This window comes from Papaver somniferum, chromosome 1 (assembly GCF_003573695.1).
Source record: "Papaver somniferum cultivar HN1 chromosome 1, ASM357369v1, whole genome shotgun sequence".
Lineage (NCBI taxonomy): Eukaryota > Viridiplantae > Streptophyta > Magnoliopsida > Ranunculales > Papaveraceae > Papaver > Papaver somniferum.
In genome coordinates this window covers 104,011,612-104,083,700 of record NC_039358.1, presented here as the reverse complement: position 1 = coordinate 104,083,700, position 72,089 = coordinate 104,011,612, and the positions used below count along the sequence as shown (strand labels likewise).

The window sequence follows — 72,089 nt, the reverse complement described above, 5'->3', positions numbered from 1 at the left end:
TAAAAAAAATGATAAAAAAATAAAAAATAAAAAATAAAAAATAAACAAAAAATAAAAAATAAAGGAAATATATTTATTACAGTTTGTTTCTAGTTTTGTTTAATAAACACCCTGGTAAAGAAGAAGAATTTAAGAGGAAAATTCAAGCAACAAGGAAATTGAAGAGAAGAATTAGAAATCGTCAAGGTTCTAAGAAGTTCAAGAGTTCATCATCAACAGTTGAAGACCAAAGATTGAAGACGTTTCTATGGATGTTGTGAGAGTGGTGTTGATTGCCGATCAGATGTGATGGTAAGTCAGTACTCCCATCCTTGCTAATGATTGATTTCCTTTCTTAGAGATCATCAGAAAACGATTCTTTTTTGTCCACAATTCTGTGGAGTCTCCAGAAATTATTTCGGAAGGTTCTCCTTCCGATCATTCAACATGTGCAGGATTTATCTCTTTATTACTGTCTGCACACATGAGAGATTAAAAAAGCGGTCTTTTTGAGTGCAATTATCATAAAACCCTATTGGTGAGGCAGAAGTCGAGGCTTGTGATCACTCTCGAACCCGAATTCTTTCATATGGTATGGTTATTTCTCGCTCAACTCTTAAGGATGAGAATGCGTTCTTTGGTATTTCTAACTTCGTGTTACTAGAATGCAGAAACTCTATGTCCTCATAGCTCCTTGGATGCTTAGGACTCTATTACGCTCTGAAGTTGGAGAAAGTTTTGTGGGTACACCTCTGGTAAACCCTCACGAGACTACAACTCGTCCACTAGGGACACCTAGGGGTTTAAAGGCTTAGTGCATACGCTAAATGCATTCGATAGAACAACAACAGTGGTATAGTTAGGATTTCCTAATTTCTGTTTCACTTGAGGACAAGTAAAATTCAGGTTTGGGGGTATTTGATGAGTGCCAAATAGTGCATATTTCTACACCTTTTTATTGGCATTTAACTCATCTTTTGCGCTTTAAAATCATATATTATCCCAAATTCTGTATTTTCATTTTTTTCAAGAATAAATACTTGTACTAATTAATTTTGTGTTTTTAGGTACTAAATAAAGCTTGGAAGAATTAAGGAGCCAAAAGAAGCAGAGAATTGGTAACGGAAGAGAGATGACAAGTGAAGAATGTTGTTTGCACCTCATCCACAAGTGAAGAATGTTGTTTGCAAGAGCTAAATCTAGGCGTGGGTTTGAGATATTAGCTTGGAGAACAAAGATGGGACTAAAAGAAGAACTTTCAAGAGATAAAATCCAATACCCAAGACCCAAACATGTTCCATCATGAGCCGTCGAATTCGATCTAGCTTCTGAGCATCCAACGGCATCTCCACCCGAGACATCAACAATGAAAGTATCCGCTCAACACCCTATCTCCTACCATTCTTCTCCTAATCGAACAGAATCCAAACATCTCCTTCACTTCGTTCTCATCTTCTCCAAGCTCTGCAAAAACTCCCAGTACCCTCCATCAATCACCTCCACTCTCGACCACTTCTGAGCACAACCACCTTCTCAAGAGCCATCAATCAATCTCTTAGTTTCTATCTCTCTCCATTTTATCTTCTCCCTTATCAAAAATAGTTACCCTAGAAGCTATGATTGAGAGAGATAATATTAGGGTTTCTTCATAGCTAAAGCAAACATCAAATCAAGGATCTGTAAAGTTAAATTGCAGAAGGGGTTTGTCAGAAAACGTGTTATTGGTGAGTGGGTGTTCTCTAAATTATCAAATTCTAAGTGATTGAGTGAAAATTGTGTATAAATAGAGGAGAGGTTTTGATGTAAAATTCATGCCCGGATTAGCCGGTGCACCAAGAAGTAGTAGTTTATGTTTGTTTTCAGAATTTTCATCATGTTCTAATTTAATAACTAGGGTTTAGATAATGCCCTTTATCCACTGCTAAATTTATTCATGTTTAATTATTATTCTTGTTGTGCTTAAAATGATATAGGAATGGTCTAATCTGTGTGTCACAATATATTGCTTTCACCTTATTTTCTATGCAACATAAGTAGTTAGAATAACTATGTATTGTGCTTCAACTTATGCTTCAATGCTTAATTTGATCTGTGATTAGTTGTGCCGTAAGAAGACAGCTAATGCTAGGGATTGATTACCTTAGTTGATATTAGATCATCCATTTTAGAGTACCCTGGATAAACGGCAGACTTGCATCTTCACCGGTGTCCATTACAAAGGGACAAGAATAGTAGTTGAACTGAATTAGCTTAGTAGAAGTTAGGAGGTGGATTCAATTGCCCTAGTACCTTTCATTTGCATTCTTGTTTTCTATTTTGTTTTACATAATCAACATCTGGCCGTATCGGCAAACAAAACCCCTTGTTGTCACTCTCATTCTGAATCAGTAAAGAAAGACCTAAGAATCAACTCTACACTCTCCTTGTCTCTGCGGGATCGACCTGTATTTGCTCTGTCTACTATAGACGTTGTGCACTTGTAGTAAATGTAATCTACTTTCTAGACCTACCAGAGAACTTCCGCCAGTTTTCGGACTGAGTTCGCGGGCTTGGCTCACGCCACTTCCATTTCTCTTGATCAACAAAGTTCTCAAACTTTGGTTCAAGTTATAAGGACTTATACATATATGTGTTTCCACAACAATTCTTATATCCTACCAATGGTTATGTAATCTAAACTCTCATTCCAATCATTGAAACATTCTCAGAGGACGGATATAGTCGTTATTCACAGACCATTTTTCGTCACAGCAATTTTCAAAGTGATTGAAACATAACATGACTTTCGTCACTAGGTAAAGATGAATTCGACTAAAGCGAAATCTTACCAACACATATTTCGAGAAATAGATAGGCGAGATAAACTCGGCTTGAAATAGCAGATGTGAATAATGAAAGTCTATATATCAAAACGACTTTTGTCTCAAGAGTAGGAGATAGAATAGATAGACTTTTGAGTGACAGATAAGTTCAAGTCTCCACATACCTTTTAGTCGATGAAGATCCACCAGTTCCTTGAGTAGTCCTTCGTCTTGTATGATGATTGCCATGGAGTTCTTGATCTCAACTACACTTTCTATCCTAGTCTGAGACCTTTATCTATGTAGGCTAGAAATCAAAACTTATAGTTTTGATCACTAACATTGACAAACATGCTTGAGATAGCAACGCATGCGAGTTCTACAAAGCAATGCTCTAACAATCTCCCCCTTTGTCAATTTTAGTGGAAAAACTATTAATACATATGGAATACAAAAAATAAATAAATTAACTTGTGTAGCTCTTATTCCACATGCCTAATCTTCAACATTACTCGAAATCTTCGTCACTTCCAAGTACTCCAATGATCCCAAAGGTTGTAAGTTTAGCATCATCGTTGTTGAAAATCCTTAGCTATAACAATAAGAAAACAATAGTTCTCAATCATTGTTATACAGTGCCATAGTATCATTACACATCGTCAAAGTCCAATTGTATTACAACTTCAACAACAATACTATGGTGATATGTATCACTCCCCCTTAGTAAATACTCCATCTCACATGGAAACCACTCCCCCTTACATAATGATCCGAAAACCATATGTATTTGTAGTGTGAACTACATATTAATTATCCCCCTTTTTGTCAATAAAATTGGCAAAGGTACAAGAACGGGATCCTAATGAAATTTCCGAAAGAGACATTTCTTGACCAAAGAAAGCAAAAATATCAACTTGTCTTTAGATATCATAAAGCCGAAGCTAAATGCATTCATCAAGGAGTTTATGAAGATCAAGATAACCCCAATAATATTTCACAGCCGCACTCCCCATAAAGATATGGCAATTAAGCGCAAGTTCAAAAGAACTCTCCCCCAATTAAATGTCATTCCCGAAAGAACACAAGAGCGACCTTAATTTCTTTCGAAACAAAAGAAGGATTTTTTTGGACATAACACAATCAGATACAAGTATGAACTTATGGAGACTTAAAAATACAAGAGAACCCATGATTAATTTAATAGACAAATGCTCAAACATAAGTGAACTTATGGAGACTTAAAAAATACAATTAGATTAATCACAAGAGAACCCATAATTAATCTAATTGAAATACACAACCAAATTAATCACAAAAGTATCAATTTAATTGGTCATGCTCGACTTAAGAAAACTTACGGAGCAACAACTAAATAACCAAACAAGATGATTAACTTAGTTGAAAATGCTCGACACAAAGTACCTCACGAACAACAACATAGCTAATCAAAAATAATCAACTTGGTTGTTTAATGCTCATCCTAAGACACTTTACGGAGCCTCACAGTAATACAAAAAAGCATGGATCAGGGAAGATCAGCTACTGCGCAATACACAAGGATTCATTCTATTTTCCATCACTATTTGCACAATGACATAAAATAGACATAATCCTTGCAAACAAAATATTTTAACCTATCTTCCATCAATAATTGACAATATAGGCTTAACTTTTGTATTTTTCAAAAGTTCATTCATTCTTTTATCAATACATGCATATCGACATACGAAAGACTTTACTTTTGACAAGATATGGGACGGTCAAGTTCACGGACGTAAACACACACATCCCATAACAATATTGGAACATATAACCATAAAGATTAATACTGCAAAAATCATCTTCCAAACAAGTGTAGAATTTAAACCAATAAATCTAAAAACATGAAGATGAAAACGTTGGACATAACTATGTGTAATCACAATAATGCCTATTCCAAACTCTAGTTATTCTTCTAATAAAAACAAGAAAAATAGAAGATTTACTAGGCAAACAGTACACAAATTACTCATCTTCATCCTCATCGGAGATACTCCAAGATGCTTGAATTGTGTTCAATTCTTCCTTAAGCTCGGGAAACTTCGTTGCAACCAAAGATAATTGTTCTTGGACACACTTCACCCTTGAATCGACCTTACACACACCCTTATGAATTTTTTGAAGAAGACTCAAAGTGGTAGTGTCACAATCTTTAAGTGAAGCATCTCTTTGTCTTTTGCACACATTTTCCCTTATGCGTCTAAAGGTACACGGACGAACCAGTTTGGGAACCCCGAGAGAGTTTCCAATCGAAACAAGACCACGATCATGGAAAATTTGTCCAATCAAGAAAGGATAGCCTAACATCTTGATGGGTGAAGTCATCGAAATCATTTGATAAATGATAAAACCACAAATATTGAGACTTTGAATACCCGATTCAAGGAAATAAACTAATTCCGCAAACTCATGATTCCACCAAGAATTCTCAATTGTGGAGGGACAAATATTGGGGATACCAAGTTTCCCAAATGACAACAATGGGATACTAAGATTATTAGTAGGAAACTTCCCTTGATTTCATATTACCTTATTGCCACAAAGCCCAAGAGAGATTTCATCACATGATGGACGTTCTTCACTTGGTCTAGGAAGACGTGCGTTTCCCAACGGAATGTTGGTAATCTTTGAAATTAATTCTCTATCAACAAGAAACCTTTCTCTATTTATCATGGATTTGAATTCCATCTTATTAATATCAACATCATGAATGTTGGCATAGAAAATTCTTGTGAGAGAATCAAAACCTTGACGATTACCATCAAAGATATTTCCAAGCTTGAATTTTTTGAAGCAAGCTAAATCCTCTTCATGCCCACTAGAGAAATCCAATTTCTTTTTAGGATAAAACCTTTAGATGAAATCTTTTCAAAAATTCTAGCACAAGAATCATCCACAAACCTAATCCTGAGAGTTTTGGTCACAAGGAACATCCATGCTAGAGGTATTTGAGTTTTGGGCTCCTTTTTGAGCCCTTAGAATTCATCATGAGATCTAAGAAATTGAAAGGACAAGAAATTTACTTACTTGGAGTGAAACTTGAACACCCTTTCTTTCAATTTCTCCAAGATGGCTTCAATGGAGAAAACACACAAAACCCTAGAGGTTCACGTACGCGGACGGGTGATGAAGAAGAGGGTGCGCGAACTTCTTCTTTATAAGACCAAATGGGCTTGGACCCGTTTGTGAACCGTGACCCACACAAGGAAAGTGGGATTTTCTTAGCCATTTGCACATCAAAGGCTATGCATCCCGTGACAAACACTTTTGAGAGAGACGATGGATGCAGTAGAAAGCTTTATTTGGTATTCTAAAAAGAATAACAAAACTGTACACAACTCAAACATTTCTTGCCCCATTTCAAGATATATACAAATGGGGTGGTTCCAGGCTTGTTACCAAGAGGCATAATGTGCAGAGGAATTCTCATGCAACATTCTGGTTGATATGTGTGAACAGTCCCGTGACATAATCAACATAATGATGATAATCCGGGAAGTCAGGGCTTTCTATCCTTCGTTTAATCTGGCTAGAAGGAAATTTTTCCGAATTCTAGGTTGTACAATATTATTCGATGGTTTATCATGTACAGAACCTTTTTCGGAAGGATTCTTAGACTTAACATAATTAAGTTTTTCTAAGAGATTAAAAACGCCTTCGAACGCTCTAAATAGATCTTTATCAATTGATCCATTATGAGTATTCCTCAAAGATATCAAGAGTTAATCTAGTAGAGTCCATATCCTTGAGCGTGACGAACTTTCCTCAATCTTTCCTTCTTTTTATTTTTTCCTTTAGATTGGATCTCATCATCTAAATTTTCCTTTTTAGATGAAATGAGATTATCATGTAAACCCGGAGGTTTTAACAATAATAATCCTTGAGCAATCTTTAAGGACTTCTGGCGTGCGTTACAGATGCCAAGAGAAGTTTTCCAAAGAAATTTCCCATGGGACAATTTATAAGGAACAACAAACACAAACTTATTAGGTTTAGAGTGTTTGCCTGCTCTGATACCAATTGAAAAAATGGGGGTACAACAACCACACCCAATATTTCGCTTAGCAATCTGTATGGACAAACTCCAATATACTTTCTAGAGAATCAACTAGACAGTCAGACTCAATAGATAAAAAGTATATCAAAAGTTTATATCTCAATCTCTCGATTTGATATATACTCAAGCAAATAGAAATCTGCGAGTCTTTATCAAATACTAGAGAGATAACTTGGATGGTACCAAAGACCAATATCCAAGTGTCAATCAATTTAAATCAACAACCAAAAGGTCGATATTCTAATTGATTGAACAACGCACAACCTGTGATATTTCAATTATATAAACAAATATAATGCGGAAAGAAATAACACACACCAGAATTTTGTTAACGAGGAAACGCAAATGCAGAAAAACCCGGGACCTAGTCCAGATTGAACACACACTGTATTAAGCCGCTACAGACACTAGCCTACTCCAAATTAACTTCGGTCTGGACTGTAGTTGAACCCCAATCAATCTCACACTGATCCAAGGTACAGTTATGCTCCTACGCCTCAGATCCCAGCAGGATGCTACGTACTTGATTCCCTTAGCTGATCTCACCCACAACTAAGAATTGCTACGACCCAAAGTCGAAGACTTTAATAAACAAATCTGTATCACACAGAAAATTCTACGGTAATAGATAAATCCATCTCCCACGAATATACCTACGAGTTTTATTCCGTCTTTTGATAAATCAAGGTGAACAGGAACCAATCAATAAACCGGTCTTATATTCCCGAAGAACAGCCTAGTATTATTGATCACCTTGCAATAATCTTAATTGACGCAATGAAAAAAGATATTGTGGAATCACAAACGATGAGACGAAGTGTTTGTGATTACTTTTCTATCTTGCCTATCGGAGATATAAAATCTCAAGCCAATTATTTCAATTGTACTTGTACAATAGAAGATGCAAGATCATATCACACAACTACAAGAAAAGTAGTATCGGTCTGGCTTCAAAATCCAATGAAGTCTTTAAGTCGTTAACCTGGTTTAGAAGAAGAAACCAAAGGTTAAAGGAGAATCGACTCTAGCTATGCAACTAGTATCACACGTAAGGTGTGGGGATTAGGTTTCCCAGTTGCTAGAGTTCTCCCTTATATAGTTTTCAAATCAAGGTTTGAAATCAATGTTAGCTTGGTAACAAAGCATTCAATATTCACCGTTAGATGAAAACCTGATTAGATTCAAGCTAATACTTCTCAACCGTTGGATCGAAAACTTAGCTTGTCACACACAAACGAAATGTCCAATTTTGGGTTTACGAACCGTTCCCAAACATTAACATTTGTTGGTTCAACAATAGTTAACCAAATGGTTAGCCATATGATTACTTTCATATCAACCATATTCTTCTTCACCATAACTAGTTCAAATGACTCAAATGAACTAGTTAGAGAGTTGTTCAATTGCTTAGATCTTATGTAACTACACAAGACACAATCGAAGCAAAAACGGTTTGATTCACTCAAATCGGTTCATGAACTTTATAGCCACGGTTTTCAAAAGCATTCCTTAGTTTAAATAAACATGAGTTCAAGAACAACCGGTTTTAGATATAATCTGCTTAAGTTCGCGGACTGGGTTAGCGGACTTAAGCTCATGGAAGGAGTTCACAAACTCCAACAGAAATTCTCGGGTCGAGAACTTCCACCAGTTCGAGGACTTAGTTCGCGGACTTGGCTCACGCCACTTCCATTTCTCTTGATCAACAAAGGTCGCAAACTTTGGTTCAAGGAATAAGGACTTATACATATATGTGTTTCCACAATAATGCTTATATCCTACCAATGGTTATGTAATCTAAACTCTCATTTCAATCATTGAAACATTCTCAAAGGACCGATATAGTCGTTATTCACATACCACTTTTCATCATAGCAATTTTCAAAGTGATTGAAACATAACATGAATTTCGTCACTAGGTAAAGACGAATTCGGCTAAAGCGAAAGCTTACCAATACATATTTCGAGAAATAGATAGGCGAGATAAACTCGGCTCGAAATAGCAGATGTGCATAATGAAAGTCTATATATCAAAACGACTTTTGTCTCAAGAGTAGGAGATATAATAGATAGACTTTTGAGTGACAGATAAATTCAAGTCTCCGCATACCTTTTAGTCGATGAAGATCCACCAGTTCCCTGAGTAGTCCTTCGTCTTGTATGATGATTGCCATGGAGTTCTTGAGCTCAACTACACTTTCTATCCTAGTCCAAGACCTTTAGCTATGTAGGCTAGAAATCAAGACTTTTAGTTTTGATCACTAACATTGACAAACATGCTTGAGATAGCAAGCATGCGAGTTCGACCCAGCAATGCTCTAACAGTGTCTACCTGTGAATCCCTTGAGTTTAACGTAAGTTGGTTGTGGCATCGCCTTGAGATTGTGAAGGTTGATAGAGTCGGTATCCTTGCCAACGTCGTTCCTGCCACAAATGTCATTTTGTAAGAGGAGAAGGCTCTGACCGTGGAATCCCAAGAGGTGGAAAAGGCAATCCAGAACTTGAAGAGTAGGACTGAAAGATATAAAAACAGGTTGAAGATGATGCTTTCAAGGAACTACAATCTATTTGATGGGCTTTTCTGAGTCATGTAGTTGTGAGACACATGGTTTTACTTCTGAATCTCGAATATTTTTTTGTGTGCATTGGTTTTGGAGAAATAAGATAATTTTCATTAATGTGTTTTGACTGAATGAAATTCGATAACTTGGATGTGAAGGAAACGGAAAAATGCCTGGCTAGCCGCGCTAAGAGACGGCGAGGGGTGGGGTAATAGTTAGGCGTAGTATGCCTTAAGCCATTTTCCATTGATGATTGTTTCCAATTTGCCTCCATATTCCTTGATGACCTTGTAGTATCCACTATTATAGGCTTTGGTGACCACATAAGGCCCTTCCCATTTTGGGGAGAATTTTGGTGCGGACATGTCTTGTCGGATGTGGCGGTCTTCAACACCAGATCCCATACTTGAAAAAATCGAGGTTTCACAGCTTTGTCATATGCTCGGGAAATTCTATTTATGTATGCTTGTGCATGATCTTCAACTTTAGATCTTCTGGAATCCAAAGTGTCCAGCTCCGCTACCCTGTCATTCGATGCTTCGACTTCATTCCATTGGACTCCACTTGCCTCGGCAATCCTAGCCGATGGGATTTTAATTTCCGCTGGGAGAATGGCATCTGCCGTAGACGAGGGAATAGGGAGAGGCGCCAGTAGAGCTCCTTGGCGACGTCCGATATGCCCAAAGCGTCATTGGCAGTTGTTCGTGCCATGTCCGAGGATTATCATGCACTGTCCGGCTAAGGATTCGAATTAGAGTTTCATTGGTGCTTTTGGCCTGCCCATTCCCTTGGGGGTAGTAAATGGTGGAGAAGACTTGCTTAATTCCATGTTCTTCAAGTAACTCCCGTACTTGCTTGTTGGCGAAAGGAATGTCGTTGTCGGTGATGATGTGTTTAGGCACGCCGAAACGACAAATGATATATTCCTTAATGAACGTTGTAATTGAAGCTCCAGTGGTCCCTCGTAGAGGGACGACTTCGACCCATTTGGTAAAATACTATGTTGCGGTTATTATATACTCATGCTGCTTTGAAGATGGCGGGTTGATCTTCCTAATGATGTCGAGTCCCCAGCTATAAAACAGACACAGACTTCTTACTGAATGCAGGGGAGTAGAGGGCGCGTGGACAAGATTTCCATGGATTTGACATTTGTGTCATCTTTGAACAAAAGCAACCGCATCATCCTCCATGGTCGGCCATTAGTACCGCTCGTGTATTTGTAGAAACAATTTGTTTTTTCCTTGGTGCTCGCCTTCGTGCATTTCTTTCAGAATTATTGGGATTTCTGCCTCGCCCAGGCATCGTAATAAATCTCCTCCAAAACTTTTTCAATACAGGATTCCTTCATGGAGTATGAATCTCTTGGATCTTTGCTTCACCTTGGTTGCGTCTTTCTTGCTGGTAGGGAGTACGTCGTAGCGAAGATAACTGATGTACGGCTTTTGCCAGTCCCTAGCGTGGTCAACATTGAAAACTTCCAATTGATACTGCGGTGCTTGGCAATTGGAGAAAGATCCTTGGAGCAATCGATATTGAGCCTCCATTTCTGGCCAGTAGTAGCAAAGGCGTTGCAGACGACGATAAAGTGTTACCACCAACGTTTGCCCGCAAATTTCACTATGAATATGATTAAGCTGCTGCTGTGCCTCTTCATCTCCGAGGCATCTTGACAGGGAACTATTTGGGTTCCGGTGGTACAACATCCCGTGAAGCATGAAAAATCGGTGTTCTCCAGTTGCTGGTTTCAGCATCCTTAGATTGTGAAAGCCATGTTGATGCCATGGTTCTCCTTTTCACCGTCAGGGTTTCTTCCAAACCTTCGAACTGCATCTTCGATGCTAATGTGGCTAGGCAATCAGCATGTCTGTTGTTGCTACGGCCAACATGTGTTGTGGTTGCATCAGCGAAGTAATTTAGCAGCTTTTGCGCCTCGGGTCTATACGGGGCCAGTGTCACCTCTTTTAGTGCGTATATGCCATTCATCTGGTTAACCAGTAATTTAGAATCTCCCCTTATTTCCAGACGCGTGGCTCCAGCTTGCTTGGCTAATGACAATCCTATGAGAAAGGCTTCATATTCTGTTGAATTATTGGTGCAACGAAAGTCTAGCTTGAAGGAACGCGAGAAAACTTCACCGTTTGGGTATACTAGAACCACGCCCCCTCCTCTAGTATTATTGCTAGGGGTGGCGGAGCCATCAAAAAATAGTAGCCACACTTCTTCTTTGAAAAAAGAGATTTCCCCGGAAATTCTCCTGGGAAAGCTGCTAAAATCTGCGACCGCTTTCCCTCTGATAGCTCTTGGAGAAGCACACGTTATATCAAGATCTGACATTTGGAGGAGCCATTTGGATGGCCTTCCTATCAGGGCCGGTTTTGAAAGCAAGAACTTCACGGGATCAGACTTAGATATCAGTACCACTTTGTTTGAGAGCAGATAATGCCTAAAATTCTGAATGGAGTGAATCAAAGCTAGGCACGCTTTTTCTGCCTTAGGGTATCTGAGTTCAGCATCCCTCAAAAGTCCGACTGAAGTAGTATATAGGGTGCTCAGTTCCTTCATCATCTTCTTGGGCGAGAAGAGCTCCGACAGCAGTATCACTAAAAACAGTGTAGAGACACAACGATCTTCCTTGTACAGGAGATTTCATGACGACTGGGGATGACAGTATCTGTTGAATCTTCCGAAAAGCCTTTTGTTGTAGCGTTATCCAAATAAAACTTGCCCTTTTCTTCAACAAGGGGGTGAATGAAGCAACAAGATGAGCTAAACCTGGTATAAAACGTCGGATGTAGTTTACCTTACCCATGAAGCTCTGGAGTTCTTTCACATTTTGTGGAGGTGACATCGTGAGGATGGCTTGGGTTTTGGCTGGGTCGACTTTGATTCCCTCGGCGGTCACTTGGAAACCTAGAAACTTGTCCGAAGAGACGCCAAAGGCACACTTTAAAGGATTCATCTTTAGTTTGTATCCACGACACCTCTCAAACACCTGTCGCAGAACCTCTGCATGGGCCGCCCGGGTTTTTGATTTAACCACTATATCATCCACGTAGTCTTCAACTTGCTTATACATCATATCATGGAAAATTGCGGTCATGGCGCGTTGGTAGGTGGCGCCAGCATTTTTCAAACCGAAAGGCATCACGGTATAGTAAAAGTTTCCGAGAGAAGTTCGAAAAGATGTCTTATTTGCGTCGTGCTCGTACATCTTTATTTGATTGTAGCCAATGTACCTGTCCATGAAAGAGAACATGCCGTAACCACTGGTGGCGTCTACCCACATATCAATGTTAGGAAGAGGAAAATCATCCTTGGGGCAGCATTTGTTCAGATCCCTAAAATCAATATAGCACCTGATTTGGCCGCTCTTTTTCTTTACTGGAACCACATTGGCCAACCAGGTGGGATGGTGAATGGGTTTGATGAAACCATCGGCTAGTAATTTTTGAATTTCTGTCTTGATCTGTTCTTCCACATCGTGTCTGAACTGTCTCGGAGATTGTTTGACCGGTTTGGATCCGGGTATTATATGTAGATGGTGAGTGACCAGTTTCTCATCCAAGCCAGGCATTTCCTCGTACGTCCACACGAATACATCTTGATATTCCTTAAGAAGGTCCACCAGTTTTGCACGTTCGTCGGCACATAGAATTGAGCTGATGGAGACAGGCCGTGGAGATTCCTCACTTCCGATGTTGACAACTTTGAGTTCATCTGTGGTGGAGTTGGTTCCGTCCTGCAGTTGTCGTGGTGCATCCGACACCTTCTCTTGTGGCTCGCTGTTGTGATTGCATTCCATTGGGCGGAGAGACTTGGTGGTAGTCTCCCCTACTAATTGCTAACAGCGGCGCTGATATACAGTTTTCGCTTTTTCGTCACGACTTGCAAGTATGAGCCATAATTATGTACGATAAGGGGAAATTGGCGTGCTTTTCTTTTGGAGGGATGGCACGAGATTGGGTCTCTTTGTGCAGCGATGCAAGCCTGTCCTCTTCTTCGATTGATGTCCATGTCAGGAGTGGAATGCAATGAAATTTACCTGACGAGTCCCGCAAATTTTCTTTCGGTTCGAACATCTCCATACCACAGATTGGTTCATAAGGAGATGATGACGCGGGAATGCGAATAACTTCTTCATTCAACATGGTCTTTAGGCACTGGTGATATGTTGAAAGAACGACCCTGTTATCGTGGAGCCACGATCTTCCCAGTATCATGTGGTAGTATGGCTCCTTTTCGATTACCTCAAACTTTACCTTCGACTGGATTTGTCGTACCGACAGATTCAGGTTGATGTATCCATACGTGCTGGTTTGGTTGCCTTCGAAATCCGTAATCATGGTAGGCTGCTGTATAATTTTGCTTGTCCGCACCTTGGCTGTTCTGAGCGTTCTGAGAGTAATAACATTGGAGGACGCCCCCGTGTCGATGAGGGCCCTTTTGAACTCTGAATCCTTGATGCGAGCAGTGACGTGTAGAGCCCGGTTATGTCCTTCTTCTGTCATCATGTCATCTTCAGTAAATGTAACATTGTTGATGGACATCTCTGATATTCTTGGAGTCTCCGAGAGTAAAGGAACCAAACATGCGTCTAGGGATATTTGATTAATCGCAGTAAATGTCTCCGCTCGCTGGTCCTTTGAAAGGTGCAGAAGTTCACATAAACTTTCCACCAACTCGGCTACTTCCTGGTTCACCGGTTTTTGATTGTGGTGAAGCTGTTGACCTGAGAACAATCATCCGGGACGTCAGTCCCCAGTGCTGGAATTTTCGGGGCGGGTGAACCACTTAAATCTGATAAGGAAGTTGAGTATGTTGTTTATCGTCTCCTTCATCAGGTCCTTGTTCCTTGTGTGGATCTCCTGAACCCGTGCCAATTCAGCCAACCTTGGAATTTCTTCATTGGTTGCGGCATTAGGCGTCGTGTTGGGAGAAGAGACGTCACCATTAGCCGTAGTCTGAGCGGAAATTTGGATCATGGACTCAGTTCTAAGACCGACCATCTTTTGGAAATTTGAGTTTCAACCGAGAGTTTTAACCTCCCACTGTGGTCGCCAATTATTTGTGGGTGAAAACTGTTTCTGCCGGTTTTGGTAAATTTGGGTGTGTGGATGAGAAACAAATCTAAACCCTAAACAATGCACTGCACGGGAGTACTTTTGATTAGAGAGATCAATCTGTACAATCCTGGCCTAAACCAAGAAATGGCCGTTCCAGGATTTCTTCGGTCACAAAGTGAAGGAGAAGGGTTGGTCTTAGGAAGGGAAGCGAAGAGAGTGTTGAGACCAGAATAGTTGATTCTGAAGGTGTGGTTGCTTATGGCTCGTATATGAAAGTAGAACTGGCTAGCAGAATGGAAAGCTACCAGGTGATTTCTAGATACTATGTTGTTGCCGACCAAAAACTTGTTTTTTGGTGAAAATAGATGAAGCCTATTTATACAAGTCATATTGAAATGTACCCTGGTGTCGTAGGAAGTGGAAACGATTCAGTGGTGGAAGAATAGAGTAACGTGTAACCGTCAGTCATTATGCTTCCATGATGAAGGAGGTGAATTCGTTTACACCGTTACTTTTTACCACCACTAATTGTCCTGCTTCATGACACTTTCTTGTAAAGGGCGCATTGCACGCCGCACGTTGTAAACCGCCAGACCAATACCTTGATGAGCATCCCCCAGTTTGTGACATGTTTGATGTCTCGAGTGTTTTCGTGGAAAACATGTAGCACTTTGCTACGTGTGGCAAGTCAAAGTAAAATGACTTACTGCAGGAAAATAGCATGCAATGCTATTAGGATCGTTTTGGATGGTCGCCTAAAACTTGCCACGGGTTTGTCAGTTCAGTGGTGAACTTCGATGGCTGAGATCGCATCTCATGAAGGAGGGTAGCCGTTGATTATGGCTACCTTGTGTTGGCGCGGTGATGTTTTGGTGTACGCCAGTGACAATGTGGCATGGATGGCATGGCTCGTGCATGCCAGTGGCACGGTGATGCAAGTGGCGCCTGGCGTAGCCATGGCCACTAGATTTAGGCAGTTGGTCACCTGAAACTTTCCACAAGTCTGTCAGTTCGGTGGCGCACTTGGATGGCTGAGATTGCATATCATGAGGAAGGATGGACATTGATTATGGACACGTCTTGTTGTATAACGAAGTGGCCATTGGCATAGTGGCGCCTGGCGGAGCCATGGCATAGCGGCATGCCAGTGGTGTAGCCGTGGCAGCTGTTTTGGCATATTGGTGTTAGACCCAAATATGGCTTCTGACAACATTGGCCATGTTGCTAAGTTAATCTTGAGGTCTCAGGAGAACCACTGAACCCAGTTGGCATGGCAACTTTTAGCTAAATTAGGGTTTGGCGTATCACAACTCTATTTAGCACGTGCGGCATGACTGTGGCATGGTGGCGTGAATGGTATAGTTAGCACATGCCAGTGGAACGAAGTAGCGCCTGACATAGCCATGGCCGCTAGACTTTGGCACATCGGTGTTAGACCCAAAATGTGGCGTGGCAACATTGGCCCAGTTGCCACATCAATCCCAACGCTCTGGGAAACGTTACTTGGCTTGGTTGGCGTAGCAACTTTGCCTAAACTAGGGTTTGGCATGTAGAAACCCTAATTGGTGCGTGTGGCATGCGGTCGCGGCATGGCGACACTTTTTGTGCAAATGGTGCCATAGCTATGCCAAAGAAACTATGCAAGGCCGTAGTGTGGAAACGACCAAATGATTAAGGATTGTCGTGGGTGGCTATGATATGGCGCCATTCCTAGGGCTTCCTGGGCCCCACACGGCTCGTGGCATGTTGTGGGGCCGAAGTGGCATAATTTTTGTTGTGAAAATTAGGGTTTTGGTTAATGCAGGGTCGTGCTTCTGACTAGAAAACCCTAATTTGAGCTTATCATGGCGTTGGCCCCGAACATGAGGTAGGTTAGCACGTAGGGTGCTATTTATGGCGCGTTGGCGCGGTTTGACAGGTTTGGCACGCCGTTAGCATGTAGACGCGGTAAGTGGCATGTTTGGCATGTCGTTAGTATGTGGGCGCGGTTTTGGGAAGCCAACATGGTATGGCGACATCTTGACACCACTTTTAAAGCTGTGGCAGGTTTAGAGCCACCTGATTGGTCGAAAAAAAGGGAAGGACAGCTAAACATGGTGTGGCCACACTTCCAGCGTGAGTGTGGCGGCTTTAGAGCAACCTGATTGGTCGATGGAAACTGGGGCCGACAGGTATGGGCCCAGCCACAACTGGTGTGAGCATGACAGTTTTAAGGCGACCTGATTGGTCGAGGGAAGTAGGGCCGGTTTAGGATGGGGGCGTGACCAATGACAAGTGGCGCCATCTGGCCTATGGCATGGCCACGCCTCCCTTTGCTGCTGCGGCTCCCTGTTTCCTGATTCTGGGCAAGGTTTTGCACCTTCTAATCCATGGCGGATTAATTACCTAGTTTGCCTAGGCGTATTTTCGACAAGCAAGGTCTGGTATACTGCGCAAGGCGTAAAAGTAATTTATTGAATTCTATGTGTTGACACAGAGTTCTTTAAGTTCATAGCCAGAGAGCAGCATGATTTCTGATTGAATACCTTATGAAAAGACCTTATCCTTGATATTTGGAAATTCGTGTTACTCTGCTGCGAGTGAACACAAATTGCCATGTCATATCAACATTAAGGGTTCAGCTGGGGAACATAGCATAAAAATCATTCAAAGAAACTTATATTAAGTGAATATAAGCAAGGCGCCGAAATTTACAGAACATTGGATGGTTGTTACATGCTCTAGTCTGGATAAATTTCATGTAAATATATTGAATGACTCAATAAATATGTCAGCGGAGAGGTTAACACTCATTGCTCCGTTTCCTTGCAGAGTGACGTCACATCAGATGCAAAGTTTTACAATTTTAACCCTAAGCTAAAAACCACCATCAACAACTATTTCCTTGTTTTGTTGAGTAAGAATTTCTTGTTTGACCCTTGCAGTTATCAATTTATTCAGTAGAGTAATGTCATCTGGGTTCCTATCAGAAAGGAATGTTGTTTACATCACCTCATCATCAACTTCTTTTAATTTCAACTTTACATCTCCAAAAACTTGCCAATTCCACTGCTTAATTACATGCTTCAGTCTTTTTAATTTGCTCAGAAAAAAAGCAGGATTACCATTTAAAACTACATTCCATGAGTCTTCTATCACTTTCAAAAAATTTGGATGAGAAAGCCAAACTTTTAGTGCTCTAAACGGCACATTTGCAGGTTTAGGTATTACTGCATTAGAGCCTAATCAAGCACTCTGATCAGAAGTTCCTCTAGTTCCTACTTTATAACACCAACCAGGATATAATTCCAGCCATTTTGCATTATACACTGCCCTATCCAAATTACAAACTATCCTTCTAGAACCAGCTCTGTTGTTGCACCATGAAAATTCCACACCTGATTTTGGAGCTTGAATTAAACCACATATGTGAAGACAATCATTGAACTCATTCATGCCAATAGATAAAGGACTTCGTCCCCCTTTTTTCTCTTCTATTCTCATAATAGTGTTAAAATCTCCAATAACTAACCATGGTTGGTTGAATTAGAAGCTCCTTATCTTAGCCACTTTATTCTAGCTTTTTGCTGAGCTTTTTCCTTATTTTCTTGAGTAAGAATTTCTTGTTTGACCCTTGCAGTTATCAGTTTATTCAGCAGAGTAATGTCATCTGGGTTCCTATCAGAAAGGATTGTTGTTTGCATCACCTCATCATCAGCTTCTTTTAATTTCAACTTGACATCTCCAAAAACTTGCCAATTCCACTAATTAATTATATGCTTCAGTCTTTTTAATTTGCTCAGAAAAAAAAAGCGTGATTACCATTTAAAATTACATTCCATGAGTCTTCTATCACTTTCAAAAAATTTGGATGAGAAAGCCAAACTTTTAGTGCTCTAAACGGCACATTTGCAGGTTTAGGTATTACTGCATTAGAGCCTAATAATGCACTATGATCAGAAGTTCCCATAGTTCCTGCTTTATAACACCAACCAGGATATAATTCCAGCCATTTTGCATTATACACTGCCCTATCCAAATTACAAACTATCCTTTTGGAACCAGCTCTGTTGTTGCACCATGAAAATTCCACACCTAATTTTGGAACTTGAATTAAACCACATATGTGAAGACAATCATTGAACTCATTCATTGCAATAGATAAAGGACTTTGTCCCCATTTCTTCTCTTCTATTCTCATAATAGTGTTAAAATCTCCAATAACTAACCATGGTTGGTTGAATTAGAAGCTCCTTATCTTAACCACTTTATTCTAGCTTTTTGCTGAGCTATTTCCTTGTTTTTTTGAGAAAGAATTTATTGTTTGCCCCTTGCAGTTATCAGTTTATTCAGCAAAGTAATGTCATCTAGGTTCCTATCAGAAAGGATTGTTGTTTGCATCACCTCATCATCAGCTTCTTTTAATTTCAACTTGACATCTCCAAAAACTTGCCAATTCCACTAATTAATTATATGCTTCAGTCTTTTTAATTTGCTCAGAAAAAAAAAGCGTGATTACCATTTAAAATTACATTCCATGAGTCTTTTATCACTTTCAAAAAATTTGGATGAGAAATCCAAACTTTTAGTGCTCTAAATGGCACATTTGCAGGTTTAGGTATTACTGCATTAAAGCCTAATAAAGCACTATGATCAGAAGTTCCTCTAGTTCCTACTTTATAACACCAACCAGGATATAATTCCAGCCATTTTGCATTATACACTGCCCTATACAAACTACAAACTATCCTTTTGGAACCAGCTCTGTTGTTGCACCATGAAAATTCCACACCTGATTTTGGAGCTTGAATTAAACCACATATGTGAAGACAATCATTGAACTCATTCATGGCAATAGATAAAGGACTTAGTCCCCCTTTATTCTCTTCTATTCTCATAATAGTGTTAAAATCTCCAATAACTAACCATGGTTGGTTAAAAGAGTTTAAGAAAATTAGTTCCTCCCATAACTCTCTTATATCAATGGTTAAACAAGTTGCATGTACTCCAGTCACCAGAACCCCTACATCAACTGTAATTGCTTGAGAAGTTACTGAGATATTTGTTGGACAAGGGATATTGACATTCCAAAACATCCAGATATTTCCTTTCTTACTATCACTAGAATTATGAACCAATTTATAATGCATATTAGGCAGCTGAAGTTTTTTGCAGAAATTTGTAGTGACTCTCGCCTTTGGTTCAACAACAAAAACTAAAGTAGGACATAAAATATTAGCTAAATTTTTAAGTTTGTGTTTTGATCTCCTCAAGCCTCTGACATTCTAATATAATACCTTTATTTAGAATTTTGAGATTAAGAAAAAGATCTTCTCTGATTCCCATTTTTACTAACATTTGAAACTGAATTATTACTCAAACCAGAATTAGCAGCTTGCCTTCTTGTTGTAATATTACTCACATTTTTCCAAGTTTTCTGTTTAAAAGGAGCATTAGTATCTAAAATTGTACCACCCTTCCCCAATGGAGGAACAACATTAACCACAAAATTTATAGAAGGAGAGCTATTAATGATGAAAAATACTTTTTAGAGATTGGTTTTCGACAGTCCATAAACCTTCCCAAATAGTTTTTCTATCATCTTCATTATCCAACTTAATGATGAAAAATACTTTACCTAATGGAATAAGTTTAACGATACCTTTGATTCGTTGTTGACTTCTCAACGCAGATTCAGCAACTTCAAATTTCAATTTGACAAAATCCAATCTAACAATTAGCTAAACTTTCATTCATTCAAGCTATCATCAATAACATCATCAGAAATGAAATAAGATGGATTTTTACCATATGTTCCACACTCAGGAAGCATTGAAATATCCAATGAAGAACGACCAAATTCAGATCTAGGGTTGTTTGTTTCTGATCCTGAAATGAATATTGTTTCCGATTGATTTTCAGAATTTTACGACACAGATGTCATCATTTATTGCTTGTAAATATTTTATAGATACTACCAATCATTAAACTACTCAAGAAAGAACATGAATTAATGTCGATAAAGAAAAAAGTTGAAAAAACTGAGAAGAAAATTTTGCTGAGTCAATCGTCGATTTGCAGAGCTTGAATCAGACGCAACTCAATGAATCTGAACACCGCAAAAATTTCGCAGCCAGGTTTAAGTAAAAGTATTAGAGGTCCACTAGTTATGAACTCACCTAAAGCGTTGGCGCATTTGCCTGCTAATAAAAGATTGACAACCCCTATAATTCTAGAAAGTAAGTTGTCTGCAAATGTTGTTGCTTCCCCACTCAACAAACCGATTAAATGATATGCACGTAAACCATCTCGGCTGCACGATGTGCCTTTTGGGAAGCTCTTGATAGCGCCAAGAACTGCCGAGAATCCATAGTGATAGGGTCAATAACGACGGGTTCACATGGAATGACAGGCAGAGGTGCAGCCTGGTGCTTTAGTTGTAGTTCAGAGTAAGTACTTTCATTACAGGGGGCAATACCATTTGAAGATAGTACCCGTATCGCAGTTGTATAGTGACCACATCTCATTTTCTTCCGACATGCATTCATATTAGCCAATTCATGTTTCTTCTTACCTGCTTCTTACTCCCGTTTTGACTGGGAAGTTGCAGCAATTGTTTATCAAAATGAAGCAACCATTAGTCTCCTTCCAAACAGATAAAGCATGGTTAATAGCAGCGACTTGAAGTCATTTCCTGTTACTAGATCTTTCTTCAGTCGAACACTTTGGTCTGTATAAGGTCAGGGTACACACATATAACTGTTACCACCACTGGGATGAAGTAGAGTGATTGAGTTACTAAAAATAATGGGACCAAACAAAAATTATCAAAATAATATTATTTTATTTAGTTAAACGAAATAATCAAAATAAAAAATAGTATATAAAATTTTATCTAGTTAAAAAAATTAATAAAGAAAAAACAAAATTTCTATTATTATTGTTCAATAAAATTGACAGTTGGTTCCCTTGTATATGCCAGCTGAGTTGATCTAGAATTAGGATTGTTGACCACTGGTTCCCTTGTATATGTTAGTTGCATTGATATTAGTTCAGACTAGTATTGCAGTCCGTTAGGATAAGTTCATCTTGGAAGTTGCCCCAGACAGATATGGGAAACACTGTTCACCCAAGTCAACATAAAAAAAAAACATCTTTTTTCTCTCTATATCTTCTTAATCTATCCATGTAATTTGTTCGATTTTGAATTCGGATGCGACAATCTGAGTAGAGCTCTGTGACTTATATATGGGTTGGATTTGCATCAGGGTATGTCCTCCTATAGTCAGTGAGAGTATGCCAACCAAGGAGATTCTTTAACGTCGTTCCAAGGTTCTGCATAAGTATCTAGGGTCTGGAGTAAAGGTTTGTGGCATCTCTGGTAAACCCTCCCGAGACTATAACTCGGCCACTGCGGCCACCTAGGGGTTTAAAGGCTAGTTGCACACACTAAGTGCAATCGCGATGCCTACAACAGTGAGTTAGGATTTTATATTTATTATTATATTTGCTCGAGGACTATCAAATAATAAGTTTGAGGGTATTTGATAGACATATTTTTGTGTCTGATTTATCTCAATTCTATAAATTGTTAAGTGCTCATTTCTGTACTTACTATGTTATTTGTATGTCTTTGTAGATATTTTTGGAGAAATCAGCTTTTACTGAAAAATTGGCTGGAAAAGTGATGTCTGCACCCCCCCTCCTCCCCCCCGGAGAAAATTACTAAAGGCACCCCATAAGCGTGTTAAAGACAACCAAAGGAGTTGATATAGGCACCCAGGAAAATTATTATTTACCCCAAAATTAGTATCTGCACCCACCGGGGCATGTACTAAAGGGACCCCCACTTTGGATAAGGGGCACCTCAATTGTTAAGGGGCATCCTCTGTTATTCGCACGCCACCAGTGGTTAGGGGCACTTCATCTTCAACAATTCAAAATCTGGATTTTTGGCGGGAAATTTTGGCAGCAGCGAACCAGGATAGGGTTTGATTTTGGAGTGACTTCTAGGGAGATTCAATCGTTGGAATATGTTGGATTGGAATCTAATTAAATAAACATGCCTGATATATGTGATCGATTCGGCTAGATTAGGCTATATTATTGATTTGAAGCAAAACAGAGAGATGGATATTCATGGGAATTTCAGGCGAGACTGAGAGGAGTTTTAGTCGGATAAAACTATTGGATTGGACTGGGATTGGCTTTTCACGATAAAACAGGCCAGGTACAAGACTTGGAACCGAAGAAAAATGAGTATGCTGCACACGAGAAGACACGAAATTGTCCAAGGTTTTTAAGTTATTTTCCGAGTTATCTAACTTATTTTTGGAAGTTGTATGAGCCACAAAAGAACAACAGAGATGTATGCCATGTATTCCACGAGTTTGAATGAAGTTGGACAACTATAAGACACGTGAAGAAGTTAAACTGGGAAATTATTTGTCGTGTTGCTGCAAATAAAGAAAGGGAATGATTCGGAGTTATGAGGGACATTTTAGGTGTTTGTAATATATATAAATGTTGCTAGAGACACAGAAGGGATCATCAAGAGTTTGCAGAGGTTAGAGAGGGTTAAAAATCGAAGAATCAAGGTTGCAGGAATATTGCTTATGCTGCTGCACGAAGAACATAAGTGTCTTTCTTCTATAATGAAAATGACAATTTTCTGTAACAGTTTAAATTCAAATTTGCAACACTTAATTCAAATCTGCAACGTTTGTTAAGGTTTTTTTTTTGTAACAGTGGGTTCTGCAACACTTATATCTATTGCGAATTCACTGCTTTATAACTTTATCTTCTTTTAATCAACTTTTGAGCTATAAACATGTATTTTGAGCGAGTGATTAATATGAGGAGTTAAACCCCTTTGTTGAGGCGTCGGGGGAAGCTATTTTTCAAACAATTATGTAGTAATATTTATTTAATTAATTTCTGTAATTTTTTTAATGATTATTTGCATTGAATCAAAAGCTGGAATAATTATTTTTATTAACTCGTTGTGTTTTCACTTGATGGTGCATGCTTAACTCAGGTATCTTGATGTTCCATGCTTGAGATTAAAAACTAGTATTTTGAAAATCTACTATTGGAAATACTTTAGAATCACAATTTCTTTTGTTGGATCTATATTGTCTAGAATTGCATGATAATTATTAATATTAAATCACATAAAAATTTGGAAAATAGTGGAATCCTAGCCGTAGTGTTTTCAATACTCTTGATACAAACTTCTAATTAAATTTTCTACTTTTAATTTTAGAATTTAAATCTAGAATTTAATCTTTATAAGTCTGAGAATCGAATAACTTTTCTTATCACTATCTACAACACATCACATACAACTAGGACATAGAATTGTTAGGGATTAAAATTCGCAGTTGTTTGAGTCTCTCTATGTGTTGAATATGAAGACTAAGGGTTTCTTTGAATTCAAGCTAAGATAACTTGAGAATCAAGCAAACACTTTCTATGTTTAGATGAAACTCTTGTTAGGAGTTCATATAAACATATGACAAGTTTGTCTTGAAATTGCATATAAGAATATACACCATGGTCCATGGTATCAGAACCGTGTATAATAATACACAAACTTAAGTCTTGAATCATGGTACACAAACACAAAGTGATTTAGTAATTAAGGATGTCTTACAGGTGTTCATGAGAGTTGTAGCAATGCCAAACATATTTATGAAAAATAGTTCATGGACATCTGCTTAATTCGTACTGGATAGGTATGTGAAAGGGTATGCTACCTATGAAAAGTTAATGAATTCAGGGAGCTAAGGTATGCATACTTGGTATGCTTACCCTTAAGCTATCCACAAACTCAGGCCCTTGAGGCACGCGTACTAGGTATGCGCACCTCCCCATTCACGAATCAGAACTCCATGGTACGCGTGCTGCGTATGCATGCCTACTCGCGTTTCATCACTTCAAATATCTTGGGTACGCATACCGGTTATGCGTACCGGCCCTGTCCTGGTTTCATTAGTTTTGAAAACCCTCTTTTGTTGTTTGAAACATTTCCCAATCGCCGTAGATATGAATATTATTGCTTGGGAAATTTCCAAATGATCCATTTGACACGAAAATAGTTGATTGGATCAAAGTTTTTCAACATATCCATAAGTCTTTTAGTTCTCAATTTTAGAGTATGGACTTTTCTTTTGAATATGTAACAATGATCAAAATCATTCCCATAATGATTACTAAACTTTCAAAGGAGAATTTTTATTTTTCTTTGACTTTTGACAGATTGCACATTGTTTTTTCCTCTTTTACCATGTCTGTTGTAGTCCATACATCAGGTGTGTGTCCATATTTAAAATCGATAGATTATTGACAATGCCTGGTGGAAAATTTATTTTAGCAATACGTGCTAGATTAGTTATATCCTCTAAAGAGTTATATGAGTTTGAGTTTTAATCAAGGATAACTATACCGTTAGTCAATCAAATCAATTAACTGAAAACTAAAATAACAATATGATTTAGTTTCCCACTTACGGTAGTACTAAAACCTTCTTGATTCCAAAGAAGAATTTAAACGAAGGCGACATGACATATTTCACCTATTTAAATTACTCTCCTCTATCAACGAGTTGGCTTTCCACACAATCATTCAAGTAGTGTGCTCGAGGGATGAGTTTGGAAGACAAGGTATTACCAAAGTACAAGCTATAATATTTATAGTGTTATGACCAAGTCTTGGAATACAAGATATCACCAAATCCGAAAATCCTTAAGATATGCATAGAATATTATTTCTGAATTCAACAAATACCAACTGTATTACAACTCATAAACCGAAATCACTCACAATTAACAATTAATATTGACTAGGATACTCCCTAAAACTGTGATTATGAAATTACTTTCAAACATAATTCCAAGGTTTAAATTCATCTGGAAGTTCAATACAGTAAATAATAACGAATTACCAATTAATATAATGTTGATTCACGAAGTTCGTAAATCAAATATACTTTGTAACTCCATATACTCAAGTTGTATAAAGCAACTAGTATACCATTCCTTGATACTTTGATCATAATATAATGACCAAGTTACTAATACTAGAGACTACTTCAAAAAAAAAAAAGAGACAAGTAAACCAACTTTACTTAGTATGTCATTTTTTCATATAAACACCGACTTGAAAGATCACAAATAAAAGTGGAATAAGTCGAGTTTGTTGTTACTAACCTCGAATTGAAGGATGATGAGTTCAATGAAGCAGATACGTCTGCAGGTTCTTCAAGAGTAACAAGAGCAAATCTCAAAATTTCTATATTCCTAACCTGACCTTACGAAGTTGACTATAATAATCAAATCAAGTATGTTCGATTTTTTTGAACTGAGTTAAACTTTGACATACCAAAGCTTGGTGCATTCCACCGAGCAATGCTCTAACAAATTCTAACTATATGAATCTAGCAAAATTCAAATAACAAATGTGTGGAACATTTATACCTACAGTTAGGTATTTTACTATTCACGTTTTGAAGAGAATCACTAAAGAAACATACCTTGACAACATCGGTGGAGTCATGTTTCCTATGTCGTATAATCTAGAATATTTCACCGACGAAGCCATAAATGTGAAAAAAATTACCTAAAATCTAACACTAATAGTAAGTGAAAACTTCTAAAGATAGTCAAAACGGGCATACTTTAGACGATCATATAATACCTGTAAGAATTTCTTGTTACCAGTTTTTTGAGATTTGAAGCAGAACATGGACCAAAACTCCATCATTTCAAATTTCAGAATGCAACAAAATATATGGGAAAATAAGACAATATACCTATACCAAATGCGCTAGTTTAGTAGTCTTGTATTCTTTATATAGACTTCTTGAACTTGATTATTAAGAAAAAATTTCTTTTCAAAATACTATATTTTTATCTCCTTAAAATTAGCATAACATCTTAACTTAAAATATGAATCCATATCTAGTAAGAAAAATGCACTAGTTTAGTAGTCTTGTATTCCTTATATGGACTTCTTGAACTTGGTTATTAAGAAATTTTTTCTTTTCAAAATACTATATTTTTATCTCCTTAAAATTAGCATAACATCTTAACGTAAAATATGAATCCATATCTAGTAAGAATGGTAAGAATCTGCATTAGCTTAGTAGTATTAGATTTGTTTTTCAAAGTAAATTTAACATGAATGGTACATGATAAATGTCTTTTGCTAGGGCTGAACATTGGGTCGGGTAGGTCGGGTTTGGACTCACCCGCCACCCTGCCCACTGATGGCGGGTATTTGAAGCTATCACCCGTAGTCGACTCAACATTAAAACGGGTAGGTTTTCACCCGACCTACATTTCGGCGGGTTGGGTCGGGCGGGTGACGGGTTTACCCGTTGTAAAACAGATGAGAACTCAGAAATATATTATGTACAATAACTATAGTCTATAACTCTTAAAGAAGATAAAAGCTGACCCCATGTCCAAGTGTTAGGCAGCAATTAAAAGTGTTTAAAGGTGCAGAAAGATAAAGCTAACAATAGTAACAAGAAATGAGTTCAAAGCTCAAAAGAGAAAAGACAGTGCATTGCATAGAAATGAGTTCAAAGCTCAAAAAAAACAGTGCATTGCTGATCCATGCTATTTGCAACATTCTCCCTCAAAAGATTTGGATGTTCTACCCCCCAACAGTGAACTAAGCCATCACCTTGTCTAAGCCAATAGGAATCAATCACCAATTGTGGTTCCTCTCCAGGCTTACAAGGCTGAAAATTAAGTGTTTGTTGTCCCGCTTCCTTACCAGCTATTGTCTTCTTATACTCAATACACCTATCCAAATGATGACTAAGATTAGTAGTCTCATGGGATTTACCACCAATTTTTTAATTACCCCTTGGACAATACTTACACTTTGCTCTCTCACCATTCTGTATAATTTCAAAGTGTGCCCAAACCCATGATGTCTTCGCACAAACTCTAGGTTTCTTAGTTAAACAATCATATGATGCACTAGAAGGTGAAGGTTGAGAAGGTGGAGCAGAAGACCCAGTCGTACTTCCTGTCCCAGCTGATGCTCCATGCACATGACCAAAAAGCGGTGGACGTTGAAGTGGAGGTCCCATTTGCGATGCAATTCCATGTACAACTGGAAGATTTGAAGCAGAATCATCTTCTGAGATTTCAACCATGGTAAGTGGTAACCTGCACATAAGAAACAAGTGACAACTCAATCCTGATTCCTGAATTACATGAAAAAACTATAGAAGCTATGCTGATAATATCAATAACCGGGTTAAATGATGGGGACTAAACCCAATTGAATTTATGCAACATATAATCAAAGATAAACCCAATCCATTAAATGAAAAAAGGGAACAAATTTCCACCACAATAAATCAAACAATCAGATTCCGATTCAACTTAAAAACTATCAACCCTAACAATAAAATTCAAATCGATTCAAAATAAAAACATAAACCCTAACCATGAGATGGTATTGCAATCTTGAGATGGTATTATTATCGAACTCGAAGTATCAAAAAATCAAATTAAAATCAAATAGCTTAAACCCTAATAAACAGATTCAAATCAAAGAACATAAACTCTAACAATCATCTTTGATTAAATCATGAGATGAGATTACCTCACGTCGGTGTTACTGGTGATGATTAGACGGTGGTATTGGTGGTGATTTGATCTTTGTTGGTGGTATTGGTGTTGCTGGAGAAGAGAAACCGAGAGAGAAATGAGAAATGAAAACAGAAACTAAGAAAGTTGAGCCGATTAGGTTGATTTAGGTTTTACTCTTTCTATAGGATTGAACGGCTGGGATCATGGATGGGAAGTAATCCAAGGGTAATGAATGGCTTAATGATTTCTAGGCGGATAAGCGGGTAGGTCGGGTTTTATAAGGGGAGAATCATAGTCGACCCAATACTTGGCGGGTTTCAGATGGACTAGTCATAGTCGACTCGTGTGTTTCGCGGATAGGGTCAGGTGCGGGTAAAAACTGGCAGGTGCGGGTAAAAACTGGCAGGTAAGATCGGGTTTGTGCATCCCTATCTTTTGCTATACACAAATATACATTTTTAGCAGCAGCGAAGTCGCATATGGATGAATACGATTAAAATAATTTGAAAATGCTAGACTTAGACTTATTTTAGATTTATTTCTATGCTTATAGAATTTATGGGTTGCGTAAATACACAAAAGACGGTTCAGATTTTAAAAAAGAAACGTAAACCCAGTTAAGAATATGAACTCAATTCCCGATTGTAAATAAAGATTCACAAAGCTCAACGTATATAGTCCCACATATATAAAAGGAAATAAATATTCTAAACTTACCAAGACCGAGGGATTTGTCGAACTTACAATGTAAAGGAGACTGGGCGCTATTTTTTAACGTGAAATCCGAGATGAAATTAATTTTATAAATATTCAAACGACACGAAATGAAGATAGGATAAGCTTCTAAGCCAATCAACAGTCGCTCTGAACGGTGACTAAGAGATGACTTAGGGTCAAATATGAAAGCAGTATAATTCCTTTTACATTTAGAGTCTGTTTGGCACCGTGTATTTGGAGGAGGGAGTGCAGTCAACCCTGTGGTCAAGGACTGCATAGGATATAAACTTGTTTGGCAGGTCCCCCAATGCGTGGCTTAGCAACTACAGGTGATCCATACTACCTCGAACGGGCGTAGTAGAATACCGAGCTCTGAACGTCTGCATTGAATGTTTCCCCCTATTACAGCATCCAACTACCTCCTTGACAAAGTTTGATTATTATTATGCTCCATGTTTTTCTCTTTCTCCCCTCGTTCTTTTCTTCCTGAAGATTAAAACTGAATCTGCTTCTTCTCCTTATCTTCATATCCCCAAAGATCAGCATCAAGATTTACAATCACAGGAAGATATATATGTTAAAAACTTCCTGATCGATCAGAATTCGAATGGAGATATGTATTTGTATTTTCGTATTTCATAGATCAAGATCAAGTATTAATATCTTCTATAAACTAATTAAAATCATGCTTACTATATGTTCTTCCTTGTTACGATTCTTAATTTCTAAGGTTACGAATTTAGTAAACAATGGGAGATTTCTAGGATTTTTGAATAAATATACCAAGAGAGATTTATAGGACTTCGATTTCAAATTGAAGATTTATTGGGTTCCAAATCAACCTACAACAAGAGATTGGAGATTCTAAGGGCTTCAACTTAACCAACAGAAAGCTAGAAAGGGTTTTTGATTCTACAAATTATGGATGTTTTGGACACGATGAATAGTGGATGATTCACTATTTTCTGATTAATTTGTTCTTAATGTTTATTTTCTTAATAAAATGTACAATAAGTGAACCTATGCTTCTTGAAACGTGCCAAACAACTATTTTGCAATCCATGTAGTTCAAATGTCGTGTTATTCGACTACCTGCAGTTCTAACTACCCTTCATTAGAAAAAAATCGGTGCCAAACGGACCCTTAGTAGCAATGTCATGGGTTTGAACTACATGTTTCAAATTTAAGTGTTCGACATAAAAATAAAATCAATCGTGCTACATGAACGGCCAATTGACAGCTGAGTAATAGCGGGTCCTGATGTGGCACTTGTCACTAGGAAAGAGGCAATTTTTGTCTCCGCCACGTCACATAAAAAATATTTACAGATCTCCGATGTAATATTACTAAGTATGTTACGACGCACAGCCAAAATACAATGAATTTCTGATCAATTTTTTTTTATGATTTTTCTCTTGTTCTGTTTAGTTGAGCAAAACTAATCATGTGATCATAATTCAATTAATCACATCTCTGAAAAACAATTGTTAATTGTTTAATTGTTAAAAATGCTAACATCTCGTCAAAAACAATTAATCTAGAATCATAATTCGGATCAGAAAATTACCAGGATTTCCAGATCCGCATAAGTAAATTTCCTCACAAGATGGAAGACGGGAATAACAAGCAACTGAAATGATAATTAGTAAGACCAGTAGATATTAAAACAGTCCATAAACTTCTGGCACCTAGAAACAGATGACATTCGTTGTCATAAACATGAGAAATTTCATTTTCATATAATGGTCATAGTTATCAGGAAACACGGATACATAGCAGCGAGCGAGGAAGAAGATGATTGATGGTACTTTCGAGTTCGATGCCATTGAACAGATTTTTTGCTCCTAAACTCCTTTCCATAAGGTTGGAAAATAAGAACACTAATTTTTTCTTCGAAGAAAAAAGCACTGGAGATTAGTTTTTGATTATTGTCCAGAGTCTAACATTTTGATTGTTCTCAACCGTTGGATAAATCCAACAACACATATTCCTGTTTGGTTTATGCGACGTGGAAGGTATAGAAATTCGCCTCTTTCCTACTCATTAGTGCCATGTCAAGATTGTTGTTATTCAGCTGTCAATCAGTTGTTCACATAGCATTTTCGAAATAAAATGGACGAAATACAAATATGAAATTCTAACTTTAAAAGGTGAACATTCAATATAGCCCTTTGGCATAAATAGGACATAGCTGCCATGTCAAGTAGTTGAGTCCATGCCGAACAGTCCATTGACTACTGACTGCACTACACTACACCCTCAAATTACACCGTACGAAATGGACCCTTGGAGTGTCTGATGACGAAGGTTTTCCGTATACCGCGGAACAAATTTCCTTGTTGTTGCTCTTTTGTGCCGCATACGTGGGATAATAGAGCATCTCGAAAATTCGAAATCCCCTATATGATCCCCCACTCCTTTATAGCAGAGCTTCTCCAATCATTAATCATCATTCATCAAATTGTTGTGATTTTTCAGGAGATGATTAAAGGTAAAAAAAACAACTAATTCCTCATTCTTTTAGAATCGCCAAAACCCTATTTTTTCCATCATTTCTCTGCAATTATTATGTTGTTACAGCAGGTATTCAATTTGAATTACATTGGGTCTTTCCTTTTGCTGGATTTTTTGTTTAGTTTATGTTTGATTTTTGGATTATGAGGAAAAAATATTGGATGATATATAAAAGTCTATGCTGTTTCGATGAAGAAAGGTTTCAATTCTCATTTTCATTTGTGAGGGTTCAGACTTTCACTTTCTAGAGTATATATTTTTTTTATATATGAATTTAGAGATATCCAAGTATTTTCAAAACCTTTTTCTTTTTAAAGTAAGAATGTGTACAAGGCTCTTTGAATCCTTGCTTTATTGACCTATTTGGAGAAAAAATAAAAGAGAAGTGCTAAAAAAATCATAAATTCGTGAAAAGAGTAAAGAGGATTGAGGACTGTGAGATCTGATAGCTATCATCAAAGACTATATTACATGGTCTCCTTATGGTGTGCTCAATTGATCAAATAGTATCGTGTTTAGGTTATGCCTTTAGAATGGCTTATGGAATCTTCATTTGCTTTTCTTGGGCAGTTACGATAAACTACTAATGAAACAATATTGTTATGACTATTTGGTTTGAAATAAAGATTTTTTTTTTCAAATTAGATTGCATTTGTGTAATTTCTGTTTAAGCTGTGCATATATAGTGTTTTTTGCTGTTCGGCTTTGTGTTTCTTTGTCAAGTATTGGTTTTAGAATTCGTTCTGTTTGAGTTTTACTCAGCCCAAGACATTTCGGAGTCTGTCAGACCCAACTTTGTTGGTAGTGCAAATTGAAGTAACACGTTGCATACAACCTGAGTCGCACGCAAATTGGACTTTGCTTTCAACACATTCCAGTTCCATTCTTTTAGTTGGTGGTGTATTAGGTTGAACCAGTTGAATGCGCCAATTATCTTGTGGCTTAATGGTAAACTTTGAACTGGAAATCATTTCTCAATCAGTCGGAGTACTTAGCAGTCTCCATGGACACAGTTAGGCTGAGTATACTTCTGGACTAAAAGCTTGATGCACACCGTCAGTTCATTACTTAGCTGGTCTTTTTCCTTGATTTTACATAACGGTTTGTGACTCATCTACTAGAAGATTGAGTCTAGGAAATTTCTTGGTTTTCCTGATCTCGTTAGTCTCTTTCAAAGCAGGCATGATAAAAGAAAAACTAAGTAGTACTTTTGTTTCTGTAACTGAGGGGTATTTCAGAGAACAAGAATTAACCGTATTTTTTCATTAGCTGCGGTGATTATATTTAGCATTTGAAACCCCAAAATCCAACTTAACTTTAATCAACACTTACTGTCTGAGCACTACAAAAAGGAACTATATATAAAACTACAGTTTATCTTTTCTGCACTAGAGCAGCACAACTGCACGGCTAATAGTGAGATCCTAAATTTTAGTTTAGCTATGAACTTAATAATGTGGGGAGGAACATGCTATTGAGAAAATGCGCTCCTTGTTTATATAACCTGTAGTACCCTAATTATACTGTATAAAAGAAGAGTAATGGGTCGCGATTGAGAAGATTGCTATGTCTTTGATGCAGGTAAAAGGAGTAACCTGACTGCAGTTCTCATTTTCTTAGAGATTCAGGGAGAGAAAGGACATTAGGAGGCATGTTGAAGTGATAACAAGAGGCAGGCTTTCAGACATCGAAGCTGCTGAATCGCTGGGTCCTGATGGTTCTGCGCCGAAAATTGTTGCTCCTGTTGGGTTTGTTGTGTTCAGAATTGATGAACTTGTGCTGTAATTATGAAATATGGGTAAGACCTTTTTCTTCATAACGGGTAGTATGAAACAGAATTTAGTAATGATTGTGGAAGGGCTACCTGGTTGATCCATACTGACATGCTCCGGAGCCTGCAAGGGAGAACAATGTTAAATCATATGATGACATAAACTTTTGTACGAAATTTGCAAACATATAGAAACCCAAATAGACAAAGTATTAGGAATTTGTTTTTTGGATTAGAATAACGATTATCTTGATCTTTAGGTTCGCTAAAATGAGTCTAACTGTAGTAAGATGAAAATATCGTACTTGGGTCGACATTGGTGATCACAGCAGCTCCTCCAAAATTGCAGCTAGTAGGACTCGGATTCTTCTGGTAGTATTCATTGAACGCATAAGATGCATGATCGCGAAGCGTATTTGGGTTATAACATTTTCCAGCTGTTTGAATTGCAGAACAATCGGCTTTGCCATATCCACAGGCATAGTCAAGCGCAACTTGTAAGGCTGGTTGTGAAGCACTCTGGCTGGCGACACACCAACTTCCCCCTGATGATGATGCAGCAGTTGAAGGATTATTTGGATTTGTCATAGTTGGACTTGTTGGATTTGTCATAATTGGTCCTGTTGGATTTGTAGTAGGTCCTGGTGGATTTGAAAGTGGATTTACAAGTGGACTTGTGTACGTTCCAGGATTCATTGGGTTGATTAAAGGAACTGTTGTGATTGGAGTTGTGACATCTTTTTCAGTTGTAGAGGATTTTGACTCGACTTTGAAGATTGATCGTCGAGAAGAAGCTGATAAAGGTATTAGTTCTCTCTTTTGATCCAGTTCTTTACTGTAAGTTTCTTCCATCAATGGCTTCTCTGCAGCACTAAAACCTGCAATTAAAAGCAGCTTATAAACTCTATCTGAGTTTTGAGCAAATTCTAGTTCTTCGAAAGTAAGGAAACCTAAAACAATCTAAACTTAGATAGTTGAAATAGAAGAGGATAGAATTCGGTGAAGTTTAATTTGGAAAGTTGCTTATCGTTTCTCCGCATCGATGAAAGCTGTACTTGAAACCATATCCTTATGTTAAAAAAAGGTTAATATAAATTTTACATTATAGTTTTTGAGCATTTCCATTAACAAACTGGCAACCTGTCTGATACATCAACTTACAGGAGAAAGAGGAAGAGTATAAAGATAGAATTCAAATGGTTCAAATTGTTGTATGAACTTCTATAAGCATCATTGCATCACACAGATGACACTTGCTAAATATTTCTTGAATTAATTTGAAAACAGGTGCTACAACACCATAATCAGAAAACAGAACATTATTCGAGGAAAAACGAGAACGAAAAGAAAATACCTGAAAAGAAGAGAAGACCCAGGAGAAAGAAGATGAAACTGTGCAAGACCTTTTTACTACCCATCATCACTCAAAAATTTGAGCTTCTCTTAAGTAGTTGCAAGGAAGATAGAGAATTGCGATTTCTGATGCAAGAAATAAGCATTAATAATATTGGAAAAGAGAGATTATATCTGTTCTTTGGATTAATTTTATATAATACAAATTGTATGAAGAATCAAAGGTTTCTTGAATGGAAGAGAAAGATGAAATTGGAGAGAGAGGGAGAGAGTGTCTAAGATTTAGTGAAGTGATGAATAGAATAAAAAGAAAACTTGAGAAATGAGGCATATAGGATGGGGAATATGGTGGAAGGCGCAGGCAATAAGAGGTGGAAAAAGATGAAAAAAGTGAAGAGGCAGAGAAAAGGTAAAGAGTGAATTCTTTGGTCTCTCTCTCTAAAATTCTCTCTGTTTCCATATTGGATGATGATAAAATAACAATGATGGCGTGGGGGCAGAAACAGTTCACTTTCTGTTCTCCGTTTTCATATTGGCTGATGATAAAATAATAATGATGGAGAGGGGGCAAAACAATTCCCTTTCTGCTGTTATGCTGCTTCTCTTTCACTGTTTTATGGGACTAAATCAAATGACATATCCAAGGTGGAAAAAGCAGAGAGAGGTTTGAATGATGGAATGCAAGGGTGGGTTGGTATGGTTATGTTTGTTCGGTTCCTCTTTCATACAACCCAAAGAAATCAAAGAAGGAAAATGCAGTTGATTTTCAGTTGGTTTTGTCAGTGGGAAACTAGAACAAACAACTAATTGTGGGCCTTATATGAGCAAACCAGCTAACTTGAGAAACATGATCAAGTCTACCCCAACCATTTGATAAGTAGACTCATGTGTTAAGTGTGTTTGGTGAAGCTGATTTTTTAGTATAAGATTGATCATTTTCTTGGCTTAATGTTTGCTTTAAGAAAATGAGTCTGTTTCAAGTAAAGAAGGAAGAAAAAAGCATTGTCGAGTGGTTTCGATTATAAAAATACCAAGAGCGTGAAGATCAAACTTTACGATTAATTTCAGGGTGTAGGAGATTAGGTAAATTAAGATTTTTCATCAAATGCTTTCGTACAGTGGCCATTAAAGTAGAAGAGCAAGACTATTTAACCCATCGCAGGCCTAGGCTGTGTGGTGCACTTTTTTTTTTGTCTCCTCTAGTCAGCAAAAGCTTTTCTGCAGCTACACTCTTACATTTTTCTCTATACCAGAAGGAATTGATTCATTTGTGTACCAGCGCTGAACAAACGAGCCGAGATAAATGTCAATACTGACTGACAGTCAAGTCGTGTAGACAAGTATGTTATCCGGTGACATCTTAGCCGGACGGTTACTGAAACGTCTCTTTCTGTGCAAGTCCATAGTTTGTGGTAGGATACAAAACCCCAAACCCGTGTCTTTACCTGTTTGTAAAATCTCCAAGCTCGTGGGTCTTGCAAATATTACCTTTTGGTCTGAATTTTGAATAATAGGAATATTGAGGAGTATTTAAAGTAAGAACACATAGACCTTAGGGTTTTGAATGGTTGATGGACGAGGAGGTCTTTCTTTATTTTTTGATGGAGACTTAATTGGAGCATATAATTGTGATATAATAATAGCTAAATGCCCATACCATCATTTCTTCTAGCCACAAACAACACTAAAGGAAAGCCAAAGCCAGATTAAAAAAATAAAATAAAAATGCACTCAAAAGAAGAATCTTTACGCCCTTTAACAATTCAATTCTCGTTTATTCGCCATCATTAACATTCCATTATCTCTAATTCTTAGGGTCCATAGCATGAATCTGTTTCGCCGACCTAATCTTATTCTTGCCTTAATCTCTAAATTTAATCATTTCGGTAGCACTTTTTAGTTTATTATAAGTACAAATTTTGAATCAACCTCATAAACCAGCAGATTCAAATTTGTGCTTGCACCAAGTAAAATAAAAATGAAAATTTGGTTAATAGTCCTCTGAACATTATCGTCTTTCATGAACTTGCTCAATACTGGGCTCCTACCCTCATACCCTGCGCTACCCAAATTAGAAGGTCGAATGGTCCTTCCTACATTTATGTTCTCTAAATTAGCAACTAAGATCTGGAAACCCTGTAGGAGTTTGCATTTAGCTAGGCCATGCAAGATTTTGCTGTTTCGACTTGTGCTACTATAAATGCACAAGTTGTATCTAATCAAGTAATACTCCTTTGGGAAAGAAAAGTGAAGTAGCTTTTAATTAATAATATATAAATTCACTAACACAGCAGTGCTCTGCTGATTGCCCTGACATCAAACCCTGATTAAACTGACTAATTCAGCAAAATCATGACAACAAAAACCGAAATTATACTTAAAACAACCAACGGATTTATTCGTTTGGTGACCGCGTACCAGGAGATTATCGGATGAGGTTGCGAACAAGTATGCCTTCGAATGTTATGCCCGGACCAAATGCCAAGGCAAGTCCCCATTCTTCCCCTTGTTCACCTCCGGATAGAGATGCTGCCTGTTTCCTCATTGTGAATTCATTTCTCAAGTTATCCATAACATAAAAGATTGTATTACTGCTCGCATTACCATAGTCTATCAATGCCTGTCTACTACACTTCAACTTGTTTTCTTTCAGCTTGAGATTGCTTTCGAGACGGTTAAGAATTGCTGGTCCCCCAGGATGAACTGCCCAAAATAAATCACTGAAGTCTTTCAGATCTGCATTCTCCATAAGCATTTTGCAGAACCCCTCGATGTTGTCCTCGATCTTCTGTGGAAGGTCTCTCCCGAGTTTAAAATTTATACCTCCCTCGGTCAGACGACCATCGATTATGTTTTGCGTGCCGGGTAAGAATTTCTGCACAGCCACGTTCAGTTCCATAAAGGGTTTCTCAACAACAGGAACTGGGTCTGCCCCTATAATTACAGCCGCTGCTCCATCTCCGAAAAGTGCAGCACCAACGAGATCGTATGGACGGTCCATACTTGGAGGACGGTAACCTAATATGGTGGTTTCTGAGGTAGTTAGCAAAACACGACTTCCCGGGATATTCTCAGCTATGTCTTTTGCGACACGAAACCCTGTGACTCCACCATAACACCCAAGAAAGTATAGCATTACACGTCCGACATCGTTCCTTAGGCCTAGTTGTGTAGCCAAGTAGAGATCTCCAACTGGTATCGTATTTCGCTCGAAGAGACATATACGACATGTGTTATATCTTCTACTGGCCTACCCCAATCTTTGATGCATTCCAGACTTGCTTCAACTGCCATCTCAACGACTGCATCATTTGCTATCTCCAGCCTTTGTCTTATTGTCGATGTGCCTTCTTCGGCGAGTTCAGGGTATTTATCCAAGATTTCCTGAGACATAACAGTGTACCTTGTTTTCACAGTAGTGTTCTTACCTGCTCAGAAAAACCCCAATAAATAAATTAGAAATAATTCAAAATTAAGATACAGTGAAATATGTCTCATCGATCGACTACTCACAGAGACGTTCCAACTTTTCCTTAATGGCAGGGTCTTCACAATGAGTAGCACGGAAGTAGCCTTCGACGAGGCAGCAGTCTTGAGGGATAAGTTGAGCTGGAAACGCCTTCCCTAAAGCTAGTACGGTTGCCTTGCCTTGTCCTACGGATGCACTCATCGAACAACCGCCGTTAGCATCAGTGGTATTTTTTGACGACATTCTGTAAGTATGAAATCAGCTGCAGGATTTTTAAGCGGTGGTGGAGGATAAAAATGGTTGGAATGCAGTGGTAAAATGCATTCTCATGTGCGGGTATTTATACAGATTTTCATGATGCTGTAATGTTATCGTAGTGTGCAATTGCTTGGTTGGTTTTAGATGAATGGGAGACTACAATATTATTTGATTTTGATAACTAATAAAGGGCTAGGTTTGGTTTGGGTAAGAACTTGATTAGGTTGGAAACCTTGAACGCATGACCTTCTACTTACTAATCAGCTACTAACAAACCTAGACCCTGGATGCATGACCATCTTTAAAGTTTTGGACCTTCGCCTTCTTTTTTTCTCGAAGAACTGGGACCTTCACCTAATCAAGTCAAAAGTTCCCTACGGGCAAGGCAATCAAAATGAGAGGAATATCCTTTAATGGATTATAGCGCGTTTGGATATAAATCTGTTTCTGATTTCGATAAAAAGTTAATTTTTTGACTTTTAGAAATTATTTTGAAATTTGACGTCCAAACTGACTTCTGACTTTTAGAAATTGAAAAGCTACTTCAGGTGTGCTATCCAAACAGACTATTAATCAACCCTAAAACCTTAGGAATACCAATGTTTATTGATAAATCCAAATTAAAAACCTTTGATACAATTGTGCAAAAAATGAAATACAAAATATAAGGGTTCTATGGAAAATCTGTGTCTCAATTTAGTCGCCTCGTAATTGACAAATCAATTCTGCAAGCCTTCTCATTGTTCAAATAGGGTGTTTTGTGTTACCAAAGAAAATCAACCTATTCAGCGAGATTTTTGGTATCACAAAAAGGTGATTTCGGGGAGATTTTACCCAAAATCTTAGTGGGAAAAGGGGTATTTAGGCTTTAAAGATGTTGAGAAAATGAACAAAATCATGATTTCCAAGTTAGCTTGGGGATAAATAATCCTAAATCAAAGTATTTTAGAATTTGTTCGACTTTTCATGCTAAGAAGCATTACAATGCATCTTGGGTGTGGAAATGCATCTTACAAGGTATCGAGTTTGGAATGATGAGGGTACCCAAATACATCACAATCTTTTGGTTTCAACCTATAAGTCCGATATCTTAAGTGATCGTCTATGGACAAAGTCGAGACAATACAACTTAAAGATATTCACTTGACAATAGTTACAGTACGAGACCAATTGACTATAGGATCAATGTCAAGTAATTAGAATTTAATATAGAAGTGTTATTTACTTTATTATAATAAAACAATTATAATGCGGTAGTAAAGTAAATGACACAACAAGATTTTGTTAACGAGGAAATCGAAAATGCAGAAAAACCCCGGGACCTAGTCCATTTTTTTTTCTTCCGAAGAAAAGGTTATATTAAAAATAAAAGAGCCCATTAGCCATTACACAAGGCAATGGGAGTTACACACTCATAAGAGTCTTCCAATTGCTTCAAATGAGACTTGGATTTACAAACTTAAAAGTATCAGAATCACAAGACCAAACAACTACAAGATGTTTCACAAGATCAATAATTTCAGTCGGTTCCTTCTTTCTAGCTCCAAAAACTCTCACGTTCCGTTCCTTCCACAATATCCAATAAATTGCATAATGGATGATCGCCAAACAGAATTACCTCTACCCCGCAAAACATTTGTAGTCCACGCTTCAAACAAATCAAATAAAGTCCTCGGAATTGTCCACGAAATCCGAAAAGCTTTAATGAAGTAGTTCTAAATCTCAAAAGAGTAGGAACAATGCAAACACATATGATCTATTGTTTCCCTTACAGTATTGCAGAAAACACACAAATCACTATCTATGTCCACTCCTCTATGTCTTAACATGTCTCTAGTTGAAAGAGAATTATGAAAAAAAGCCCAAATAATAAAAATGACCTTATTAGGAATATTGCTTTTCCAAAGATGCTTCACGAAACTGCAAGTCTCATATTGTCCATCTAGAGTCTCTCAATATTTGGCCGTACTAAAGTTCTCTATAATAGACATCTCATCTCCATTCTCCACAAGATTAGGAATACGTACATCACGCCTAAGTAAATCCCATTCTAGCTGCTCATTAGCATTCAAAACTCTTTTAGAAACACATTGCCAACCGTTGCTTCCAATCATCTCAGACACAATCACGTCTTTATCTTTCACTACCTTAAACACCTCCGGAAATAAGTCTTGTAAACATCCTCCATCTATCCATTTATCCTTCCAAAATCTGATTCAGTTGCCATCGTTTACTATAAACGGTACTATGCTCTGAATCGTAGGAACCATATTTACCACATTCTTCCAAAGACTTCTGCATTGAGGATTAGAGTCAACATCCGGCATTAAAAAACCATTGTTCCTCTTGAACTTCTCTTGCATGATCTTCTTCCATAGACCATTTTTTGGTTTTGGAATACCTCCAAATCCACTTAATCAACAACGCCTGGTTAATTCTCCTTAAATTCCTCACTCCTAGACCACCGTTAGCTTTAGGAAAACAAATCTTTGTCCAAGATACCCAAACTAACTTCCTTCGTCCTTCCACCGCTCCTCATAAGAAGTTGCTCATGATTTTGACCATTCTCTTTTCCACACTGACCGACAAATGAAACAGTGACAGATAACAAATTGGAAGACTAGCAAGACAACTCTTTATAAGAATAAGTCTACCTGCTTTATTCAATTTCCTCTTCTTTCATGTTGCCAACTTTTGCTCCATCCTAGACAAGACATGAGGTACTACGCCAGTGTGCCCCTATAGGTATACCAAGGTAAGTAAACAATAATTTCTCCGACTTGCATCCCATCTCTCTGGTAAGAACATCGATTACATTATCCGCACCCACACTAATCATAGTTGATTTTTCAAAATTTAACTTCAAGCCAGTGAGAGTTTCAAAAACCGCCAGAATTATTAGAAGTCTCCTAACCTCTTCCACGCTTGCATCAATGAAAATCAAGCGTATCATCCGCAAGCTGAAGATGAAAAATAATAGTTCTGTGTTCCACCACTTGAAAGCCTGATAGTTGTCCTCTCACCACTGCATCATTGATCAGTTTAGATAAGACTTCCACCACCAAAAGAAACAAATAAGGATACAAATAATTTCCTTGTCTTAGCCCTTTAGTCGATTTGAATTTTTCCGTCGAACTACCATTCACCAAAACCAACAAATGGGAAGAAGACTATCTAATCCAAGAAATCCATCTGTCGCCAAAATCATGTATTTGTAAGATTCAAAATAGATATTGCAAGTTAACGTTGTCAAAATATTTCTCCATATCAATCTTTCAAAGAATACCGGGCTTCTTAGCCTTCAATCTGCTGCCCACACATTCGTTCGCAATAAGCACTCCATCAAGTATTTGTTTATCATGAATGAAAGCACCTTGGAAGTTAGAAATAATATCGGGCATCACCTTCTTCAATCTAGCTACAAGCAACTTAGATATAATTTTATACACGCTATCGATAAGACTTAACGGTCTAAAGTCTTTAGGAGTACAACAATCTTCTTTTTTCGGAATTAAGGTGATGAAAGAAAATTAAACCTCCAATCGATAGAACCGTATAAATGGAAATCCTTGATAAGCTTCAATTAATCCTCCTTCAAAACACCCCAGCAACTCTTGAAAAATTCAGCCGTAAAACCATCTGGACCAGGCGCTTTATTGAATCCCATCTTCTTGATAACTCCCAAAACTTCCTCCTCTAAGAAGTCCCTTTCAAGCCAAGATTTGTCTTCCTCTTTGATTTTAGGGAAATGAATATTTTTCATACCTGAATTCAACTCATACTGTTTAGAAAACAAATTTATATAAAAATTCCTTATTTCTTCCTTTATAACGTTTTGATCGAAACAATCAACCCCTCCAACTTGAAGCTTGGCTATCGTATTTCGCTTCCTCCTTGCACTAGCGATACTATGAAAACATTTAGTGTTTGAGTCAACCCCCATATAAAATCATTCTGTTTCGCCGGCAACTGCCATTTACGTGCCTCTATAGATTCAATATTTTGCAACTATAGCTTACAAAGAGTCCTTTATTCAAACGGTTGTTGCTGTAAAGCCCCACCATCCTCTTGTATATTCAATACATGAATCCTATCAGTGAGTGTCTTCTTGTCTCCATTATTGAACCAAATTCTTAAAGTCTCCAAGGTTTAATCATATGCTTCAGATTTTGCAACTTGAGAAAAAAAGTTGTACTTGCACTACCTTGAAACGACATAGCTTCCCACCACTGCTGCACATTCTTCACAAAATCTATGTGCTCAACCCACACTCTATCTAGCTTGAAATAAAGATTAGAAGGCATTGAGTGTTTAGTTATAACTAAAATAGGATTGTGATTTGATATCGTTCTAGTCAGCACAATTTGGATAGCATTAGGAAAAGCTTCCTCGAAATCGTGACTGAAAAGAAATATATCTAACCGACATAGAAGAGGGTCAGCATGATTATTAGACCACGTAAATAATCCCCCTACCAATGGTTGATCAATCAACTCTTGTTCCAAAATAAATTTGTTTAGCAGTGCATTGTTTCTACTATCTTCATCGCCTCGATTCCTCTCTGCACTTGATCTTACAACATTCATATTTCCAGCTATACACAAAGGTCCACTCCACTAGACTTTCACATCAGCCATATCTTCCCAGAATTGCGTTCTGTAGTCATAGTCATAAGGACTGTAGACACTATTCATTTCCCACTGAAAACCATTGATCCTAGTCGAAAAGATTGTAGTTATGTTGTTGTAACCAATCCTGTCATCCAACTTCTTGAATCTGCTACCATTCCAAATACACTATAAGCCACCATTACTTCCTACCGATGGGATGTAATTCCAACCAAAACAGCTATCATACCACATTCTTAATTAAAATTTGTTTATGGAAATCATTCATGCCTCTTACATTCCAGGATAAGATCTTAAAATCCATTTAAAATTATTTCTTCCCTTACTTCGTATAGTTTTGAATACTCTCAGAATTACACTTTTGTTATAGGGATGAGGGTTTTGGGTCAAGGGAGTGGAAAAATCAGAGTCAACTCATCAAATTGAAACGAGTCTAAAATATTTACCGATTTCGACAAATGTACCCTCAATCATCACACAAACATATTGCAGGATTCCTTCTAACAAAATTTTCATCTTCTCCCTCCCAACTCTAACCGTGAAAAACAAACCCTAGAAATGTTTCTTAAAATCTATTGAAAATTTTCAGCAAATCATATTCAGGTGTTGTTCAAGGTTTATCTTGTCATTTGATAATCTTAATCATCATGCAACAAAACCTTCAATTCTACTACCCCGTAAGTTCATAAGGTAAATTCCTTACGGTTAAGATCCAGTAATAACTAGGTAAGGGTTTCTTAAGAGCTTCAACTTAAGAGAATACTTATGAAGCGAAAACACTGTGCATAAAATTAAGGAAAAAAGAGTTTGATTTCAACAGTTCAGTGAAAAATCTCCAGTGATTTTTCCAAATCTCATTGACTATGGAATTGAGAATCCAACGTATCACGCTATCTACGGTGAACGAGAATTTCAGAAACGGAACGAGAACGTGAAACTATGGAAGCAAACTTCTCTATCACTAAAATTGCAGTGAAATGTTACATTACACCGTCCATGAAGTGGTAGTGAAATGTGCATTTCACCGTCATTTATATGGTGGAGAAATTTGGTGTTCACTTTTCGCATTGTGGATGCGTATGTTACATTTCTCTTCTACTTATACTGAAGAACCAAGGTTTTATAGACTTTTTTTTTCGTTTGGGTGTTTGAGATTTTGGGTTTCCAGCAACCTTGGGTACCTTTGAAAACGAGATTCACAAAATATTTCATTGGATTCTCTTAGATTATAAAATGGTTCTCAACCTTCAATATTCACCATCATCGTCGTACCATTGTCTAGCGATAAGTGCATAATTCTTATGATTTTAGTGTCCATTCATACTTGTTTAAGCTATTATTCTTGCATGTATTCGTATTATTACTCTTGTTTTCTCTTATTTGCCTATAATAGGTGAATCATCCAAAAAGGAGCTACAAAGTGCTGAAAAGAGCTAAGAAGAGAAGTATTCCAAGTATCCAAGTGCCCAGGTCCAAGAGAAGTAGAAGAAGTGCGACGAAAAGGAGCAAAGATGCTCAAAATCAAGAGACGGGTCAAATACTGAGATTAACTCATTCAAATTCAGGATTTCTCATCACCATCTTGAAGATAATTGAAAGAGGAAAATAATGCAAAAAGAATGAGGTCATTCTGAGTTCGGACGAAGAAGTTGTGGCCAAAACAAGCTTTTTATCCAATACCGAAGACAAGCAAATATGCAAACGGGTATGCATACCTTGGAACGAATTTTCAGTATGCGTACGGGTATGCATACTTATTTCCCTAGATTTTAACTGAAATTTAAGTATGCATACGGGTATACATAACTTGGAAGGCCAAAACTCACGGTTAGGGTCTTTATTTCATAGTTTCGGGTCGGGTTCTTGAACCGAACTAGATACTTGATGGCCAAGCAATGTAAACCGATAAAAATAGGTATTAGGCCTTTCACATATCATCGATCAATCTCATATCACAATTTCTATATCAAAACCTAGGGTTTACCCCTTTAGGGGAAACCACTATTATTCATCTTCTTTGTGATATGAGTAGCTAAATCCTTTATTGATTAAGGATGAATTCAATTTTCTAAGTGTGAAGCTTTATTAATAATACAAACTATTTGAGGGTTTTATCATCATCATTTGTTTTCATTATATCTGGTGTTTTTGATTGATTCTTAGATTGGTTTGGGTGCGCAACCATTAGTTTATTTATCATTCTATTGCTCGTAGAGAGTTGAGCGATCCGTAATTGTCGTGCATCTCCTACACAAGTAGAAAACATGAGACCTTGCAGAGGGATTCTGTAAAAGCAATCATGTGTGGAAACAACACCAGTATGTGAACCGAGCGTACTGAGTTTAATTGCTGGAATCAAACCTAAATTCACAAACCCTAAAGCGTTCGATCGAGTTACACCTTATAAGCGTACCTCAAGGCGACTCAGTTGAATAGAATCTGGTGACTAAGCGTACATGTTATCTAGTGATACAAGGAGTTTTGAGAATAGCTAAGCGTACCTGCTATTCTACGGTTGGTGATGAATGGTTCTAACGGAAGATAGATAAGTACTCTAATCATGTTAACACTTGGTAACAGCGAAGGATTCCTTAATCATCCCTTTCTTTTTATTGTCTTTTTATTTATCTTAAAACCAATACCCCTTTGTCTTTTACTTTATTTAGCTGATTCAAATAACCTATCAATTACACATCTCTCTGTGGGAACGATCTCTTACTACCGCTATATTACCAGTTAATTAGTGGGAAATATTTTTATTCATTTGTTGTGCCTACGACAGCCCATACAAATTTTGGCGTCGTTCCCGGGGAGCAGTTGCTAATTGATTTATTATTTGTTTAGCTTGTTTTTATTTTTGTTTTTAGATTTTCTTTTTCTTGTGAATCGTCATGTTTCCTTACGGAAATAACATGTACGGAGCACAAGATCAATCATATAATAGTGGTAATGAATATGGTTTTCAATCTCATTCATATGAAAACTACCAACCATCCTATGGGTATAATCAAAACCAGTCTTTTGGTTATGGACATTATCCCACTGAATTTTACGGATATTCTCATACATGTCAACAACCTTATGACGTACATGTAAGTGAACAATCACAAGGATGGGAGGATAATTGTTCTTTTAATCGTTTATCTTATGAAAGTGAACAAAAGCTTGATTGGTTGATTCTTCAGTTAAAGGCCAAATTGTCCATGCTGGAACCCCTTAATGAACAACTAAGCGTGGAGAATAACGCATCAACCGAATCTTACTTCAATATATCTAACCAAACTCCGGATCGTTTTTATGATCATTCACCTATTCAAAAAGGGGAGACTTGGTCTGAAAATAATGTGGTGAGTGAAGGTGTTGGTTTTGATGAACGTCTTGACCAATTGATCCAAGCGATGGCGCAACATCAACAAGGTCTTCATACAATTGGACATAAACGATATGAGAAAATTCAGGAAATTCAAAGGAATATGAACAACTTAAAGTTACAACTTGCTCAACCCAGGGAGACAAGGAATGAAGAAGAAGTTTGGCCTCAAAACCAAATTACTTCTGAAATCCCTAATGAAGACAACAAATATTTTGAAGATGAGAAACCTTTGGAAAGTCCTTGCAATAATGGTAAAGTTATTCCAACTCCGGATCATAATAACGATCATTCGCCTATTCAAAAGGAGGAGCCTTGGTATGACCGAACCATTGTTATGAACGGTGTGACATACTCAAATGCATATCAACGTTACAATGAACATCCAGATTACAATGTTTTTAGGTCGGTTGATTTGCAAGAAGTAGACCCGATTATTCCCTTGACGGATACTCATACAGGATACCCAAAAATTTATACAGAAGAAGTTCCTGAGAGCGGAATTTGATTCGGATAACGAGAGTATTGAAGAGATGGAGATTGAGAATTAAACCAAATTGATTGAAAATTGAGCTAGATAATAATAGTTCGATAGAGGACCACGATATACTTGAGGTAAATAATTCACTGTTAATTACGAATGAGGATCACGTACAAGGTTTGTCTAATCCTTTGCATAATTCTATATTTATTGATCTTTTTCCTCTAATCTAAGTAGCTTCTCAAAGAGTTGTTAACCCAACATTTAAGAAAATACCTCACTTAGGATTGGAGTTGTGTGCTTCTAAAGTTTTAACGAATTATTTTGCTTCTAAATATCCACCACTTGATGTGTTTGATTCGAGTATTGTGCAGGTTCACCAAGATGAGGAACCTTTTGAAGCTCCCGAATTCTATGTTCTCTATCCACTTCCGAGTGTAGAAAGGACTAAGTGTGGGGGAAATTTCAATAAAGTGATAGCTTAAATATTTATGTTTTGTGCTAATGTTTTTGTGAAGCTGTTATATGAACTGCAGATTGTTATTTGGAAGGATTACCTAATTTTCAGATTGTTGGTGTACGGACGATAACAATAACGTCGGGCTGACGACATTAAACCAAGCGCTTCATGGGAGGCAACTCATCGGTTTTGTATCTATATACCTTTTGTTTTTATTTTTCTTAGTTTTTCATATCATATATTGCATTCCCATCTTGAATTTTACAAAGTCCCATATCTATAATGAAAGTTTTAACGAAACTATTCTTGTCAGAAAAATTCTGACTATGCACTTGTCACGAAAACAACTCTCGAGACTTCATACGGAGTCTGATTTGAGTGGTTGACCCAAACTTTTAAATAGGATAGACTCACCTTTATTTTACAAAATGAAAATCTGAATTCAGAGTCTTTTAAATTGGATCGATAGGCATGGACATTTGAGTTTCGGTATTTTCCAGAACTTTTTCAGATTGCATGTCTGTCAGTCCGGAGGCCATAAAAGTCAGACCGTTTATAGAAACACTGTGCACTTTTGACACCTCATATAAAAGGCGTAGGTGAACAACTTTTGTTTAGGATTTTTTTCCTAGTTCCCTACCCATTTGTACATTTTTCGAGTTTTTCAGGATTGTTATGTCAAAAATCAGAATTTTCGGTTTTGAACATTAAGGAAAATGTTGAGTTTAAGTGTGGGGGAGTAGTTAAGCATGTTTGGCTTGAATAAAAAAAGTATATATATATATATAATTTAAATAATACTCTTTGATTTCTTGCGTTCTTGAGACTTCATCTTTTGGAGTTAATTATGAGCTATTTAGGATGACACTCTAGACCTTTCTAGGTTGAAACATTCTTACGGCTATAGATTGAGTTCCACTATATCGTTCTACAATCCTTATATATACGTTCGTAATTGATTGTGAAACTCAGTTGCTAGAAATGACATGGTAGTCATTTGAAAGATTCATTCTCGCAATTAATCATTACTGAATCACTTTCTTTTTAATTTTGCAGTTATATGTTTCTCTAAAGTGATCTAGTGGGATCCTGATACTGCCATGGATGTTGTAGTAAGGTAATCATTCGTTGATTATAAAATACCCATACCCAATTGTCTTACACTCATAAAGAGTGAGCCGATAAAAAAAATAAAAATAAAAATAAAAAATAGAAACATATATATAAGGCTCCTCTTCATTTATCGACGCTAATAAATGATAGATCCGGAATTGCGGACTATCATGTAGTCGATGAAAAAAAAACCATATCATCATTATATAGCAAGTCAAAAAGACTATTTATGAGGTTCTCGACACTTGGATAACAGTATGTGTGATGATTGGAATGTATGTGGGATGTTTGCAGCTAAAGAACTTATGCAGACTAATTATTTAGCTACTAATTTGTGTTTATCCTTAGTGGTTCTTCCAAGGTGAGAAATTGGAGTAGGTTGTGTGGGTATACCTCTTGTAAACCTTCACGAGACTATAACTCGTCCACTAGGGACACCTAGGGATTTAAAGGAATGTTGTATTAGCTAAGTGCAACCATTTTCTCAATGACATGGATTTTTTTTATTTTGGATTAGTTTTATTTAGTTTTCTCAAGGACTAGCAAAATCTAAGTGTGGGGGAATTTGATAAGTGCATAATTATTACGATTTTAGTGTCCATTCCATACTTGTTTAAGCTATATTCTTGCATGTTTCGTATTATTACTCTTATTTTCTCTTATTTTCCTCTAATAGGTGAATCATCCAAAAAAGATCTACAAAGTGCTGAAAAGAGCTAAGAAGAGAAGTATTCCAAGTATCCAAGTTCCCAGGTCCAAGAGAAGTATAAGAAGTGCGATGAAAAGGAGCAAAGATGCTCAAAATCAAGAGACATGCCAAATACGAAATTAGCTCATTCAAATTCAGGATTTCTCATCACCATCTTGAAGATAATTGAAAGAGGAAAAGAATGCAAGAAGAATGAGTTCATTCCGAGTTCGGACGAAGACGTTGTGGCCAAAACAAGCTTTTTATCCAATATCGAAGACAAGCAAGTATGCAAACGGGTATGCATACCTTGGAACGAATTTTCAGTATGCGTACGGGTATGCATACTTATTTCCCTGGATTTTAACTGAAATTTAAGTATGCATACGGGTATGCATACCTTGGAAGGCCAAAACTCACGGTTAGGGTCTTTATTTCATAGTTTCGGGTCGGGTTCTTGAACCGAACTAGATACTTGATGTCCAAGCAATGTAAACCTAAAAAATAGGTATTAGGTCTTTTACATATTATCGATTAATCTCATATCACAAGTTCTATATCAAAACCTAGGGTTTACCCCTTTAGGGGGAAACCACCATTATTCATCTTCTTTGTAATATGAGTAGCTAAATCCTTTGTTGATTAAGGATGAATTCAATGTTCTAAGCGTGAAGCTTTATTATTAATACAAATCTATTTGAGGTTTTTATCATCATCGTTTGTTTTCATTATATCTAGTGTTTATGATTGATTCTTAGATTGGTTTGGATGCGCAACCAGATTAGTGTATTTATCATTCTACTGCTAGTAGAGAGTTGAGCGATCCGTAATTGTCGTGCATCTCCTACACAAGTAGAAAACATGAGACCTTGCAGAGGGATTCTGTAAAAGCAATCATGTGTGGAAAAAACACCAGTAAGTGAACCGAGCATACTGAGTTTAATTGCTGGAATCAAACCTAAATTCACAAACCCTAAAGCGTTCGATCGAGTTGCACCTTATAAGCGTACCTCAAGGCGGCTCAGTTGAATAGAATCCAGTGACTAAGCGTACATGTTATCTAGTGATACAAGAAGTTTTGAGAATAGCTAAGCGTACATGCTATTCTACGGTTGGTGATGAATGGTTCTGACGGAAGATAGATAAGTACCCTAATCATGTTAACACTTGGTAACGACGAACGATTCCTTAATCATCCCTTTCTTTTTATTGTCTTTTTATTTATCTTAAAACCAATACCTCCTTTGTATTTTACTTTATTTTGTTGATTCAAATAACCTATCAATTACACAGCTCTCTGTGGGAACGATCTCTTGCTACCGCTATATGATGAGTGCCAAATATTGTATATATTTATCCCTTTTTGTTGGCATTTAACTCATCTTTTATGCATTAATTCTACATTTTATCCCATATTCTGTATTTTCATTGTTTTCAAGAATAAATATTTTTATTAATTAATTTTGCATTTTTAGGTAATAAATAAAGTCTGGATGACTTGCGGAGCAAAAAGAGCAGAGAAGTAGTGAAAAGCCGGGAGAAATCACCCAAGGAAGCCGCGAAGAATGGTGCGCACAACCTCATTTTCTACACACAAAAGCGCCTCCGTTCTCAGCCATCAGATCAGTTCTCAGAAGCATCCGACGGTCGCTCCTTCATAGAGCATCAAAATCTGAAGTCTCTGCCGAGCACCACAGCGCTGAAATTCCAAGCCTTCAGATTAGATGGTAGTTGAATCCAACGGTTGCTCCCTTGCTGTTCATCAAAGTTTGATATCCCCGCCTTACACTACAGCACCTAACCTAATCTAGCACCGTTCGTTTCGTTGTATCCCTTCATCCGACGGTCGCTCCTCGCTTGCCTCCGCATCACCGTCCGATCTACCTACCAGCTCCACATCCCACGGCTCATCCTCGTTGTTCATCCAATTTGATGAAGCCGCCTAACACCCTAGCAACCGAACCTATACCAGCTAACCAAACACCCCCTTCTTCCCAAAACAGTCGAGCCCCCCTTCCTTCTCCTCTGCAGAAAATCCACCGTACACCACCACCTTCTCCACCTCTGCCACCAACTCACTGCCACCACCACACCTCCACCATCATCACCCCTATCTTTCTCCATCATTACCCCCTTGTTCTAGCCTCCTATTATATAGTTTTCTCCCCTAATTTCTCTCTAAAAACCTAGGGAAGAAATCAATAAAATAGGACGAGTTGGAAAGATGCAATTGAGGCATGGGACGGAGCAGGTGAACAAGGAAAATAATGGGTCGACGATTGAAGTGTCAAATCACATGTTTGGTGAGTAAATTTCGAAACCCTAATTGTACTGTCATTGGAGAAATTTGGGGATTTTGATTGAAAACCCTAAATGTGTCTGTGGGTATAAATAGAGAATTGGTGTGGTGTAGAAAGGTATGCTTGGATTAGCCGGCATCCAGGACTTTCATGTCCTGTTAATGTTAATGTTTTTCTCTTTAATGTGTTCTGTTCAATATCACTGCATATGTTAAATGTGTATGTTTTAATTTCTTGTTTTCATATCCTGTTGATGTTTGTTCTGTTAACTGTTATCCATTGTTAATTGTTACTTTGTTCTGTTAATGTTCAGTTTTAATTTCCAATCAATTCCTGTTTAATGTGTTCATGTTTAATTTTAATTTGTCATGTTAGTGCCATGTTTCTCAAACTGTTAAGTTTAATTCACTGTTAAGAAGTGATGGTATGCTAGGTTAGAGCTTTCAGAGCACTGAATTGATTGAGTAATGGAAGAAATCAGTGCTCATAGCAAGCTGATTATCTTGCCATTCCATTTTTGTATGCTTAACTCTCTTGCATTGTTGTGATTGAGCAATGGGAGGAATTAGTGCTCATAGCAAGCTAATTCTCCTCCCATTCCATTGGAATGCCTAGAGCCACTGTTACTACTTGCATTGTTATCACTTTCAGTTTCTCCACATCCCTGCCCTTGGCCTTAGGCCTTGGTTCATTTTGCACTGTTCTCTGCTTGTTTTCTTTATTGCATTCCCTGCCTTGGTCTTTCCCTTTGCTATATTGCCTTGTTCTGCAGCTGTTGCTGCCACTCCACTTCTCTTGCAGCTGTCTGCTACCACTGCTTGTGCTGTTGCTTTTGCCCTGTTGATTGCATCTCTTGCACTGCATCTCTTTTTTCTCCTAGTTGTTGCAGCTGCCTTTTGCTGCTACTTGTTTTCTTGTTGCCTCCCTTTGTACTGCTGCTGCTTCCATCTTTGCTTGTGCTGCTGCTGGTGCCTTCTCTGTGTTGCCTCTCCCTAAGTCCTACTGCTGCTGCCTTTTCCCTGTCTGCTGCTGCTGCTGCTGCAACTGAGCCCAAAGCTCACTTCAACACTGAGCCCAAGTTCAGTTCATTGAAACCAAAGGCTAAAAGCCCAGGTTTAATCCCAAGGCCCAGTGCAGTTCACTTTCTAAGACCAAAAGCCCATCAGTCCACTGAACTTAACCAAAGCCCAGGTCATAAGCTACAAAGCCCAAGGTTTAGTTCACAACCAAAGGCCCAGAAATAGGTTCAGAACAAGAAAAGCCTAGCTTAACCTGAGGCTCATCCAACTGAGCCCAAGGCTCAGTTCACTCCATTGAACCCAAGTTCAATTCCAAGCCCAACAGTTCCAAAGGGTATTCAAAGCCCATTGATATTCAAGACCCTTTGGTATTCAAAGCCCATTAGCAAATTTAGAACCCAAAATAGCTAGAAACTACAAAACACACCCAGTCTCTGTGGATCGACCCGTACTTGCACGAGCTATAACTGACAACCGTGCACTTGCGGTATTACTGTAGGCCCGCGTTTTCATTGCGCTTCATTTTTATATACCCATCTTTGAGGCCTACCAAGTTTTTGGCGCCGCTGCCGGGGATTGGTGCTGTGTTTTCTGTGTTTTTTTTTATTAGCTATTTTTGCATTTCACTACATAGCATTTGCATCTGCATCTGCTTCACTTCATTTGTTGTTGGACCTGCTGTTCTGAACCTGTTTTTCTCTGCTGGGACGCCACCAAGGAAAAGAACCAAAACCCAACTGGGTTTTTGCAACAATATCAGAGCAGCTGGGCTGTGCTTAAAAGGTAACCCATTTAAGAGAACCCGAATTGTGGGCTTCCAATTTTTTAATTGTGGGCATGTAATATTAAAGCCAATTTTTGGGCTTCTCTTATTTTCTGTTGGGTTTGTAATAATTTATTTGTGGGCTTGTTTGTTTAATTTGTGGGCTTGTTTAAATTCTTTCATTGGACTTGTATTTTGGACTCTGGGTTTAAACCCAGCTGAGCTTGTAACCGATTGTGGGCTTGTTTCCACTCAAGAGTGGACCTCGAAACCAAAGTTTTAAAACAAACGTCGGGCCTTAACCAACTGGGCCAAATTCAACTTTCAAAGTTAAAACTTAGTGTTTCGTGAGCCGCAGCCTTCCATTCCATTAGAGGATAAACAGTGGGCTTGCTCCCATTTCAAAAACCAAATTTTATTTTCTTTAAAAAAAAAAAACAAAAAACAAAAAACAAAATTTTCTTTTGCTCCCATTCAAAAACCAAATTTTATTTTCTTTGTTAAAAGAAAAGTTTTATTTTTCTCCCATTTAAGTCCAATTTTAGTGTTTTGAAACTTTCCATGTCTCTACACTTTTTCTTTTGGGTTGATCCTCAACTCTTTAGACTTTTGGTGTATGGTGATTTTTTTGTATATAATCCAGTAGATAAAATTTCTTAAAAACCCTTTTGTTCCTTTTGTATATATTTTGCTAATCCAATATGATCTCGGCTGAAATATGTTGGATTTTTGCCTTGAATAACGGAGTTTTAATTCTGCTTTCGCCGAAATCGGGTATTCTCTCTCCTTTTACTCTACTCAGCATGTCCCTTTCCATATGTTGCATTTTAATTCTTTCCATATTTTGAAACATTGAGGACAATGTTTAGTTTAGGTTTGGGGGTATAGAGTAGATACCATGATAATTTGCCATAATTGAAAACGAACTCCTTCTTCTTTTTGAAAAAAAAAATTGAAAAATTCCAAAAAAAAATTGAAAAATCAAAATTCAAAAAAAAAATTAAAAAATTGAAAAAAAATCATAAAAATGGAGCTCATTTACCTTGAAATGTTGACTCTTGTGCAAATATGTATTATTATTAGGAGTCTTAGTCTAGATATTTAGGCACCCTGATTCTAGCACAATTCACATTGTGATAAGAAATTTGCACGCGCACGATCTACCAATACATGTATGGCCTCGATCTTCAAGGTGTTGGATAGGAAGTTACGATTGCCAATCACTTTAGAATACTGAACGAAACTTGACTAGCTTGTTCTTTGGTTGGTTGGGATAGAAGGTGGAGGTTACATTAAGAAAGACAACCATCGAATTTAACTGGGTGCATCAAAAAGGGCTACCTCTTGCAAAGTGTCATGTAATCTTTTGTTTCTTTTTGTTATGTATCAAAAGTGTTTCCTAGTTAAAAAAAAAAAAAAAAAAAAAAAAAAAAATATCAGAAAAATACAAAAAATCAAGTATTTATCAATTCCATCCTCTCTTGTTCCAAAAATAAAAAGAGAATAGTCAATGTAAATAAGAGTCATGTAAATAGTCATTTTGTTGTTTCATTGTAATAAGCAAGGAGGGTGTATGCCATTGATGTACAACGCGAGTAATTGTGAAATACCTCCAACTCATTCACAATTCTCGTAAAGTCCGGACAGCTAGCTAGATTTCGACCTCAGTTCTTAGCCTGAGAAACTATCTCTTGGTGATTAGTAGTCATGACTTCAGATCTTTCTTTACACATGTGTAGATACACTTTACACTCTTATCACATGTCTTTTTTTTGTTATCAGTGCTAGGATTGTGCCTTCGATAGCTAGATTGACATCTCCATTTTGCTGTGAGCTTAACTGTTTTGCACATGTCTCATTTGATGGAATCTGAGCTTATATTTTGACCTAGAACTTTGTAGGTACGTTCTAAGCAAACCTTCACGAGACTTCAACTCGTCCACTAGGGACACTTAGTGGTTTAAAAGGCTTAGTGCATACGCTAAATGCATTCGAGAGACCAGCGACAGTGGTATAGTTAGGATTTCCTTAGTTTTGTTTTACTTGAGGACAAGTAAAATTCAGGTTTGGGGGTATTTGATGAGTGCCAAATATTGTATATATTTATCCCTTTTTGTTGGCATTTAACTCATCTTTTATGCATTAATTCTACATTTTATCCCATATTCTGTATTTTCATTGTTTTCAAGAATAAATATTTTTATTAATTAATTTTGCATTTTCAGGTAATAAATAAAGTCTGGATGACTTGCGGAGCAAAAAGAGCAGAGAAGTAGTGAAAAGCCGGGAGAAATCACCCAAGGAAGCCGCGAAGAATGGTGCGCACAACCTCATTTTCTACACACAAAAGCGCCTCCGTTCTCAGCCATCAGATCAGTTCTCAGAAGCATCCGACGGTCGCTCCTTCATAGAGCATCAAAATCTGAAGTCTCTGCCGAGCACCACAGCGCTGAAATTCCAAGCCTTCAGATTAGATGGTAGTTGAATCCAACGGTTGCTCCCTTGCTGTTCATCAAAGTTTGATATCCCCGCCTTACACTACAGCACCTAACCTAATCTAGCACCGTTCGTTTCGTTGTATCCCTTCATCCGACGGTCGCTCCTCGCTTGCCTCCGCATCACCGTCCGATCTACCTACCAGCTCCACATCCCACGGCTCATCCTCGCTGTTCATCCAATTTGATGAAGCCGCCTAACACCCTAGCAACCGAACCTATACCAGCTAACCAAACACCCCCTTCTTCCCAAAACAGTCGAGCCCCCCTTCCTTCTCCTCTGCAGAAAATCCACCGTACACCACCACCTTCTCCACCTCTGCCACCAACTCACTGCCACCACCACACCTCCACCATCATCACCCCTATCTTTCTCCATCATTACCCCCTTGTTCTAGCCTCCTATTATATAGTTTTCTCCCCTAATTTCTCTCTAAAAACCTAGGGAAGAAATCAATAAAATAGGACGAGTTGGAAAGATGCAATTGAGGCATGGGACGGAGCAGGTGAACAAGGAAAATAATGGGTCGACGATTGAAGTGTCAAATCACATGTTTGGTGAGTAAATTTCGAAACCCTAATTGTACTGTCATTGGAGAAATTTGGGGATTTTGATTGAAAACCCTAAATGTGTCTGTGGGTATAAATAGAGAATGGGTGTGGTGTAGAAAGGTATGCTTGGATTAGCCGGCATCCAGGACTTTCATGTCCTGTTAATGTTAATGTTTTTCTCTTTAATGTGTTCTGTTCAATATCACTGCATATGTTAAATGTGTATGTTTTAATTTCTTGTTTTCATATCCTGTTGATGTTTGTTCTGTTAACTGTTATCCATTGTTAATTGTTACTTTGTTCTGTTAATGTTCAGTTTTAATTTCCAATCAATTCCTGTTTAATGTGTTCCTGTTTAATTTTAATTTTTCATGTTAGTGCCATGTTTCTCAAACTGTTAAGTTTAATTCACTGTTAAGAAGTGATGGTATGCTAGGTTAGAGCTTTCAGAGCACTGAATTGATTGAGTAATGGAAGAAATCAGTGCTCATAGCAAGCTGATTATCTTGCCATTCCATTTTTGTATGCTTAACTCTCTTGCATTGTTGTGATTGAGCAATGGGAGGAATTAGTGCTCATAGCAAGCTAATTCTCCTCCCATTCCATTGGAATGCCTAGAGCCACTGTTACTACTTGCATTGTTATCACTTTCAGTTTCTCCACATCCCTGCCCTTGGCCTTAGGCCTTGGTTCATTTTGCACTGTTCTCTGCTTGTTTTCTTTATTGCATTCCCTGCCTTGGTCTTTCCCTTTGCTATATTGCCTTGTTCTGCAGCTGTTGCTGCCACTCCACTTCTCTTGCAGCTGTCTGCTACCACTGCTTGTGCTGTTGCTTTTGCCCTGTTGATTGCATCTCTTGCACTGCATCTCTTTTTTCTCCTAGTTGTTGCAGCTGCCTTTTGCTGCTACTTGTTTTCTTGTTGCCTCCCTTTGTACTGCTGCTGCTTCCATCTTTGCCTTGTGCTGCTGCTGGTGCCTTCTCTGTGTTGCCTCTCCCTAAGTCCTACTGCTGCTGCCTTTTCCCTGTCTGCTGCTGCTGCTGCTGCAACTGAGCCCAAAGCTCACTTCAACACTGAGCCCAAGTTCAGTTCATTGAAACCAAAGGCTAAAAGCCCAGGTTTAATCCCAAGGCCCAGTGCAGTTCACTTTCTAAGACCAAAAGCCCATCAGTCCACTGAACTTAACCAAAGCCCAGGTCATAATCTACAAAGCCCAAGGTTTAGTTCACAACCAAAGGCCCAGAAATAGGTTCAGAACAAGAAAAGCCTAGCTTAACCTGAGGCTCATCCAACTGAGCCCAAGGCTCAGTTCACTCCATTGAACCCAAGTTCAATTCCAAGCCCAACAGTTCCAAAGGGTATTCAAAGCCCATTGATATTCAAGACCCTTTGGTATTCAAAGCCCATTAGCAAATTTAGAACCCAAAATAGCTAGAAACTACAAAACACACCCAGTCTCTGTGGATCGACCCGTACTTGCACGAGCTATAACTGACAACCGTGCACTTGCGGTATTACTGTAGGCCCGCGTTTTCATTGCGCTTCATTTTTATACACCCATCTTTGAGGCCTACCACTATATTACCAGTTAATTAGTGGGAAATATCTTTATTCATTTGTTGTGCCTACGACAGCCCATGCATCGAGCATTCAGTCTTGGTGATAAATCAAATTGGGTTTTCAGATTTTGTTAGTATCAGTAGTTAAATGAGTTTGAATGGTGTATTGGTCCAAAAATTATTAAATCTAACTCAGTAGTAAATCATTGAGTTAAGTCCGAGTTTTTTACTCCCTTGATCCAAAACCCTCCTCCCTATAACAAAAGTGCAGAATTAAGCCCTCTACAAAGTACAAAGCCAACTTCGTATAGTTGAGACCAAGTAATCTACCCCTACTTAGTTCCCTCAGTATCTCTGCACCTACGACTGTCTGGCCAGCGCACGTGAATCCCAAGACAGAAATCATTATCTTGGGTTGTTTTATCGATGTAAAGTCCTAAGCACTCAACTCCTTTTGATAGTCTTCCAAACAGTAAAGGAACAAAGATGTTTGGTAACTACTCCAATAATCTTTTAATAAAAATATATGTTGAGTTTTGACAAAGGATCTTCCATTTAAACTAGTAAACTATGAAAAGACGAGGGCACCCAAATACACCATAATCTTTTAAATATCAACCTATAAGTCCTATACCTTGTGTGATTGTCTGTGGACGAGGTCGAGACAATATGACAACAAGATATTTACAGTAATAAAACCGATTGACTATTAGGATCAATGTCAAGTAAGTATTATTTACTTAATTATAATAACAATTATAATGCGGAAGTAAAGTAAATAACGCACGCAAGATTTTGTTAACGAGCCGCAAATGCAGAAAACCCCCGAGACCCAGTCTAGTTTTGAATACTCTCAGAATTAAGCTGGTATACAAAATCTAATGCCATCTTCGTATAGTTGAAACCAAGTAGACTACCTCTAGCTACTTAGTTTCCTTAGTATCCCTGCACCTTCAACCTTTTGGTCACGCACGTGAATCTCAAGATAGAAGTTACTATCTCAAGTTGCTTTACCATGTAAAGTATTTATGTACTAAACTCCTTTAGATCGTATTCCAAACAGTAAAGGAATAAACTTTTTGGTAACCACTTCAATTATGTTTACTATAAAAGATATGCTGAGTAGTCGACGAAGGCTCTTCCGTTTAATCTAATAAACTCATTTTTCGGGTATGATCAGTCCAAATCTGAAAGTCCAGACCTATGTTCACAACTATCAAATCGTAGAAAACCACCAAATGATAGTTGCTGATCAATACGATTATATGTTCAAATCTATCAAAGATAAATCTAATCTTAGTCGGATCCCAGCCGATCAAGATGTCTGCAAAAATTCACAAGATACAAAAACTAATATGAAAATCTCGTCGTCTTCAAATACTGAGATTAACTCATTCAAATTCAGGATTTCTCATCACCATCTTGAAGATAATTGAAAGAGGAAAATAATGCAAAAAGAATGAGGTCATTCTGAGTTCGGACGAAGAAGTTGTGGCCAAAACAAGCTTTTTATCCAATACCGAAGACAAGCAAATATGCAAACGGGTATGCATACCTTGGAACGAATTTTCAGTATGCGTACGGGTATGCATACTTATTTCCCTAGATTTTAACTGAAATTTAAGTATGCATACGGGTATACATAACTTGGAAGGCCAAAACTCACGGTTAGGGTCTTTATTTCATAGTTTCGGGTCGGGTTCTTGAACCGAACTAGATACTTGATGGCCAAGCAATGTAAACCGATAAAAATAGGTATTAGGCCTTTCACATATCATCGATCAATCTCATATCACAATTTCTATATCAAAACCTAGGGTTTACCCCTTTAGGGGAAACCACTATTATTCATCTTCTTTGTGATATGAGTAGCTAAATCCTTTATTGATTAAGGATGAATTCAATTTTCTAAGTGTGAAGCTTTATTAATAATACAAACTATTTGAGGGTTTTATCATCATCATTTGTTTTCATTATATCTGGTGTTTTTGATTGATTCTTAGATTGGTTTGGGTGAGCAACCATATTAGTTTATTTATCATTCTATTGCTCGTAGAGAGTTGAGCGATCCGTAATTGTCGTGCATCTCCTACACAAGTAGAAAACATGAGACCTTGCAGAGGGATTCTGTAAAAGCAATCATGTGTGGAAACAACACCAGTATGTGAACCGAGCGTACTGAGTTTAATTGCTGGAATCAAACCTAAATTCACAAACCCTAAAGCGTTCGATCGAGTTACACCTTATAAGCGTACCTCAAGGCGACTCAGTTGAATAGAATCTGGTGACTAAGCGTACATGTTATCTAGTGATACAAGGAGTTTTGAGAATAGCTAAGCGTACCTGCTATTCTACGGTTGGTGATGAATGGTTCTAACGGAAGATAAATAAGTACTCTAATCATGTTAACACTTGGTAACAGCGAAGGATTCCTTAATCATCCCTTTCTTTTTATTGTCTTTTTATTTATCTTAAAACCAATACCCCTTTGTCTTTTACTTTTTTAGCTGATTCAAATAACCTATCAATTACACATCTCTGTGGGAACGATCTCTTACTACCGCTATTACCAGTTAATTAGTGGGAAATATTTTTATTCATTTGTTGTGCCTACGACAGCCCATACAAATTTTGGCGTCGTTCCCGGGGAGAAGTTGCTAATTGATTTATTATTTGTTTAGCTTGTTTTTATTTTTGTTTTTAGATTTTCTTTTTCTTGTGAATCGTCATGTTTCCTTACAGAAATAACATGTACGGAGCACAAGATCAATCATATAATAGTGGTAATGAATATGGTTTTCAATCTCATTCATATGAAAACTACCAACCATCCTATGGGTATAATCAAAACCAGTCTTTTGGTTATGGACATTATCCCACTGAATTTTACGGATATTCTCATACATGTCAACAACCTTATGACGTACATGTAAGTGAACAATCACAAGGATGGGAGGATAATTGTTCTTTTAATCGTTTATCTTATGAAAGTGAACAAAAGCTTGATTGGTTGATTCTTCAGTTAAAGGCCAAATTGTCCATGCTGGAACCCCTTAATGAACAACTAAGCGTGGAGAATAACGCATCAAACGAATCTTACTTCAATATATCTAACCAAACTCCGGATCGTTTTTATGATCATTCACCTATTCAAAAAGGGGAGACTTGGTCTGAAGATAATGTGGTGAGTGAAGGTGTTGGTTTTGATGAACGTCTTGACCAATTGATCCAAGCGATGGCGCAACATCAACAAGGTCTTCATACAATTGGACATAAACGATATGAGAAAATTCAGGAAATTCAAAGGAATATGAACAACTTAAAGTTACAACTTGCTCAACCCAGGGAGACAAGGAATGAAGAAGAAGTTTGGCCTCAAAACCAAATTACTTCTGAAATCCCTAATGAAGACAACAAATATTTTGAAGATGAGAAACCTTTGGAAAGTCCTTGCAATAATGGTAAAGTTATTCCAACTCCGGATCATAATAACGATCATTCGCCTATTCAAAAGGAGGAGCCTTGGTATGACCGAACCATTGTTATGAACGGTGTGACATACTCAAATGCATATCAACGTTACAATGAACATCCAGATTACAATGTTTTTAGGTCGGTTGATTTGCAAGAAGTAGACCCGATTATTCCCTTGACGGATACTCATACAGGATACCCAAAAATTTATACAGAAGAAGATTTCCTGAGAGCGGAATTTGATTCGGATAACGAGAGTATTGAAGAGATGGAGATTGAGAATTAAACCAAATTGATTGAAAATTGAGCTAGATAATAATAGTTCGATAGAGGACCACGATATACTTGAGGTAAATAATTCACTGTTAATTACGAATGAGGATCACGTACAAGGTTTGTCTAATCCTTTGCATAATTCTATATTTATTGATCTTTTTCCTCTAATCGAAGTAGCTTCTCAAAGAGTTGTTAACCCAACATTTAAGAAAATACCTCACTTAGGATTGGAGTTGTGTGCTTCTAAAGTTTTAACGAATTATTTTGCTTCTAAATATCCACCACTTGATGTGTTTGATTCGAGTATTGTGCAGGTTCACCAAGATGAGGAACCTTTTGAAGCTCCCGAATTCTATGTTCTCTATCCACTTCCGAGTGTAGAAAGGACTAAGTGTGGGGGAAATTTCAATAAAGTGATAGCTTAAATATTTATGTTTTGTGCTAATGTTTTTGTGAAGCTGTTATATGAACTGCAGATTGTTATTTGGAAGGATTACCTAATTTTCAGATTGTTGGTGTACGGACGATAACAATAACGTCGGGCTGACGACATTAAACCAAGCGCTTCATGGGAGGCAACTCATCGGTTTTGTATCTATATACCTTTTGTTTTTATTTTTCTTAGTTTTTCATATCATATATTGCATTCCCATCTTGAATTTTACAAAGTCCCATATCTATAATGAAAGTTTTAACGAAACTATTCTTGTCAGAAAAATTCTGACTATGCACTTGTCACGAAAACAACTCTCGAGACTTCATACGGAGTCTGATTTGAGTGGTTGACCCAAACTTTTAAATAGGATAGACTCACCTTTATTTTACAAAATGAAAATCTGAATTCAGAGTCTTTTAAATTGGATCGATAGGCATGGACATTTGAGTTTCGGTATTTTCCAGAACTTTTTCAGATTGCATGTCTGTCAGTCCGGAGGCCATAAAAGTCAGACCGTTTATAGAAACACTGTGCACTTTTGACACCTCATATAAAAGGCGTAGGTGAACAACTTTTGTTTAGGATTTTTTTCCTAGTTCCCTACCCATTTGTACATTTTTCGAGTTTTTCAGGATTGTTATGTCAAAAATCAGAATTTTCGGTTTTGAACATTAAGGAAAATGTTGAGTTTAAGTGTGGGGGAGTAGTTAAGCATGTTTGGCTTGAATAAAAAAAGTATATATATATATATATATAATTTAAATAATACTCTTTGATTTCTTGCGTTCTTGAGACTTCATCTTTTGGAGTTAATTATGAGCTATTTAGGATGACACTCTAGACCTTTCTAGGTTGAAACAGTTCTTACGGCTATAGATTGAGTTCCACTATATCGTTCTACAATCCTTATATATACGTTCGTAATTGATTGTGAAACTCAGTTGCTAGAAATGACATGGTAGTCATTTGAAAGATTCATTCTCGCAATTAATCATTACTGAATCACTTTCTTTTTAATTTTGCAGTTATATGTTTCTCTAAAGTGATCTAGTGGGATCCTGATACTGCCATGGATGTTGTAGTAAGGTAATCATTCGTTGATTATATAAAATACCCATACCCAATTGTCTTACACTCATAAAGAGTGAGCCGATAAAAAAAATAAAAATAAAAATAAAAAATAGAAACATATATATAAGGCTCCTCTTCATTTATCGACGCTAATAAATGATAGATCCGGAATTGCGGACTATCATGTAGTCGATGAAAAAAAAACCATATCATCATTATATAGCAAGTCAAAAAGACTATTTATGAGGTTCTCGACACTTGGATAACAGTATGTGTGATGATTGGAATGTATGTGGGATGTTTGCAGCTAAAGAACTTATGCAGACTAATTATTTAGCTACTAATTTGTGTTTATCCTTAGTGGTTCTTCCAAGGTGAGAAATTGGAGTAGGTTGTGTGGGTATACCTCTTGTAAACCTTCACGAGACTATAACTCGTCCACTAGGGACACCTAGGGATTTAAAGGAATGTTGTATTAGCTAAGTGCAACCATTTTCTCAATGACATGGATTTTTTTTATTTTGGATTAGTTTTATTTAGTTTTCTCAAGGACTAGCAAAATCTAAGTGTGGGGGAATTTGATAAGTGCATAATTATTACGATTTTAGTGTCCATTCCATACTTGTTTAAGCTACTATTCTTGCATGTTTCGTATTATTACTCTTATTTTCTCTTATTTTCCTCTAATAGGTGAATCATCCAAAAAAAGATCTACAAAGTGCTGAAAAGAGCTAAGAAGAGAAGTATTCCAAGTATCCAAGTTCCCAGGTCCAAGAGAAGTATAAGAAGTGCGATGAAAAGGAGCAAAGATGCTCAAAATCAAGAGACATGCCAAATACCGAAATTAGCTCATTCAAATTCAGGATTTCTCATCACCATCTTGAAGATAATTGAAAGAGGAAAAGAATGCAAGAAGAATGAGTTCATTCCGAGTTCGGACGAAGACGTTGTGGCCAAAACAAGCTTTTTATCCAATATCGAAGACAAGCAAGTATGCAAACGGGTATGCATACCTTGGAACGAATTTTCAGTATGCGTACGGGTATGCATACTTATTTCCCTGGATTTTAACTGAAATTTAAGTATGCATACGGGTATGCATACCTTGGAAGGCCAAAACTCACGGTTAGGGTCTTTATTTCATAGTTTCGGGTCGGGTTCTTGAACCGAACTAGATACTTGATGTCCAAGCAATGTAAACCTATAAAAATAGGTATTAGGTCTTTTACATATTATCGATTAATCTCATATCACAAGTTCTATATCAAAACCTAGGGTTTACCCCTTTAGGGGGAAACCACCATTATTCATCTTCTTTGTAATATGAGTAGCTAAATCCTTTGTTGATTAAGGATGAATTCAATGTTCTAAGCGTGAAGCTTTATTATTAATACAAATCTATTTGAGGTTTTTATCATCATCGTTTGTTTTCATTATATCTAGTGTTTATGATTGATTCTTAGATTGGTTTGGATGCGCAACCAGATTAGTGTATTTATCATTCTACTGCTAGTAGAGAGTTGAGCGATCCGTAATTGTCGTGCATCTCCTACACAAGTAGAAAACATGAGACCTTGCAGAGGGATTCTGTAAAAGCAATCATGTGTGGAAAAAACACCAGTAAGTGAACCGAGCATACTGAGTTTAATTGCTGGAATCAAACCTAAATTCACAAACCCTAAAGCGTTCGATCGAGTTGCACCTTATAAGCGTACCTCAAGGCGGCTCAGTTGAATAGAATCCAGTGACTAAGCGTACATGTTATCTAGTGATACAAGAAGTTTTGAGAATAGCTAAGCGTACATGCTATTCTACGGTTGGTGATGAATGGTTCTGACGGAAGATAGATAAGTACCCTAATCATGTTAACACTTGGTAACGACGAACGATTCCTTAATCATCCCTTTCTTTTTATTGTCTTTTTATTTATCTTAAAACCAATACCTCCTTTGTATTTTACTTTATTTTGTTGATTCAAATAACCTATCAATTACACAGCTCTCTGTGGGAACGATCTCTTGCTACCGCTATATGATGAGTGCCAAATATTGTATATATTTATCCCTTTTTGTTGGCATTTAACTCATCTTTTATGCATTAATTCTACATTTTATCCCATATTCTGTATTTTCATTGTTTTCAAGAATAAATATTTTTATTAATTAATTTTGCATTTTTAGGTAATAAATAAAGTCTGGATGACTTGCGGAGCAAAAAGAGCAGAGAAGTAGTGAAAAGCCGGGAGAAATCACCCAAGGAAGCCGCGAAGAATGGTGCGCACAACCTCATTTTCTACACACAAAAGCGCCTCCGTTCTCAGCCATCAGATCAGTTCTCAGAAGCATCCGACGGTCGCTCCTTCATAGAGCATCAAAATCTGAAGTCTCTGCCGAGCACCACAGCGCTGAAATTCCAAGCCTTCGATTAGATGGTAGTTGAATCCAACGGTTGCTCCCTTGCTGTTCATCAAAGTTTGATATCCCCGCCTTACACTACACACCTAACCTCTAGCACCGTTCGTTTCGTTGTATCCCTTCATCCGACGGTCGCTCCTCGCTTGCCTCCGCATCACCGTCCGATCTACCTACCAGCTCCACATCCCACGGCTCATCCTCGTTGTTCATCCAATTTGATGAAGCCGCCTAACACCCTAGCAACCGAACCTATACCAGCTAACCAAACACCCCCTTCTTCCCAAAACAGTCGAGCCCCCCTTCCTTCTCCTCTGCAGAAAATCCACCGTACACCACCACCTTCTCCACCTCTGCCACCAACTCACTGCCACCACCACACCTCCACCATCATCACCCCTATCTTTCTCCATCATTACCCCCTTGTTCTAGCCTCCTATTATATAGTTTTCTCCCTAATTTCTCTCTAAAAACCTAGGGAAGAAATCAATAAAATAGGACGAGTTGGAAAGATGCAATTGAGGCATGGGACGGAGCAGGTGAACAAGGAAAATAATGGGTCGACGATTGAAGTGTCAAATCACATGTTTGGTGAGTAAATTTCGAAACCCTAATTGTACTGTCATTGGAGAAATTTGGGGATTTTGATTGAAAACCCTAAATGTGTCTGTGGGTATAAATAGAGAATGGGTGTGGTGTAGAAAGGTATGCTTGGATTAGCCGGCATCCAGGACTTTCATGTCCTGTTAATGTTAATGTTTTTCTCTTTAATGTGTTCTGTTCAATATCACTGCATATGTTAAATGTGTATGTTTTAATTTCTTGTTTTCATATCCTGTTGATGTTTGTTCTGTTAACTGTTATCCATTGTTAATTGTTACTTTGTTCTGTTAATGTTCAGTTTTAATTTCCAATCAATTCCTGTTTAATGTGTTCCTGTTTAATTTTAATTTGTCATGTTAGTGCCATGTTTCTCAAACTGTTAAGTTTAATTCACTGTTAAGAAGTGATGGTATGCTAGGTTAGAGATTTCAGAGCACTGAATTGATTGAGTAATGGAAGAAATCAGTGCTCATAGCAAGCTGATTATCTTGCCATTCCATTTTTGTATGCTTAACTCTCTTGCATTGTTGTGATTGAGCAATGGGAGGAATTAGTGCTCATAGCAAGCTAATTCTCCTCCCATTCCATTGGAATGCCTAGAGCCACTGTTACTACTTGCATTGTTATCACTTTCAGTTTCTCCACATCCCTGCCCTTGGCCTTAGGCCTTGGTTCATTTTGCACTGTTCTCTGCTTGTTTTCTTTATTGCATTCCCTGCCTTGGTCTTTCCCTTTGCTATATTGCCTTGTTCTGCAGCTGTTGCTGCCACTCCACTTCTCTTGCAGCTGTCTGCTACCACTGCTTGTGCTGTTGCTTTTGCCCTGTTGATTGCATCTCTTGCACTGCATCTTTTTTTCTCCTAGTTGCTGCAGCTGCCTTTTGCTGCTACTTGTTTTCTTGTTGCCTCCCTTTGTACTGCTGCTGCTTCCATCTTTGCCTTGTGCTGCTGCTGGTGCCTTCTCTGTGTTGCCTCTCCCTAAGTCCTACTGCTGCTGCCTTTCCCTGTCTGCTGCTGCTGCTGCTGCAACTGAGCCCAAAGCTCACTTCAACACTGAGCCCAAGTTCAGTTCATTGAAACCAAAGGCTAAAAGCCCAGGTTTAATCCCAAGGCCCAGTGCAGTTCACTTTCTAAGACCAAAAGCCCATCAGTCCACTGAACTTAACCAAAGCCCAGGTCATAAGCTACAAAGCCCAAGGTTTAGTTCACAACCAAAGGCCCAGAAATAGGTTCAGAACAAGAAAGCCTAGCTTAACCTGAGGCTCATCCAACTGAGCCCAAGGCTCAGTTCACTCCATTGAACCCAAGTTCAATTCCAAGCCCAACAGTTCCAAAGGGTATTCAAAGCCCATTGATATTCAAGACCCTTTGGTATTCAAAGCCCATTAGCAAATTTAGAACCCAAAATAGCTAGAAACTACAAAACACCCAGTCTCTGTGGATCGACCCGTACTTGCACGAGCTATAACTGACAACCGTGCACTTGCGGTATTACTGTAGGCCCGCGTTTTCATTGCGCTTCATTTTTATATACCCATCTTTGAGGCCTACCAAGTTTTTGGCGCCGCTGCCGGGGATTGGTGCTGTGTGTTTTCTGTGTTTTTTTTTATTAGCTATTTTTGCATTTCACTACATAGCATTTGCATCTGCATCTGCTTCACTTCATTTGCTGTTGGACCTGCTGTTCTGAACCTGTTTTTCTCTGCTGGGACGCCACCAAGGAAAAGAACCAAAACCCACCCAACTGGGTTTTTGCAACAATATCAGAGCAGCTGGGCTGTGCTTAAAAGGTAACCCATTTAAGAGAACCCGAATTGTGGGCTTCCAATTTTTTAATTGTGGGCATGTAATATTAAAGCCAATTTTTGGGCTTCTCTTATTTTCTGTTGGGTTTGTAATAATTTATTTGTGGGCTTGTTTGTTTAATTTGTGGGCTTGTTTAAATTCTTTCATTGGACTTGTATTTTGGACTCTGGGTTTAAACCCAGCTGAGCTTGTAACCGATTGTGGGCTTGTTTCCACTCAAGAGTGGACCTCGAAACCAAAGTTTTAAAACAAACGTCGGGCCTTAACCAACTGGGCCAAATTCAACTTTCAAAGTTAAAACTTAGTGTTTCGTGAGCCGCAGCCTTCCATTCCATTAGAGGATAAACAGTGGGCTTGCTCCCATTTCAAAAACCAAATTTTATTTTCTTTGAAAAAAAAAAAAAACAAAACAAAACAAAATTTTTTTTGCTCCCATTCAAAAACCAAATTTTATTTTCTTTGTTAAAAAAAAGTTTTATTTTTCTCCCATTTAAGTCCAATTTTAGTGTTTTGAAACTTTCCATGTCTCTACACTTTTCTTTTGGGTTGATCCTCAACTCTTTAGACTTTTGGTGTATGGTGATTTTTTTGTATATAATCCAGTAGATAAAATTTCTTAAAAACCCTTTTGTTCCTTTTGTATATTTTGCTAATCCAATATGATCTCGGCTGAAATATGTTGGATTTTTGCCTTGAATAACGGAGTTTTAATTCTGCTTTCGCCGAAATCGGGTATTCTCTCTCCTTTTACTCTACTCAGCTGTCCCTTTCCATATGTTGCATTTTAATTCTTTCCATATTTTGAAACATTGAGGACAATGTTTAGTTTAGGTTTGGGGGTATAGAGTAGATACCATGATAATTTGCCATAATTGAAAACGAACTCCTTCTTCTTTTTGAAAAAAAAAATTGAAAAATTCCAAAAAAAAATTGAAAAATCAAATTAAAAAAAAAAAATTAAAAAATTGAAAAAAAATCATAAAAATGGAGCTCATTTACCTTGAAATGTTGACTCTTGTGCAAATATGTATTATTATTAGGAGTCTTAGTCTAGATATTTAGGCACCCTGATTCTAGCACAATTCACATTGTGATAAGAAATTTGCACGCGCACGATTACCAATACATGTATGGCCTCGATCTTCAAGGTGTTGGATAGGAAGTTACGATTGTCAATCACTTAGAATACTGAACGAAACTTGACTAGCTTGTTCTTTGGTTGGTTGGGATAGAAGGTGGAGGTTACATTAAGAAAGACAACCATCGAATTTAACTGGGTGCATCAAAAAGGGCTACCTCTTGCAAAGTGTCATGTAATCTTTTGTTTTTTTTTGTTATGTATCAAAAGTGTTTCCTAGTTAAAAAAAAAAAAAAAAAAAATATCAGAAAAATACAAAAAAATCAAGTATTTATCAATTCCATCCTCTCTTGTTCCAAAATAAAAAGAAATAGTCAATGTAAATAAGAGTCATGTAAATAGTCATTTTGTTGTTTCATTGTAATAAGCAAGGAGGGTGTATGCCATTGATGTACAACGCGAGTAATTGTGAAATACCTCCAACTCATTCACAATTCTCGTAAAGTCCGGACAGCTAGCTAGATTTCGACCTCAGTTCTTAGCCTAAGAAACTATCTCTTGGTGATTAGTAGTCATGACTTCAGATCTTTCTTTACACATGTGTAGATACACTTTACACTCTTATCACATGTCTTTTTTTTGTTATCAGTGCTAGGATTGTGCCTTCGATAGCTAGATTGACATCTCCATTTTGCTGTGAGCTTAACAGTTTTGCACATGTCTCATTTGATGGAATCTGAGCTTATATTTTGACCTAGAACTTTGTAGGTACATTCTAAGCAAACCTTCACGAGACTTCAACTCGTCCACTAGGGACACTTAGTGGTTTAAAAGGCTTAGTGCATACGCTAAATGCATTCGAGAGACCAGCGACAGTGGTATAGTTAGGATTTCCTTAGTTTTGTTTTACTTGAGGACAAGTAAAATTCAGGTTTGGGGGTATTTGATGAGTGCCAAATATTGTATATATTTATCCCTTTTTGTTGGCATTTAACTCATCTTTTATGCATTAATTCTACATTTTATCCCATATTCTGTATTTTCATTGTTTTCAAGAATAAATATTTTTATTAATTAATTTTGCATTTTCAGGTAATAAATAAAGTCTGGATGACTTGCGGAGCAAAAAGAGCAGAGAAGTAGTGAAAAGCCGGGAGAAATCACCCAAGGAAGCCGCGAAGAATGGTGCGCACAACCTCATTTTCTACACACAAAAGCGCCTCCGTTCTCAGCCATCAGATCAGTTCTCAGCATCCGACGGTCGCTCCTTCATAGAGCATCAAAATCTGAAGTCTCTGCCGAGCACCACAGCGCTGAAATTCCAAGCCTTCAGATTAGATGGTAGTTGAATCCAACGGTTGCTCCCTTGCTGTTCATCAAAGTTTGATATCCCCGCCTTACACTACAGCACCTAACCTAATCTAGCACCGTTCGTTTCGTTGTATCCCTTCATCCGACGGTCGCTCCTCGCTTGCCTCCGCATCACCGTCCGATCTACCTACCAGCTCCACATCCCACGGCTCATCCTCGCTGTTCATCCAATTTGATGAAGCCGCCTAACACCCTAGCAACCGAACCTATACCAGCTAACCAAACACCCCCTTCTTCCCAAAACAGTCGAGCCCCCCTTCCTTCTCCTCTGCAGAAAATCCACCGTACACCACCACCTTCTCCACCTCTGCCACCAACTCACTGCCACCACCACACCTCCACCATCATCACCCCTATCTTTCTCCATCATTACCCCCTTGTTCTAGCCTCCTATTATATAGTTTTCTCCCCTAATTTCTCTCTAAAAACCTAGGGAAGAAATCAATAAAATAGGACGAGTTGGAAAGATGCAATTGAGGCATGGGACGGAGCAGGTGAACAAGGAAAATAATGGGTCGACGATTGAAGTGTCAAATCACATGTTTGGTGAGTAAATTTCGAAACCCTAATTGTACTGTCATTGGAGAAATTTGGGGATTTTGATTGAAAACCCTAAATGTGTCTGTGGGTATAAATAGAGAATGGGTGTGGTGTAGAAAGGTATGCTTGGATTAGCCGGCATCCAGGACTTTCATGTCCTGTTAATGTTAATGTTTTTCTCTTTAATGTGTTCTGTTCAATATCACTGCATATGTTAAATGTGTATGTTTTAATTTCTTGTTTTCATATCCTGTTGACGTTTGTTCTGTTAACTGTTATCCATTGTTAATTGTTACTTTGTTCTGTTAATGTTCAGTTTTAATTTCCAATCAATTCCTGTTTAATGTGTTCCTGTTTAATTTTAATTTGTCATGTTAGTGCCATGTTTCTCAAACTGTTAAGTTTAATTCACTGTTAAGAAGTGATGGTATGCTAGGTTAGAGATTTCAGAGCACTGAATTGATTGAGTAATGGAAGAAATCAGTGCTCATAGCAAGCTGATTATCTTGCCATTCCATTTTTGTATGCTTAACTCTCTTGCATTGTTGTGATTGAGCAATGGGAGGAATTAGTGCTCATAGCAAGCTAATTCTCCTCCCATTCCATTGGAATGCCTAGAGCCACTGTTACTACTTGCATTGTTATCACTTTCAGTTTCTCCACATCCCTGCCCTTGGCCTTAGGCCTTGGTTCATTTTGCACTGTTCTCTGCTTGTTTTCTTTATTGCATTCCCTGCCTTGGTCTTTCCCTTTGCTATATTGCCTTGTTCTGCAGCTGTTGCTGCCACTCCACTTCTCTTGCAGCTGTCTGCTACCACTGCTTGTGCTGTTGCTTTTGCCCTGTTGATTGCATCTCTTGCACTGCATCTCTTTTTTCTCCTAGTTGCTGCAGCTGCCTTTTGCTGCTACTTGTTTTCTTGTTGCCTCCCTTTGTACTGCTGCTGCTTCCATCTTTGCCTTGTGCTGCTGCTGGTGCCTTCTCTGTGTTGCCTCTCCCTAAGTCCTACTGCTGCTGCCTTTTCCCTGTCTGCTGCTGCAACTGAGCCCAAAGCTCACTTCAACACTGAGCCCAAGTTCAGTTCATTGAAACTAAAGGCTAAAAGCCCAGGTTTAATCCCAAGGCCCAGTGCAGTTCACTTTCTAAGACCAAAAGCCCATCAGTCCACTGAACTTAACCAAAGCCCAGGTCATAAGCTACAAAGCCCAAGGTTTAGTTCACAACCAAAGGCCCAGAAATAGGTTCAGAACAAGAAAAGCCTAGCTTAACCTGAGGCTCATCCAACTGAGCCCAAGGCTCAGTTCACTCCATTGAACCCAAGTTCAATTCCAAGCCCAACAGTTCCAAAGGGTATTCAAAGCCCATTGATATTCAAGACCCTTTGGTATTCAAAGCCCATTAGCAAATTTAGAACCCAAAATA

General features: G+C 37.8%; 2 protein-coding genes, 1 long non-coding RNA gene and 1 pseudogene across 3 annotated transcripts; 1 reads left to right on the top strand and 3 right to left on the bottom strand.

Annotated features, from left to right (window-relative positions):
- Nucleotides 1-11,117: 11,117 nt before the first annotated feature.
- LOC113348378 (uncharacterized protein Mb2253c-like) lies at nucleotides 11,118-11,774 on the bottom strand. Its single transcript, XM_026592113.1, has one exon. The coding sequence runs from the start codon at nucleotides 11,772-11,774 to the stop codon at nucleotides 11,118-11,120; it is 657 nt and encodes a 218-aa protein (XP_026447898.1).
- A 19,401-nt stretch (nucleotides 11,775-31,175) lies between these two features.
- Nucleotides 31,176-33,683, top strand: LOC113295767. Its single transcript, XR_003332930.1, has 3 exons — nucleotides 31,176-31,303; nucleotides 32,908-33,124; nucleotides 33,550-33,683. It is a non-coding gene; the product is annotated as an uncharacterized LOC113295767 (long non-coding RNA).
- LOC113295762 (glucan endo-1,3-beta-glucosidase 12-like) lies at nucleotides 32,559-34,781 on the bottom strand. Its single transcript, XM_026544089.1, has 4 exons — nucleotides 34,452-34,781; nucleotides 33,403-33,975; nucleotides 33,191-33,221; nucleotides 32,559-33,105 (listed from the first exon to the last, which is right to left on the bottom strand). Exons 1-4 carry the CDS (start codon nucleotides 34,516-34,518, stop codon nucleotides 32,943-32,945), a joined length of 834 nt encoding a protein of 277 aa, XP_026399874.1. The 5' UTR covers nucleotides 34,519-34,781; the 3' UTR covers nucleotides 32,559-32,942.
- Nucleotides 34,782-36,875: 2,094 nt separating this feature from the next.
- Nucleotides 36,876-37,858, bottom strand: LOC113331694 (annotated as a pseudogene).
- Between the last annotated feature and the right edge of the window lie 34,231 nt (nucleotides 37,859-72,089).

What these genes read in the sequence shown, in the direction of transcription:
- LOC113348378 (XM_026592113.1), bottom strand. Translation starts at nt 11,774, where the DNA reads ATGTCAGATCTTGATATAACGTGTGCTTCTCCAAGAGCTATCAGAGGG.
- LOC113295762 (XM_026544089.1), bottom strand. Translation starts at nt 34,518, where the DNA reads ATGATGGGTAGTAAAAAGGTCTTGCACAGTTTCATCTTCTTTCTCCTG. An exon ending in GGGTCTTCTCTTCTTTTCAG is followed by an intron (nt 33,976 to 34,451) that starts GTATTTTCTTTT and finishes TTTTAATTGCAG; the next exon opens with GTTTTAGTGCTGCAGAGAAG. An exon ending in GATCACCAATGTCGACCCAA is followed by an intron (nt 33,222 to 33,402) that starts GTACGATATTTT and finishes TCTCCCTTGCAG; the next exon opens with GCTCCGGAGCATGTCAGTAT.